A 72,089-nucleotide genomic window follows, 5' to 3' on the forward strand; every position below is an offset into this window, starting at 1 on the left:
GTAGAGTCCTGGGACTCGACTGTATAGTACTATCAATTTCCCACATCTGGTTCCAATAAAGTTAATGCTGAATGTCAGAAAGTGAGTATAGCCCACAGCTGTACTCAGCCACACACAATGTTTGCAAGCCGAGATGGCAATTTTCCCACCACTTTTCTAAATACTCCAGAACATTTCTCAAGCTAATGCATCTAGTTGATGTAACTCGTCCCTATAATTTGACCCTAAAACCAAGGTTCATTCTTTCCTCCTTAAGGGCAATAACCTAAATTAGAAATGTGTAGGAAGGAACTGCAATGCTGGTTCAAACCAAAGATAGACACAAACAGCTGGAATAACTCAGTGGGACAGGCAGCATCTCTGGAAAGAAGGAATGGGTGACGATTCAGGTCCAGCTTTTTGTGTCTACTTAAATTAGAAAGCCATGTTGCTGCAATGATACAAAGCTTAGGATCACAGCTGATCTCTATACCGAAGAACATTCTTAACTTGGAAACCAAATGCAATATAGAAGAGACTCATGTCTCTTTGGTACCCCGCAGCTCCGCCCTTATTCCCCCTCCCCCTAGTCGCAACAGAGAGTCCCCCTCGTCCTTACCTTTCACCCCATCAGCTGTCGCATACAACACATAAGCCTCCGATATTTTCACAACCTCCAACGGGATTCCCACCACTAGCCACATTTTCCCATCTCCACCTCTTTCTGCCTTCCGCAGAGGCCATTCCCTCCGCAACTCCCAGGTTAACTCATCTCTTCCCACACAAACCACCCCCTCCCCAGGTACCTTCCCCTGCAACCGCAGAACATTCAACACCTGTCCCTATACCTCCTCCCTCGACTCTGTCCAGGGACCCCAACAGTCCTTTCAGGTTAGGCAGAGGTTCATTTGCACCTCCTTCAACCTCATCTACTGTGTCCGTTGTTCAAGATGTGGACTCTTATACATCGGCGAGACCAAATGCAGATTGGGCGATCGTTCCACGGAATACCTTCGCTCAGCCCACCTGAACCAACCTGATCTCCCGGTTGCTGGATACTTTAATTCTCTTTCCCATTCCTACACAGACCTTTCTACCCTAGGTCTCCGTTGTCAGAGTGAGGCTAAAAGCAAATTGGAGGAACAGCATCTCATATTTCACTTGGGCAGCTTACAGCCCAGTGGTATGAATATTGATTTTGCTCACTTCAGGTAGCCCCGGCATTCCCTCTCTCTCTATCCCTCCCCCACCCAAGTCGCACCAGCTTCTCGTTTTCACCCCACAAACAGCTAACGATGGCCTGTTTCCTTTATCATCGTTACTTTTTTGCATATCTTTCATTCATTGTTCTTTATCTCTCGACATCACCATCTATATCTCTCGTTTCCCTTATCCTTAACCAGTCTGAAGAAGGGTCTCGACCCGAAATGTCACTCATTCCTTCTCACCAGAGATGCTGCCTGTCCTGCTGAGTTACTCCAGCTTTTTGTGTCTATCTTCGCAATATAGCTTGACTCAGTTGGTTCCTGGTTTGAGATGTGATCCTTTAAATGCTCATTCGAGCTTAGAGGAGTGAGCGGTGATTTCATTGAGGCATACAAGATTCTGAGAGGGGTTTTGGGCCGAGACCTTTCTTCAGACTAGTTAGGGGAAAGGGAAATAAGAGATGTAGACGGTGATGTAGAGAGATGTAGAACAAATTAATTAATGATATTCAAAAAAGTAGCGATGATAAAGGAAACAGGCCATTGTTAGCTGTTTGCTCGGAGAGAACGGGAACCTGGTGCAACTTGGGTGGCGGAGGGATGGAGAGAGATGGAGTGCAAGGTTGCTTGAAGTTAGAGAAATCAATAGTCATACCATGGGTTGTAAATAGATACAAAATGCTGGCGTAACTCTGCGGTCTCGACCCAAAATGTCACCCATTCCTTCTCTCCAGATATGCTGCCTGCCCCGCTGCGTTACTCCAGCATTGTGTCTATCTTTGGTTTAAACCAGCAACTGCAGTCCCTTCCTACACATAACAAAGGCTAGGTTAGATTACTGAATACAGATTATATAAACAGTTTTATAAACATGCTTAAAGTTATCAGGGAAACGGTGTACACCTTTCACAAGCTCGGAAAACTCAAGAGACTGCAGATGCTAGAATCTTGAGCAAAAAACATAGTGCTGGAAGAAATCATCAGGTCAGGCAGCAGCTGTGGAGGGAAATGCACAGGTAACGTTTCAGGTCAGGTACCTTCTTCAGACAAATGGAGTAGGAGCGAGGGAAATTTCAGGAGTACTCAAAGCACTTTACAGCCAAGTAAACACTTGAAGTGAAATCACCATTGGTGTATCAAAAATACAGCAAACAATTTCCATCCATCTGCTTCACTAATAACTCTCCTAGAAAATCTGCCCTCCTCGGATCAAACAATGTGGTGACTTCCTACCTGCCCACACCTATATAACAAAAAACAACAATCTCTACCATGAATATAATGAGTGATCTAACCTTCGTAGCCCTATTAGAGAATGCCTACTGGCGATAGACAATACACTACCTACTGGTTGAAGACTTTTCTTCTCATCTCTAATCTGACAAAGGTATTGATATTGGTTTATTATTATCATGTGTACCAAGATACAGAGAAAAACATTGTTTTGCATACTATCCAGGCAAATCATACCATACATACAAGGGCAGCACAGTGGCACAGCGGTAGAGTTGCTGCCTTACAGCGCCATTGAACCCAGAGCCCTGGGTGCTGTCTGTACGGAGTTTGTACGTTCTCCCTGTGACCACGTGGGTTTTCTCTAAGACCTTCGTTTTCCTGTAACACTCCAAAGATGTACAGGTTTGTAGTGTAATTGGCTTGGTGTAAGTATAAATTGTCAGGATAGTGTTAATGTGCAGGGTGATTGCTGGTTGGCACGGACTTGGTGGGCAGAAGGGCCTGTTTCCACGCTGTATCTCTAAACTAAACTAAAGTAAAACTAAACATGAATATATCGGGGAGATGAAAAGGGAAAATAAACAGAGTGCAGAATATAACGTGACAGCTCCAGAGAAAGTGCAGATAAAAAAAGGCAAGATGACAATGATTGGGAGATCGGGAATTCATCCCAAGCATATGAGAGGTTCCTTCATAAGTTAGATAAGAACAGGGTAAAAGCTGTACTCGACTCTGGTGCAACGTGTATTTTAGCCTTTTGTATCTTCTGCCCGATGGAAGAGGAGAGAATGACCGGGGTACGAGTGGACCTTAATTATGTTGGATGCTCTCCTGAGGAGCATGAAGTACAAATGGAGTCAAGGGGGGGGAGGCTGCTTTGTATGATGGACTGGGCTCCAGTTTATTTGAATTTTCTAACCCATCGCTGTCCTGAATATCTGATCTCATTTTTGAGAGAGTGGGCCCCTGGTTCTGGAGATTTAACCAAAGGACATGTTAACTCTGCACCAATTAAAACATTCTACTAACATTACTTTTCATTCTTCTCCACTCTGGAAGGTGCAGGCCCAGATTACTTAACTACTCCACAGTTTAAAATGATATGCCAGAATCAATCAGGTGAATCCCTACCTGTGGAACATATATCTGTGATTGAGGGAATATCTCCGTGTTACACACAGTCATAAAGTCATACAACAAGGAAACAGCTGCTTTGGTCCACTTGCCCATGCCGACCAAGAAACTTATCCACACTAGTCCCATCTGCCGGCATTTGGCCCAGATCCTTCAAAATCCTTCCTATCCATGTACTTATCAAGATGTCTTTCAAATGTTGGTATGGTACATATCTCAACTATCTCCTCTGGCAGCTTGATCCATATCCCCACCACTCTCTGTGTTACACCTCAGTTTTTAAAATTAAATCTGTCCTTGATTTCCCTACTCTGGGTAAAAGGCCCTGTTCCTCTACCTTATTGTTCCATAAGTAGGGACAGCTGACCTGTACACAGTATTCCAAATGCAGTTTCTATGTAATTAGAACAAGATATCTCACTATTACACTCTAATCCTCTCACAATAAATGCTAACCTATCACTTACCTTCCTAATTTCTTACTGTACCTCAGAGCTTATGATACTTGATCCTTCTGAACACTAATACCATTTAAAATAGAACTGATTTTCTATATTTTTTTCTATTAAAAAGTGGATGAATTCACTCTTTCTTTACATTGCATTTCATAATTCCAAATGCCCTTATGACACAGAGGAGGAAATTTTAACCCATTGAATGTATGCCAAGTTACAGGGCAATCCCATTCACAATAACCTTTCCATATTTCCATCAACTTGCCACCGATTCTATCACTCACCTACATGCCAGAGGCATTTTAGTGACCAGTCAACCTTTCAATCCACACGAACTTTGGAACGTGGGAATGAACCAGAGTACCTATGGTTAAACCATGCCACAGAAGGCAGTTGAGGCCAATTCACTGGATGAATTTAAAAGACAGTTACATAGAGCTCTAAGGGCTAGCAGAATCAAGGGCTATAGGGAGAAAGCAGGCATGGGTTACTGATTGTGGATGATCAGCCATGATCACAATGAATGGCGGTGCTGGCTCGAAATGGCCTCCTCCTGCACCTATTTTCTAGGTAACCCACTATCACAGGAAGAACGAGCAAACTCCACAAAGCCAGCACTGGAAGACAGGACTGAACGTGGATCTCTGGACCTCTGAGGCTGTGCCAATGTGTGGCCACATCTTCACTCACTCACATGACGCTGAATCTCCTGAAACCCCTCTGCATTCTCTTCACAGCCCACACTGCCATCTAGCTTTGCATCTTGGTATTATTAATGATGTTCAAATCATCATAAGCAGATACAGAAAAAAAAATAGAATACACTTCCGAATTAATTACACAATGCTATTCTTGGTTATGAAGAATTTGCCACGTCTCCCACTTTAATTCAAGGATCTATTTTCCTCAGGTTTGTTGCCTTTCAAAACATTATAGTACGGGACATCTCTGGTTTATGAACATCCGACTTATGTGCACCCTCATACACAATCGAGCACCCACAATATTACATTCCAGTCTATGTCTGTATATATTTTCATTTCATGAGGGGCAGAACTAGGTTTGTCTCTGTCACCTTAAGTAATTATTCTTTCATATCAGTCTTGTGAACTTTTGGTGCCATTATTACAATACTGTGGAGGTACAATTGCTATATCAAGTTATTTTGTAACCTGCAGATAAAATCAACTTATGAATGTTTGTACAAATGTAATCTGTTCGTTACCTGGAGACAGCTTGTACTTCAACTGAACTACAGTATTGCTGCCATCTAATGCGGGAACGTGCATTTCTGAAACATTCTTTTCTGTTTCTTATTGGGAAATGGAACACAATTTTTTATACTCAATTTTCAGTTTGTACTCGACACTTTAAAAAAATCTAATGAATAAAATAAATGCATTGACACAAGAGCTTAACTTGTGTCCATGTGTGGTAATGTTACATCTTGCACACAAACTATAGAAAGGTAAATGAGTTAGACCAATTGTTCTATTTCCAAATGAATCTCATCCCACAAGCACATACCAGTTTACAGTTTAGTTTATTCTCACATGCCTCACATGAGGTATAGTGAAAAGTTTTTGTTGCGTGCTACCCACTCAGCAGAAAGATAATACAGGATTACATTTGAGCCGTTTACAGTGCATAGATACATGATAAGGGAATTGTTTTTAGTGCAAGGTAAAGCCAGCAAAGTTCGATCAAGGATAGTTCGAGGGTCACCAATGAGGTGGATAGTTGTTCAGCACTGCTCTCTGGTTGTGGTAGGTTGATTCAATTGCCTGATAACAGCTGGGAAGAAACTGTCCCCTAATCTGGAGGTGTGCTTTTTCACACATCATAAGAAAACAAGATTAGTCCTGGCCCCTCAAACCTGCCCCACCATTCAATATGTTCAAGGATGATCTTTAAATATCTCCAATGGTTTTACTTCTACAAGCTCAGGGATAGATAATTCCAGATGCGCCTCAGCTTTAAATGACTGCCCACCTATCTCAATGTTTGAGAATCTGTTACAGTAGAAACATCTCAACATCTACCCCGTCATGTCCTCTTATGCTCTTACATGGTTCAAAAATACTATCCCTCATTTTACTGAAATCCAAGCAATACAGATCCAATCTCTTTAGCTTCTCCTGATAAGGCAACCCTGTCATCTAGCCTAATGAATCACTTTTAGACTACCTCTAGTGTTAGTATATCCTTTCTTAAACAAAGGAAGTAAAATAAGATTATACCTTACATCATATCATTTCATTGATATTTCATTCCACTCTTTGTTTCCTCTTGATATCTAACTTCTTCTTAAATACATTTATGTTATTCATCTTAACCACATCACCTTATAGATCACCTTGGTCGGCAGAGACGCAGGTTCGATCCAGACAATGGGTGCTGTCCGTATGGAGTTTGTAGGTTCATTGGCTTGGTATGAATGTCAATTGGTCTGTGTGGCGGGCCGAAGGGCCTGTTTCCATGCTGTATCTCTAAACTAAACTAAAAGGGTTAAATTATGCGTTTTAATAACACTATTCCTTGAATTAGCTGCGGAGAACAAAAGTGAGAAATATCAGCACATTTAATCGAAGCATATGAGTGCAACAGATAAGATGGCAAAGAGTTCTGCTATATCTGTTGTACTCACACACTGGGGTGTGCTGTCACCAAGGGTAATGTTAATGGCAGACACTCTCCTCAGTTACTTGTCTAGCATTATTTATGATCAGTTATGCCAACACTGCAGATCTAATCTAATTCTTTCCTCATGGGATGGTTCAGATCCATCTTCCATTGTTTATCATGGATATAATCCAGTGTTGTAGCATCACCAGTTAGGCAACTCATTTTAGGCATACTTTTACCCACATGCTCTTCTACATTCTAAGGTTGAGTCTTGGCTTAATGGTAATGATAGGTCAGAATGCCCAAAGGTCGACTGCCAAAACAGCTTCTGTATGGAGAACTGTGTCAGGGCAAGCGCTCAGTAGGAGGACAGAAGAAACGGTTTAAGGACTGCCTCAAAGTGTCCCTCAAAGACTTGGACATCAACCTCAGCACTTGGGAGTCTCTTGCTCTGGACCGTCCAACCTGGCGTAGCAAGCTCACCACAGGAGCCCGTGCAGCAGAGAACAGACGCACTGCAGAGGCCCAGAGGAAACGCACCGCGCGCAAGGCCCAGGCTACCTCCACTTCCACTGCAGCACCCATCCACTTGTGTCCTACGTGTGGGCATGCCTTCTGGGCCCGGATTGGCCTCACCAGTCACTTCCGGACCCACAGTCACCAATCCTCCAACTGAAAGTGAAGTCATGGTCATCTTCGAACCCGAAGGACGAACAACAATGATAGGGCAAAGGGTATTACAGACCATGAGGACATAAATTATGGAGGACAACAATTATGTTGTTACCCATAATCTGCATCTTGACAGTGCACACCACCAGACCTAGGAACAGCTTCTTCCCCTCTGCTATCAGGCTTCTGAATGGTCATTCCATAATCTGGGTTTCTACCTTATTAATCTCTACCCCATTGTGGACATTGGACTTTGTCTTTGGAACCAATATTCTGCACTCCGTATCTTTCACTTTGCTTTATCTATCGTACTTGTGTTTGACTTGATTGTACTTATACATAGTATTGTGTGCATGCAAAACAAAGCTTTTCACAGCACCTCAGGACACGTGCCAATAAAAGACCGAAACCTAACTCATGAAAGTCATGTTTTGAGCTGCTACATGTGTTCCAAATATGTCCCATTTAGCATGATGATATTTCTGCACCGAGGTGGTAGAAAGTTCAAAACATTTCAAATTCAATTAATATATTCACAGAAGAAAGGGTTTGGAGATGAGATTCATAATTGTAAATCTATTTAATGCCAATTCATATTTAACGACCCACTCTACCATTCTTCCTTTCTCAGGGTTTTTAATTGAATTGCTCTAAATGTAGGCCTTCTGAGATGGTTCTGAAGTTTAGTAGCTAGATTGGTGTTTCTAATCATTGATGAAACGAAGCATAGAGTAGATGATTGTTTTGTGGAGAATGCTCTGCTCTGTCCACAACGGCCATCAAGGGCTTCCATTTGCATAACATTTTAACTCTCCTTCCCACACCCACGCAAACTAATCCATTCCTAAGTCTTCTCCATTGCCACAGAGAAGCCAAGCACAAATTGAAAGAATATCTCATATTCCATTTGAGAGTCTTACAAATAGCATTAATATCTCAGATAACACACCCTTGCTGTTCTCGTCCCACACATACCCATCTACCTATTTTTTTCCCTCCCTTTGTTCACTTTTCCCTCACCCTACCCCCACACCTTGTTCATTCTGTCCATTATCCCCTTCCCATCTGATTCCACACATCATTTACCAACCTCTATCGCAGTCCTCCATTGTACTACTGAACACTGGTAAATTTTCCTCTTCCCTTTCAGATATTTTTCCCTGATGATACTGCTAGATCTGTTGAGTTCTTCCAACATTCTGTTTTTTGTACCAGGTTCCAGCATCTGTCTCTCTTTTGCCTTGGTATTTCTATACTCAGTAGTGACAGCATATGGGGGATCAGGGAACTACCAAATCCCATTGCTTCAGCAGTATCAAATTCTCGCCCATCTTCATTTTCATATTAGGCAAGTACTTTCAGGTTTCCAGTTCTGAGAATTCAAATAAACTTTGTAGAAGAAGATACACTGAGCCAAAAAATATAACACAATTTCTATAACTGAAAGAGTTTACTCTAAGTGGCATTGCATTTGGAATCAAGAGGAAATTATTGAGTAAATGATGCCAACTATCCAAATATTACTGAATCTACAAATTCACATTCAGAATAAAGGCAACCTAAGAAAAAACATAAAATTCCTCACAATCCAATGTTTTTCCAAAAATCTGTGCAATCACATACCAATGTTTAATAACCTCACAAAAATAGACACAACATATGCAGATTCATTCATATTGATAAAAGTTATTTGACAAATTATCTATATACTAAAACTCGTTTGTTTGTTTGTTCCTGAACTACAGCCAAAATGGTACACGATAGCGCGACAATTTTGGCCCACCTTACTCACCGTCGTCCCTTTGGCACTACTGGAAGAAGTTTCATTGAAATCGGTGTTATATTTTTTAAGTTATTCACATTTTCAAGTTTAAATCTATCTCCTAGGGATGGAGGGGGGAGGGAGGGAGGGGGTGGAGGGCGGGGGGGGGGAGAGAGGGGGAGGAGGGAGGATAAGGGGGGTTGAGGGGGATGGAGTGCGGGGGAGGGGAAGGGGAGGGGAGAAAGAGGGAGGGGGAGGGGAAGGAGGAGGGAGGGGGAGGGAGGGAGGGAAGGTGGGGGAGAGGGGAGGGGGAGGAGAGGGTGCTGCACCAATGCAGGAGAGGTTTGGGCCCAACGGGTCCACTTGGTCTAGTTTCCTCTAAAATTAAACTTTTTGCTACAACATATTATTACATCAAACTCTGCAGAACAAAGAAAACCCAACAGGATTATGTTGTTAAGAATACAACACTGTCTCCTCCCATATTACCTCACCTCACCCCTTTAACATATCCTACTACTCATTTCTCACACATATTCTGTAATGCATTTACACTAACCAACTAAAATGTTCCATGCAAAATCCACAACCTCACCAGTCTATAGACTTTAGAGATGCAGAGCGGAAACAGACCTTACGGCCCACCGAGTCAACGCCGACCAGCGATCAACATGTACACGAGCACTATCCTACACACTAGGGACAATTTACTATTGTACCAAAGCCAATTAATCTACAAATCTGTACATCTTTGGAGTGTGGGAGGAAACCGGAGCACCCAGAGAAAACACACACTGTCACAGGAAGACCATACAGACAGCATCCGTAGTCAGGATCGAACCCAGGTCTCTGGTGCTGTAAGGCTGCAACTGTACCGCTGCGCCACTGAGCCAGTAGTCCCCATTCACAGTCCACGTGGAAAAAAATCTTCTGTTTCTTTCTGTGCTCAGTGGATTTATAGATCTAAAACTTACAGAATGTATCAAGACTCAATAAATACATAAACATTTCATGCCTCTGAATTTGCCATTTTATTGTCACAGTTGTGGAAACAACAAAGTTTGTTTATTCAGAGTAGTCTTGATTCGTTACTGCATTAGATGATGGACAATGTCAGGGAGGTATCATGTCCGGCAACATGATGAACATTTTCAGTTAACAAATTGTGACAAGTGTCCCAATATCAGACCATGATTTCTCAGAATTCTTGCTTTCTTATTTAAATGATGGTACCATTCTAGTGACATTCCTGGTGGTCTATTTTCATACGCTCGGTGCGAGGTAGTTCTTTTGGGCAATCTATAATTGACAAGAATCATAAACTCAATAGAAAGCAATGACAAAATTTATTTGGCTAAGGTATTTCTTTCCTTTTCCAACTTCCTGCTTTTGTGGTTGGATCGGTGTAGATACCAAAATATTAAAAAATTGACATTCAGTTTCCAACTCTAATCAACTTTAAGTCCATTTATCTATATTTCTTAAAGCTTAAAACTGCAGATATTGGAAATCTAAAATAAAAGGGAAATACAGGGCACTTAGGATTTGTGGAGGGAAGAAAAGGATTTTATATTGCAGAGAGAAAAGAGTGCAATGAATTGGAGAAATAGCAAACTTCTGCAGGTTTGACGAATTATCATCGACTTAAATGTTGGCTCTGCTTCTATCCAGATGCTCCCTAACCTGCTGGGTATTTTCTGTTTTAATAACCCATTTCTCAATGTCTCGCAATGACCTGTCTTTTCCAATGTTGGTGTTTTAAATCAACTGAACCTCGGCAGCCTTTTGCTTCCCGCATGAAACCCATATGGGAAGATGAACTTTCTAACACCAGCCTGCTTTTGATTTTGCTCTGCCCCATTGTTCTGGACTTCACTCTGCAGGAACTGAGTTTTCCTCCATCTACATCAGCGAGTCTTTCTCCATCGTAAATAATCTTCGGTTGATTTTCCATAGGCACTGGAATGCAAGTCGAAACAATGCTAAAGTCTGAATAATACACAGTGCATTCAGAAAGTATTCAGACCCCTTCACGTTTTCCACATTTTGCTACATTACAGCCTTATTTTAAAATGGATTAAATTATTTTTTTTATCATCAGTCTACACACAATACCCCATAATTTAAAAAAAAGCAAAAACAGATGTTTAGAAATTGGTGCAAAGTAATTAAAAAGAAATGACTGAAATATCACATTTACATAAGTATTTAGACCCTTTACTCAGCACCTTTGGCAGCGATTACAGCCCCAAGTATTACGCTACAAGCTTGGCACACCTGTATTTGGGTCATTTCTCCCATTCTTCTCTGCAGATCCTCTCAATCTCAGTCAGGTTGGATGGGGAGCGTCGATGCACAGCTATTTTCAGGTCCCTCCAGAGATGTTCGATCGGGTTCAAGTCCGGGCTCTGGCTGGACCACTCAAGAACATTCACAGACTTCTCACGAAGCCACTCCTGCGTTGCCTTGGCTGTGTGCTTAGTGTTGTTGTCCTGTTGGAAGGTGAACCTCCGCCCCAGTCTGAAGTCCAGAACGCTCTGGAGCAGGTTTTCTTCAAGGATCTCTCTGCACTTTGCTCCATTCATATTTCTGTCGATCATGACTAGTCTTCCAGTTCCTGCCGCTGAAAGACATCCCCACAGCATGATGCTGCCACCACCATGCTTCACCGTAGGTATGGTATTGGCCAGATGATGAGTGGTGCCGCTTTTTTGCAAACTCCAAGCGGGCTGTCATGTGCCCTTTACTGAGGAGTGCTTCCGTCTGGCCACTCTACCATAAAGACCTGATTGGTGGAGTGCTGCAGATATAGTTGTCTTTCTGGAAGGTTCTCCCATCTTCACAGAAGAACTCTGGAGCTCTGTCAGAGTGACCATCGGGTTCTTGGTCACCTCCCTGACCAAGGCCCTTCTCCCCTGATTGCTCAGTTTGGCCGGGCAGCCAGCTCTATGAAGAGTCCTGGTGGTTCCAAAGTTCTTCCATTTAAGAATGACGGAGGCCGCTGTGCTCTTCGGGACCTGCAATGCTGCAGAAATTGTGTTATACCCTTCCCCAGATCTGTGTCTTGACACAATCCTATCTCAGAGGTCCACGGACAATTCCTTCGTCTTCTTGGCTTGGTTTTTGCTCTGACATGCACTGTCAACTGTGGGACCTTATAATGACTGGTGTGTGCATTTCCAAATCATGTACAATCAATTTAATTTACCACTGGTGGACTCCAATCAAGTTGTAGAAACATCTCAAGGATAATCAATGGAAACAGGATGAACATAAGCTCAATTTTGAGTGTCATAGCAAAGGGTCTGAATACTTATGTAAATGTGATATTTCAGTTATTTCTTTTTAATTACTTTGCACCTGTTTTCACTTTTTTATTATGGGGTATTGTGTGTAGATTGACGACAAAAAAATGAATTTAATCTATTTTAAAATAAGGCTGTAACGTAGCAAAATGTGGAAAAGTGAAGGGGTCTGAATACTTTCCGAATGCACTGTAACTTGTCTCAAATAATTTATGTAGATCAGGATATGAGTGAAGTTCACTGTATTCACCTCGAGATTATTTTAGCTTGCCTGAATTGCCAAGACCAGAAATGAATGGAATTTGCCTAATGCAGTGTAAGCAATACAGCACGGTAGCATAACTTCTATCACTTTGTGTTCTAACTCCTTAAACTTAAAAAATAAACGAAGTTTTTAATACTACATGTATAAAAGGGGATACCCCATACTTCTACACAAGGAACTCCACGTACATTTTTCTATGAGCTATTTGCTACTTTAACCTTTAGAAAATGTCGAGTCAGATTTTTTGCGAGCTTAATTCCGAAGAGAAATATTTTAATTATGTTAGAAAATTACATGATTGACTCATGAATGGATGCACAGGTTTGTGGGGTGGGTAAGGGTTTATTTGCACAAACTACGTTTGTACAAGGTTCTCCTCCACAGTAGAAAGGGACACTCTTCCCCTGAAGCAAGGGGAATGGTTAAAAATTGAACATTCTAGGTGCTCATCTATTATCAAAGATCAGTTGAATCAGTGGAACAAGTAGAGTCCTGAGAAGAGCTGTATTCTACTTGCCCTTGTGGCTTGAATAAATTGTTGGCATCCAAAAATGAAGAATACCAATATTGCCAATATATACGCTAGATATGCTATAAGCAGGAAGATACAACGGGGCTCCAGATTCAAAATCCTTTATGTCGTTATCTTAAATACTGCAAACATCTAATTTAAAATGTACAAATCAAAGCCCAACCTAAATTAGATATTTTATATACCTATTCCTGGTGTGCAGCAAGGAGATTCTGCTTCTTCTATCTTTTTATTAAATCTTATACCGAAACAACCACCAATTTTCTTTAACATCCAATTATACATTAACCTTTCTCTTGACATTTTCCTGACCTAGATTTGAAATCTTTGACGTGTAATGCTTCTGGCTTTTGGCTGGGAGCTCTGGATCTTTCTGAAGTTTCTGAAGATAGAGTTGAGTAGCATGTTGTTGCTTCTGACCCGACACAGGACTGTGAACTCCTGGTAGACTCTGAGTTGCTTGAACCGTCATACGACCCAGATTGACTCTAGAAGGAAAGGAATTCCTGAACAAAGAGAAGATATGGCAATGATCCCCCAGAACAAGGGGTTTACATTAGTTTGGTTCTTCACACTGACGCGTGTGAAAGCACATTAAAATTAAGAAAATTTACATTTTAAGATAGTACTGTATTGTATATTGATCCCGAGTTACAGCACACAAAATAATTTACCTTTGTTTTACACATCCTAGGTGCGTTGCTTCGTGAATTACCATTCTTGAAATGGTCAGCAAAAGTCTACACAGAAAACAGATAATTGGAACAGCATTAGAAAGAAACCTCAGTGCTAATTATCACAAGGGTGATTTTTGGCATTTCGTTTTTAAAATTATTCATTCATTAGAATGTGGAATTTGCTATCAAGGTCGGTATTTATTATCCATTTCTAATTGCCCTTGAGAAGTTGGAGATGAGTTACCTTTCTTCAACTGCTGCAGTCTTTCTGACAAAGGTATGCACACAATGCTATTTTGTTTAGTTTGCTATTTAGTTTAGTTTAGTTTACTGACTCCCACAGCTATCTAGATTACACTTCTTTGCGCCCTGCTTCCTGTAAAGACTCAATCCCCTACTCCCAATTCCTCCGTCGACATCGCATCTGTGCCCAGGATGAGGTGTTCCATACCAGGGCATCAGAGATGTCCTCATTCTTTAGGAAACGGGGCTCACCTCTTCCATTATAGATGAGGCTCTCACTAGGGTTTCCTCGATATCCTGCAGCTCCGCTCTTGCTCCCCCCTCCCCCCCATGTGTAACAAGGACAGAATCCCTCTTGTCCTCACCTTCCATCCCATCAGCCATCGCATACAACAAATTATCCTCCAACATTTCCGTTACCTCCAACGGGATCCCACCACTGGCCCTATCTTCCCATCTCCACTGCTTTCTGCTTTCCGCTGAGACCATTCCCTCCGTAACTCCCTGGTCCACTCGTCCCTTCCTACCCAAACCACCCCATCCCCAGGCACTTTCCCCTGCAACCACAGGAGATGCAACACCTGTCCCTTTACCTCACCCCTGCGACTCCATCCAGGGACCCAAACAGTCTTTCCAGGTGAGGCAGAGGTTCACCTGCATCTCCTACAACCTCTTCTATTGTATCCTTTGTTCCAGGTTTTAACTTCTTTACATTGGTGAGACCAAGCGCAGGCTCGCCGATCATTTCGCTGAACACCTCCGCTCAGTCCGTCTTAACCAACCTGATCTCCCGCTTGCTCAGCACATCCATTCCCCCTCCTATTCCCAATCTGACCTTTCTGTCCTGGGCCTCCTCCATTGTCAGAGTGAGGTCCAGCGCAAATTGGAGGAACAGCACTTCATATTTCACTTGGGTAGATTACATCCCAGCAGTATGAACATTTACTTCTCTAACTTCAAATAGCCCTTGCTTTCCCTCTCTATACCCTCCCCCTTCCCAGTTCTCCCACCAGTCTTACTGTCTCTGACTACATTCTATCTTTGTCCCGCCCACTCCACTGACATCAGTCTGAAGAAGGGTCTCGACCTGAAACGTCACCCATTCCTTCGCTCCAGAGATGCTGCCTGTCCCGCTGAGCTACTCCAGCGTTTTGTCTACCTTTGTTTTGTTTAGAGATACGGTGCGGAAATGGACCCTTCATCCCACCAAGTCCATGCCAACCAATGAACACCCATTCACACTAGTACTAGTTTATCCCACTTTCATATCCTACACACTGGAGACAATTTAGAGGCCAATTAACCTACAAATCTGTACGTCTTTGGAATGTGGGGGAAAACTGGAGTACCCCGAGAAAACTCACGCGGTCACAAACTCTGTACAGGCAGCACGCATAGTCAGGATTGAGCTCGGGTCTCTGGCACTTTAAAGGCAACAACTCTACTGTTGGACCACTATAGTGACCTGATGGCTCAGGAGTTGCAGGATTTAGAACCAGTAAAAATGAAGTACTACAATACATGTAAACTGCCCTTGGCCTTTCAGGTGGGAAAGACCACAGAGATGCTGTAGAATTTATTTTTTAATGAATGCTTATTTATTTTTGCTATCCACTTTGCTGCTGTAACCCTGCAAATTTCCTGTTGTGGGATGAATAAAGGATTATTATATTATTACTATTATTATTATTATTAATGGTTTATGTAATTAAGTGCAGTACATTTTGTAGAAGGTACACAGTGCACCCCATATATGCAAGCGATTAAGGGATTTAATGTTTAGGATTAATGCTTTGTCATGAATGCTGTTGAATTTCGTGAGAATTATTGGAGCTGCACTCATCTGTCTGGTCCAAGTATCTGATGAGGTCTGGAGTAGAGTGGTCTAATAAAAACAAAACTGGGCATCAGTGAGCAGATTATTGATGACCAAGTGCTGCCGGTTAGCACTGTCAATAGCACTTTTGTTGATGATTGACAGTAGACTGATGGGGTGGTAATTAGCTGGATTGGATATGTCCTGTTTCTTTTGTGATGTACCAAGGCAATTTTCCACATTGTTGCATAGGAGCCTATGTTGTAAATGTACAGGAACATCTTGGTTAGAGATTCTGATACCAGACAGTTTTATATGACATATAGTAAACCCTCTTTATAATGGACCATGGAGGGGGGGCTTGTAGCAAGGATTTGCAGTTGCTGGTTTACACCGAAGAGACACAAAATGCTGGAGTAACTCAGTGGGTCAGGCAGCATCTCTGGAGAAAAGGACCAGGTGATGTTTCTGGTCAAGACCCTTCTTTATACTGGGAATTAGGGGAGAAGGAAACTAGAGGTTTGAAAATGTACAGAACAAGTCAGAGCCGACACCGATGACCGAGGATCCCACAATTGTCCATTGTTGGCTGTGGAGGAAATGATAAAGAAGATATACCAATAATGAAGCTAGTAGGATGACTAGGGTGGGGGAGGGATGGAGAGAGAGGGAATGCAAGAGTTACTTGAAATTCGAGAAATCAATGTTCATTCTGCTGAGTTGTAATGGAACGGTGTCCATTATTGCCGATTGTCCGCTATAACCCCGAGTAAAGTATTATCAATGTTTAAGTAGTAAAAACAAACTATTGCAGTTGTTGGTTTATAGGACAAAAGTGCTGCAATGACTTAGCAGGTCAGGCAACACCTCTGGAGAACATGGATAGGTGAAAATTCGGGTTCGGACCCTTCTTCTGCCTCTTTGTCCGGAACTGGGCCTGGTATCCAGGTGGGTTGACGGCCCTGGCTTGTTGGTAGCTGGGGGAGGGGCGAGGATTGCCAGTCATTGGTCACGGCCTGCTAGCGACCGGAATGCAGGTAAGGGTTGGTGGTGGCGACGGCAGCAGCAGCCAGAATGGTAACAGCGGCAGTGGCGGCTGCGGTGACAAAGGCAAAAGTTTAATTTTGTCTAGCTGAACTTTTAACTTAGAATTTTGTGTTAGTGCCTACTGGTGGTTGTTACTCAATGTATCTCTTTTAACCAATCTGAACTTGGTTTGGTAATAGGAAATAAGAGTGAACAATTATATTCCTCACTCGGACCATTGCTTTCCTTGTAATAAACTTACGTAATGGGGCATTATTTCAACATTTACGATGGTGATAAATGTAGATGGATAGTGATAAACAAGTTGGTAGAATGGGTAAAAAGTCGCCAAATTAAAGTTAGTAGAGAAATACGAGGCCATAACATTTATAAAAGGCCGCCAACCCACCTGGATACCAGGCCCAGTTCCAGACAAAGAGTCAAAAGAAGGGTCCCCTTTATAAATGTTATGGCTCAGCGGTAGAGTTGCTGCCTTGCAGTGCTGGCGACCCGGGTTTGATCCCGACTACGGGTGCTGTCTGTAGGGAGTTTGTACGTTCTGCCCGTTACTGCGTGTGTTTTCTCCGAGATATCATCATCATATCATCATCATATATATACAGCCGGAAACAGGCCTTTTCGGCTCTCCAAGTCCGTGCCGCCCAGTGATCCCCGTACATTAACACTATCCTACACCCACTAGGGACAATTTTTACATTTAACCAATCAATTAACCTACATACCTGTACGTCTTTGGAGATCTTCGGTTTCCTCCCACACTCCAAAGACGTACAGGTATGTACGTAATTTGGCTTGGTATAAGTGTACCCTTGTGTGTGTAGGATAGTGTTAATGTGCAGGGATCGCTGGTCAGCGCGGACTCGGTGGGCCGAAGGGCCTGTTTCTGCGCTGTATCTCTAAACTAAAAACTAAATTTAGTAAGACCAATGATGATTAGCAATATAAAGGAAACAATTCAGAAGGGAGTTAAGAACAGAGAGATTTGCATAGACATGTACATAAATCTGAGGGCAGGACAGTGGTTGGTGTTTATAAAGAAAAGCATTCAGTATAAAAGTAAGGAATTTACATTGAACATCCCAATGACCACAATGAACATAGTACATTCAATTCTGGTTACTTTCTCGAAAGCCCAAAAGAAACTGTCCAAATGATTCAGTGATGATGAGGGACTTCAGATATATGGATAGATTAGAGAACATTTGATTGCTTTCCTTAAGGCAGAGATATGATTTCAAAAAGTGTCAAAAATAACGTTTCTAGACAAACTTAATAAAGTAAAAAACCGATTTGAATCAATAAAAGATTGAGAATTGGAGGATACATATTTAATTTAATTAACAAAAGAACCAATGTTAAAAGAGGAATACATTCAGGGGGTCAATATGATCGAGAAATCACTGCCTGAAAGAATCGTGGAGGCAGACTCTATCTCAATGAGGTTTGGATAGCTACTTGCAGGAATAAATGCAAGACTATGGAAAACAAGCTAGGGTTTGGGATTGACAGAGTAGCTCAAAAGGCTGAATAGTCTCCTTCTGTGCTGTAACAAATCCATGATTTAGTTATATTTTTATGAGATATCAGTGACTGTTACTTGAATAGGATCATTGACCTGTGACACTATCTACAGGATCACTGACCTGCGACACTATCTCCAGGATCACTGACACCATCTACTACCTACAAATAGTGCAACATTTTGACTGACATACCAATTCTTCACTTTCAGATTTTTAAAAATGCATATTCTAATTCTTATGTGCTGTGAAGATATTTGGGTTGATATTATCTGGATAAATAACCTATATTAACAATCATGAACTGTGATGAACTTACTTCACAGCTCATTTATCTATGTATAGTTAAAAACATATCAAATTTGGCATTATCAATCCCTATTGGTATATTAACATGGATGCAATTGTTACTGTTAATAGTTCCATGTTTGTCTTGTATCTAATATACTAAAGTTTAGGTGAAAAACTGTCCTTACATTTCCTTCTAGAAATTCCCCTTTTGCAATCTTCTTGTCAAGAACCCGTTGTCTCCTTAAAGACTCCATGTGGAATGCTGCCATTTTCATTCAATGGGTCAAATAGATCTGAGCAGAGATGAGCTGTAACTTTAACTGCACATTTATTAGTTAACTACCAGTTAGCTACTAAATGAATTGTAATCCGAGCTCTGTTACTCTTGCTTATTTTCAGATTTATGTTGTCTCACGGCAACTCATCAGTTTAAACAGTTCTCCAATGTTTATTTGATTGTTTGGCAGAAAAAGGATTATGGTTGCCAAATGCTTGCAACGCACATAGAAAATACAGTACCAAATCAAGCCATTCAGACCATTATGTACATGCTACTTCTTTGAATTAGTAATACGCACTTTAATTTAACAATGAAGCTTTACATTTATATTACCTTCAAAAATTGCGCATGGAACAGAAAACAAAGAAAACAAAAGAATTGCAAATGTTGCAAATCTGAAATTAAAACAGAAAATGCTAGAAATACTCAGCAGGTCAAGCCATATCTGTGACAGAAACAGCTATGCTTCAAGTTGAAGACCCTTTGTCAGAATATGGTTGCAATTGCCTATCATCCCTCCCTAATCTAGCTCTACTTATCATTTTCCAGCCTCTGTCTTTATCTTCACTCTCCCTCCACAAGGTTCCATCTGCATACTTTCCTCCCTTATCTAGTTCCACTTATCACCTTCCAGCCTCTGTCTCTATCTACCTCCTCCCACTCCCGGCTCCAACTGCTCAACATCTTCCATCTCATCTATTTCTAACTTTCACCTACCAGTCCCTAATCTCCCCTCTCGATTCTCTGTCCTGATGCAAGGTCCTAATCCCGAAATCTTGACCATTTATTTTCTTCCACTGGTGCTGCTTAACACATTAAGTTCATCCAGCAGTTTGGTTTTTTTTGTACTGAAAGAAGAATCTGCATTCAACAGAACAAGAACCAGGAGACCCTAGAATTAAGGTAATGGTCAGAACCATGAAAAATGTGAGAAGGAAAATGTTCTTTTACGCAGCAGTGTTTAGGGTCTGGAATACAAATGTTAAGGGTAGTAAGGGAGACTTTTTCAACAGCAATCTTCAAGATTAGAATCTGAAAGGAATCTATAAAATAAGATGGGGCAAGAAGTGCGGCACGGTGGCGCAGCGGTAGAGTTGCTGCCTTACAGCGAATGCAGCGCCGGAGACTCAGGTTCGATCCTGACTATGGGCGCCGTCTGTACGGAGTTTGTACGTTCTCCCCGTGACCTGCGTGGGTTTTCTCTGAGATCTTCGGTTTCCTCCCACACTCCAAAGACGTACAGGTATGTAGGTTAATTGACTGGGTAAATGTAAAAATTGTCCCCAGTGTGTGTAGGATAGTGTTAGTGTGCAGGGATTGCTGGGCGGCGTGGACTCGGTGGGCCGAAGGGCCTGTTTCCGCGCTGTATCTCTAAAAAAAAGAAGAAAAAAAGAAGCTGGATTACACTTTCTGCAGCGGTACAGACTTGACAGATGAATGTTCTCCTTCCATACTGTGACTGTTCTGTGATTCTATGAATCTAATCTTTGATCAGTATGCAAATTTATAGTCAGAATTTTTTTTATTATGACATTAACTGCACTTCAAATGTATCATTAATTGTAAATACTTTGGGATCTGAATGGGTCTGGAGTGAGGGATCTTTAAGAAAGACCGTCAAAGATTATCACAGAGGGGAAGGGGGTGGTCTAGTTGATTGATATGCATGTTATGCAATATAATGAAAATCTTCCAAAAGAAAGTTTAAGACACTTGGAAACAGAATGAAGAATGACAATCTTCACATCACTCTCCTCATCATGAATTGGAATAGGTAATATTAGGTAACTGAGAATATGATTTTTTTAAGAGTGATGTCAGAAAGAAGGTTTGGATGACAATAGCAACATTTGTCAGGAAACTGGGGATTTTTTTTGCAGTCGGGTTACATCTGAACAAGTATAAAGCCAACCTACTAGAGAAATTGCTGCACAAGAAAGTGCAAAGTCATTTAAACTCAGATGGAAAGGAAATGGGAAATGAGACCAATCAGAACAAATCAATCAGAGAAGGCAGCAATGAATGAAGTTAATTTGTTAATAATGTGACTTTAGTACAATGGATTGCACTTTGAAGAAATATGAAGTAGAGGAATAAAATCAACTGATGAATTACAAGACTAAGATAGGCACACAAGCTATTTCTTTGGACAAAACAAAACAATTAAAAAGATGCAGCATTGAGTTGATCAAATAAAGATGAAAACGCAAGTATTAAAATCCTCATTCTGAAAAATAAATCACAGGAATTAGAAACAATTGTTTCACAGGAAGGTTAAGATTTCCTTCCTTGAAGGGAAACCTGCAGACATGTATTTTTTAGGAGGGGTGAAGTACAAATAATGAAGCTGAGAAAGCTTGCTGTGGGATGGGCTGCATTAACATGATGTTCAAACACTGAGCCTGCTTATTAATCACACCCTAAAATATGAATCCTTTTGCAGCCTGTTCCAGCCTGACCAAGCCACTTTCTTTTCATCTTAATTCTAAGCGGTATCCTCTCTTTCCATCCACATCCTGTTAACCATTTATCACTTCACAAGAACGTAAAGACCCTGCATATTTCTTCTCCGCTAGGACAACCATGGATTCACTATTTCATCTTCAAGAGGCTCAAATATTCCCAATTGATCATCACCCTCCTTCACCCATCTGAAAATCGGATGTTGCAGATCTCCTTTCATTTTTAAGAGATTTAAATAGACCCATTTACCATCTGCCTCCTCCACCCATCTGAAGATCTGATGTTGAAGATCGCTTAAGGTATTCACTACCTCCAAATGAAAGGTTCCAGACACCCATGTAAATCTTAGATATGACTTGTCTAAATGCGACCAATCTTAGCCACTTTTCTGCACCATCTCGTTTTTTGGCGAGTTGGATATTGACCAATATCTATCTAAGATCACCAACAACCAAAGCTACTTTGAACATAATACTTGGTAAAATTCAATTCCATTCTCTCAGTTTCTCAGTATTCATTGCATCTCTTTGATGATGCTATCACCCAAATCAGTGTTTCAGATTTGTTTTCATTTTCCTTTGGGGTCCTGAATTCTGCTTGTCCATTCACACATGTCAGGTCTCTCCCCCATAATTTGATACTCTTCTTGTCCTCAGCTACTAATCCATCAACCTCAGAATTCAATGGATTACCTTCTGGCATTTCTGTCACTTCCAGAATGAAAACAGGATTAAAAAATCTTCCCATCCCCTCCTCTTGTAACACTCCGGAGAGATTATTTTCTTTGGAATATTTTGTCTATTCTTCAAGCAGCCTCAACAAGCACTTCCCTTCTCTCTGCACCTAGAAGACCAGAGGACACAGGTGAAAAATCAGGCCATTCGACCCATTGAGTCTGCTCCATCATTGCTGATCTATTTTTCCCTCTCAACTCTATTCTCCTACCTTCTCACAATAACCTTTGACGCCCCACCTAATCAAGAACCTAACAATCTCCGCTTCATAATACAGGTGAAAGAGATTAGGGTCGAGCCCTTTTAAATCCTCTCTTGCAAGAACTTAAAAATGCTTTCCCTATTCAGGATGTTTTTATTTCCTTTCCATTTGCTTTATTATATTTTATTCACTGCTCATAATATGGCATCCCGTTGCCAAGATCAATTGCAGATTAGCTGATTGCTTTGCCAAGTACTTCTGAGCAATCTTCAGGCTGCTTTACATTTCATTTTCAAGCTCTCTGTCCTTGGAAATTCCAATTAGCTGAAAGGAAGTTTGGGAAACCGCACTTTGCCTTTCCTTTGGGCATCTTCTGATTACACAGATCGTCCAAGTAATGTTGTGTAGGAAGGCAACTTCAGTCTGAAGAAGGGTCTCGACCTGAAACGTCACCCATTCCTTCTCTCCCGAGATACCGCCTGACCCGCTGAGTTACTCCAGCATTTTGTGTCTTCGTCCAAGTAATGTTGGTAACTCCGTGTGAACCTAACAGTATCTCTGTTACAATCAGTGAAATCATGGGAAGCCGTGTGAACATACATAAATCTCAAACTTCCCGAGAGGAGCAAGTGTGGAAATCCCAGACTTCCTGAGAAGTACTTGCTGGGAATTTCCTGACCAGTCTCATGTTAGATACCTAAAAAAATACAGTGGTTAGATTTGGCACAGGTTCATCAACTCCATTCATTTCAATAGTGGGAAACAGCTGATAACTCATTACATGTAACTCATTGTAACCTAATTAAGGGCAAGTAAAAAAGAACAAAAATTACCCGTCACCAAATGGCAACATCATGTGAATGAATTATTGGGAAAAAAACAATTCATAACAGGAGCTGAACTCATGATCTTCAGTCTTATACCAATAAATATAATTATATATAATAATAACAAATAGTATTATATATTATTATATCTTAGTTGTTAAAAAATAAATCATGACCCAAGATTTACTGAGCAACTAAATACCATAGTCCTCCTGAGTAGAGAATGTAGAGGTTTTTTTTTTTTTAGCGATTCAGCATGGAAACAAGCCTTTCGGCCTACCAAGTCCATGCCATCCAACGATCAACCGTACTTCTTGGCATCCCTGTTCCTAACGGCTGATTTAAGACACCACAGCAAGAGGAATCATCAACTCCCGATCCAACCAGTAAAGTTTATGTTGTTGTATTTATGCTGTTTCATTGAGATCTTTATCTTGTTTCATTGAGATCTCCTCTCCTGAGCTCTGGAGATTAGTATCCTAGCCTGCTTATCCTGTTCTCACCCAACAAACCCGACGTCCCAGAAATTAATTTATTAAGCTATTGCTGCATTCGCTCCATTAAAATAATACTTTCTTTGCTTGAGAAACTAACAATATTTGAGGTGCAGACTTACTAAGGCCTTATATAATTGGAGCAAGGCATCTCCACACTTGCACTCAAATCTTCTTGCAATAAAGGCCGATGTTTGTCCTAACATGAACATCTTTCAGTCTCTCATCATTTAAAAAAATTCAAACCTTCTACTTTTCCCACCAAAATGACCTGACAATCTTCCATATCATATCATATCATATATATACAGCCGGAAACAGGCCTTTTCGGCCCACCAAGTCCGTGCCGCCCAGCGATCCCTGCACATTAACACTATCCTACACCCACTAGGGACAATTTTTACATTTACCCAGCCAATTAACCTACATACCTGTACGTCTTTGGAGTGTGGGAGGAAACCGAAGATCTCGGAGAAAACCCACGCAGGTCACGGGGAGAACGTACAAACTCCTTACAGTGCAACACCCGTAGTCAGGATCGAACCTGAGTCTCCGGCGCTGCATTCGCTGTAAAGCAGCAACTCTACCGCTGCGCTACCGTGCCGCCCTATTACATCCATATTACATCCCAGCTGGCATGTGCTTATCCATTCATCTAGCTGTTCTATAATCTACCGATACTTCCCCTCATCCACAGTGCCACCTTGCTTTGTATCATCTGAAAACTTCGATATATTATAAAAGAACACAAAATGCTGGAGTAACTCTGTGGTCAGGCAGTATCTCTGAAGAACATGAATAGGTGACATTCTGGGTTGGGATTCTTCTTTTCTTCTTCAGACTGATTGTGGGGGTGGGGGGGGGGGAGGAAGGCAGGAGAGAGGAGAGGCAAGACAAAGCGTGGCAGGTAATAGGTAGGAACAGGCAACGGGTTTTTTTTGATGCAGATGATTGGAGCAAAGGCCAGAGATAACAGGAGAACATATGAGGCAAACTGATTGAAGAGTTACAAATTGTGAAGCCAGAATGAGGAATGAAGTGGGGATGGGGGAGGGGAGATTATAGGTAGGAGTCCAGATTGGGTACAGGGGAGATGGAAGAGAAAGGGGGGATGTGGGGGAGACACTTGGTCCCCTCATCTAAGTCACTGACATACTGTCGATTGTAATAGCTTTTGTAACAGATTGTTCAGATTTCCAGCATCTGCAGTTTAAAAAAATAGTTTTTTTATCATATCCTCTAATTTTGTATAACAATCTCTTATGTGACACTTTATTGAAGGCCCTCTGAAAGACCAGGTATACCATTATCAATTGATTTTCCCATCCATTCTGCTAGCGATGTTATTCCACTTTCTCATCCACTGCCAATACTTTATTTTTATTTTTAAAAGAGGCAAATTAACCTACAAACTGCACACTGTACATCTTTGGGATGTGGGAGGAAACTGGAACACCCAGCAGATCCCCACACACAGGGAGAATGTGCAAACTCCACAAAGGCAGCGTCTCTGGTGCAGTGAGGCAGCAGCTCCACCAATGTGACACGTAAGGAAATTTGTTCAGGAACGTGATGTATTTTTGGAAGTGATCAACTGCTTGGGTAAAAAAAAGAAAAGCACCATAAGCCACTGAGGGCGAGCAATGTAAAAGAGACAGAAATTCCATTGGAGAAGCAGAGCCTCTTCAAAGAGAGTGCTCCTAAAAGACAAATGGGAGCCAATTAAACCATAATTGCCAGATGCTAGAAATCTAGAATGAAGTGATGAAAATACTAAGCGGGTTGCACAGGATCTGTGGAGAAGAAACCATTTCAAATCAAGGATCTTTCTTCGGTAAAATGGAATATCTACATTAATTAGTGTATAGATCCTAAAAAAAGGTACCTTCAGAATAGACCTTTGTGCCTTCAGGTAGAAACAGCTATCACTTTCACCCAGACCCAGCAAGAGTTGCTGAACATTGAGGGGATGTTTAAAATAATTTAGCAGTGACGTTAAGCAACCATTTATGACATAACTAATCCCCCTCCCACTGATCACCTTGAGGTGAGTAAAACAAAACATGGGAAATCTTCTATCTTCTCCAGAAGGGGGGGGGGGGGGGGGGTTCACAGCAGCCTCGTTTGTAGTTTATTGTTGTCATAAGTTGAAGAAGTTTTAAAGAGTCACATTTAATCATACTATGACTTTGTAATTGACATGTACACAATCCTAATTTGGGGAGCGCACAACCCGCCCTTCGCCGGCCTCGCCCAACGCCCGCCCCCCCACGGGGTCTCCCGCCTCGCCGGCAGCTCCTGGAGTCTCGCCGGCCAACCTAACCTGCTGGCCCGCAGAGCCCGCCCCCTCCCCCTATTGGTTTACCTTTGCGAGACCTCGGGTGGCCGCAGCCACCGATTGACCGCCGCCGCTGTCAATCAGCCGGCCTGGAGCCATCAGGTTAGCTTGTTAACCGCCGGCGCTGTGAATCGCACGGCCTTTCGCCATCAAGTCGGCGTTCACCCTGCCGGCTCTCGTCTTTGCGGCGCGGGGGAGGGAGGGGGGTCTCTTTTTTTTTGGGTTGAAAATACATATTTTGATCCGTGAAATAAAACTTCCCCATTCCCCCCCCACCGACAGGGTGACGCAGCCCTCAGTGCTCGCTGGAGCCATCGCAGCAGCCAGACCCCTCTGCCGGATTCCCGCGGTGAGTGAGAGCTGGAGACGCCGGGGGAGTGAGGGGAAGGCCGGGCGTGGGCTGCAGGAAAGGCCGGGGATCCGAGTGGGCGGCTAGGCCCTCGCCCAAGGCCGGGTACGGGCTGCCATTTTAACCACAGGCCGGCCCCTCCGACTTGCATTCGCCGCGGCTCCCCGGCTCAGGGACGGCTTTTTCGCGGCATCCCGCCTCCGGTCGGTTTCTCTCTTTCTCTCCCATGTCGTGTCTGCGAACCCGGGCCGTCTGGATGGGTGGGTAGAGGGCCGGTTGTTCAGGCCTTTTGTTCCTGTCGGGGCATCGGGTTGGAACCGCTTGAGGAGAGGGTGGGAAGTTGAAAGAGAGAGGAGGGTCACCCCGGGTCGGTCTTCATCACTCCCTCCCTCCCTCCACACTCCCCGTCTCCGTGGAGATGGGGTTATGCCGGGCCCGGCGCCGGATCGATGTGAACCGGCGAAATCCCGCGTTCTCCTCCCACCTCTTCGGGTCTCCATGTTTTGCGGCCTTGCTGCCACTCCACGTGTTCGCCTCGGCCGCGGTTACTGCCTTTCGCCCTCCCAACTGATCCCCCGGCTGGGATCCACAGTCCCCCCTGTTCCTTATGTGGCAGGGCGGTTGGAGAAGCGGGGGAGAGGCCAGGCGCCACACTTAAGCCTGTCCCCACCCCAACCCCCTTTCTGTGAATTGATTCCAGGCCAATGGTAAACATTTCAGCTCTTTTAGAGAAGGTACTTTTGGATTTGGACGTGTCTTTTAAAACGTAATTGGGAATGGATCCAGCACATTGCATCAGTTAAATTAGCAAGGGAGAACAATGCCTGGCTCTCTGTATCGTTTTACAATTAAGTACGAAATCGAAAGCCCTATTGTTTGACGTGCCATCTTTGATAAGGTGGTCAAACAGTCATTTCAATCTTCTCTTTCTTCCACCTCGTTGTAAATGAATTATTGGGTTGAAATGTTTTGGTTTTTGCACTTCAGTGTGACACGGTAAACAAAAAAAAAATTGAAATAGACTTTCGCAGTCTGCACTGTTTGCCGAGTTGCCCAGAATGAAATGAGAAACTCGAAAGACCTGTCCCAATCTGTCATGGTCATTTGGCGAGTGGGGAAACAAAAGGGAACCAGCATGCAATAGAACTGTTGGATTTGGCCAGTGAGCTTTAGATCTAACCATGTTACTGCACAATTCCCACTACTGAAAGACAACAGAAAAAGCACAACAGTTTTTTGATATCTGGTTGAGTCGGTTTAATTGCTTCCATTTCACTTGTTTTTAAGTGATGGGTCTCAAAGGATGTTGTTTGTATGTGATATGGGCAGCTTATTTTTTAAAAGTATAAAGCATTAATAGAATAAATAGTGCAAAACATTTTACTGGGCTATTCTAGTACAACATGTTTAAACAAATAGAATAACTTTACGAGAATGTCAGTGAAAACTGAAAGGTAACTTTAAAAGAACTAATTTTAAGTATCATGAAAAACATTGAGATAATTATATCACAAACAAAACAGGAATGGAAAAATAAAAGCACTCTGGTTACCTTATTGGCATTTCCTTTCCCAAAACTTGGAAAATTATGTGGGCATACAACTGAAAAAAGGCCCCCACCGAACACATTGTGTCCATTCCCTCCCCAGATGCTATGTGACCCACTCAGTACTCTGTGTTTTGCTCAAAATTATGTGGGCTGCAGCCCTGTCTTACAGTGTTTGTCATACTCAACACTGCATTAATCACTACAATAATTTGGGACAAGTTTGGCTGCGGTAGATGGAACATTTCACCAATAAAGTTGGTCATATTAGAATACAGTATGGGCGTATTATGAGATTGTGATACCAAAGGTAACTTTGGGAATTTGTAATATTATCAAGCTTATTGTTTTTAACTTCAACTTGCTTAAAAATTGATACAGTGTTGGTAACTGCTGCATGTATGTACCGAACACAACTGATTTTACAGATCTGAATTTAAAAACAGTTGGGCAGATACATGTTTAACAATGACATGACCAAGAAATCTAAGCAAAAGTGCTGGAGTAACTCAGTGGTACAGGTGGCATCTGTGAGGGACATGGATAGGCAAGATTTTGCATTGAGACTCTTCAGACTAAAAATTTAACATTGTTTATATAGAAATTGCAGCACAGAAACAACAGTTTGGGCCACTGATTCAAGCAGTGTTTATGCTTGGGCTTCCATGGACCCTTTTTGTGACCATACAAGGAGACATCCATTCTAATATTTGCCTATCAAGCCTTCCTGCTAGGACACCTGTGTTAATTGTGTCAACTATTTGGTGTGATGCTCTCTGGATAACAAAGTTACTTCAGAATTCCCAGTTGGATTTATTTGTTATTTGACTGTATTTTTGGTTTGGATTCACGGGCAAATGCTAACTAAATGAAGCAGTAATGGGTACTACATGAGTCAAGAAAGTGTGTTTAACTGGTAGACACAAAATGCTGGAGTAACTCAGTGGGTCAGGCAACATCTCTGGAGAGAGGGAATAGGTGACATTTCGGGTTGAGACCCTTCTTCAGCCTGAGAGTCGGGAGAGGGAGACTAGAGATATGGAAGGATGCAGTCTTGCAAGACTGATACATGTACCGGGGACTGGAACAACAAAATTCTTTCTTGCTGCAGCTTTACAGTCCTGTGGGTGAAATTATCTTTTGTATGCATTTCTCAATGGGTTTTGCTATAATTTTAAATGAAAATCTTGTTTTTCCTGACATGATAAAATATGGAATTGGGTACAGAGCTCCAATTGACATCTCAGATGTTCCTTCACTGTTGAATCAATCTTTTTTATTGCTTCATTCTTGGGTAAATATCACTCTAAGTTTCAAGTTATTGGTCAACATAGGTCAGTACTGAGGATAGACACAAAATGCTGGAGTAACTTCGAGACAGGCAACATTTCTGGAGAGAAGGAATGGGTGATGTTTTGGGTCGAGATCCTTCTTCTGACTTCCTAAACATTGGCTAGTATTTGGCTTGAGATTTCCCTATCTTATCGACGCAGGAGCTTTAATGCTCTCCCATCAGTGCACATGAACAAGTTGGAAGAAGTCAGCACGTAATGGTCGCCAGCAAATTGTTGATATTTTTTTTAATGTGAAATGAGAGATGTTTGAGCTGGAACATTTGGTGTGTCGGGCAGCACCAGTTTGGAATTTGCACACTTGCTCATGCATCTTTTTTGGAACTATGTTTTACATTTCCAATTTATTGGTGAAGTATGCTTTTGTCTCCAACCTCCAAGTTTGGTTGGGCACATTGGTATTTATAATATATATATTTTTCTTATTTATTTTCTGGATTGCAGAAACTTTCAGTTGACCAAAGAGATGGTGATGGAGAAGCCAAGTCCCCTGCTTGTCGGGCGGGAATTTGTGAGACAGTATTACACACTGCTGAACCAAGCCCCTGACTATTTACATAGGTAAACTGGATTTCTTTGATTCAAGCATGTGTTTTTAATGTGACTCAATTGAGTGTCTTTTCAACTGAATTAAATGATGACAGAACTTTGACTAGGTCTAAAAGAAACGCTTCTTTAATCTGTTCTTGCAAGACTAGAAGTTGCTGGTTATTTCTTGACGCACCAGCATATATCAGTTAGCTGGTTGATGGCTAATATTTAAACCATTGTTATGTTTATGTTTACCATGGCAACTGTATTCTGAAACTTAGACATGAACTGCAATATCTTTTTAGTGTCTGAACCTTTAGTTAATACTGACTTTGCTCTTCATTGGCCATTCTATTTTACTAATTGCTTGAGTTTTTGGTACAATAAATTAAAAGATTTTATGGTAATAATTACGGGTTTAAATTGCGAGTTTATAAAGTTAAACATTTCAAAGGCCTGGAATGTATTACAATGTTTGTTAATACATATTGTTTGCCATTATGAATTGTATAATGTACCTTTTTACAAGAACCAGCGAAATGTTATGGAGTTTAACATACTCCATGTTAAACCATTGCAGTATCTGTTCCACTGCAGAAAAGTGAATCGAAATTATGTCTCTTGAGCCAGGAGTTCTTTCTTTGAAGTGTTTTCATGTTATTAATGCCGTTGCATGGAATATCCTTTCATATTTGTTGTAAAACACAAGACAAAATGTTAATTTAACAACAATACATGTGCTAAGAATTGTCCATTTCTCATTATTGAGCTATATATTAAATACTTTGATCATTGCCAAACATTCAACTGTTCACAATAGCATGTATTTTCCCTTTTACCTACATTGGTGGCATATACTACTTAAAAATGTTTTGTGTTGTAGGTTTTATGGAAAGAATTCTTCATATGTTCACGGTGGTTTGACTTCAAATGGTGATCCAGCAGATGCGGTGTATGGACAAGCGGTAATTAATCCTGGCTAGTGAATGTACAAATGTATAAAATTGCAAACAGAAGCATCTGTTTATTCCAAGCATATGTGAGATTTGCAGCTGTTCGCTGTAGTTCTGGATTAAAACCAGAATGCTTTCAGCATTGGTTGAAATTCAGAGGGCGACTGCAATTTAAGCTCTGGCACATGAAATAAGACTCTTGTTATTGTGACACGCAGGACTCAATGCTATAAAAACCCTTAGCAGATTGCAATCTCCCTACCCTATCACTAGGTGACTTAATGACAATAGTTAAGACTTTAATATTCTGTTAACTAATAATCCAACTGCTAACATGAGCTAGTTTGAATTTTCTTGATCTTGCTATTAATCTTCCTTTAATTAACAACTTGTGTCTAACTATTCCTGTAATATAAATGCTACTAGAGGTTTAACAGTTCTGTTTTCTTCCAAGACATTGGGTTAGATTACGGAATGACTAAGCCTACTCATCTAGCTTCTTGAAAGAGACTGCTAAAGCCACAAAGGGATTCTAATTATTTTTCATTAGTCTTGCATTTAAATGTAGATGAAACTCGTATCATTTAAGTATATCCATAGCAACAGAGTTGGTATCACCTAGACTAAGACAAATGTTTAGTGACTATACCTTATAAGTTGCATACTGACAGAAAGTATGTGCATGAGTCAAGCTGTGGGGACAAAATTGGATATTTTATGTTTTCCTCCATTGGAAAAATAACTTTTTGGTACTCACTATTTCTGTTGCATGGTTCCTGGTGCACTCGCCAGAAAGATGCTACTGCATCCTTCTATACCTTTTAGGAAAAAGTGCAGTTAAAAGTCTTGTACACTAATGCTGTAGATCTCTTTTATTCCAAACAATTGAATATTCTGCCACACAGGAGTGTTTTATCAGACTGGTTTGTCTATTGATTCAGTGCTGAAGTACATTCACTGGATGGCTTCCTTCCTGAATTGTGCTTCCCTCATTACCATGTTGGCATTCATCCATTTCTCCCCTCCTCCTCTTATCTCCTCCTCTCCTGGCTGGAGCACGAGCAGAGTTCTACCCCAGCTTTGATAATCAACTAATCTTTCTTTAATTTCTGCCACACAATCTCGTGATGAGACACATTCCAGTCCACTCCTTTTTCAGCATTTCGAAGAGATTTCTCTCTGTGACTTACTGGTCTGTTCTGTTCCCACCGGATACTACTTCCCCAATGGCACCTTTACAGGCAACTATGGGAGAAATAACATTTATCCTTTCACCTCTTGCCTTCCCTTCACCTAGGAACTCGAGTAGTCTGTCCTGATGAAGCAGCAATTTGTTTGCATTAAGAATGGTAGAAATTTTACACTTCAGGGTCTTGTTATTTGATAATTTAAGCTTGTTTATTTGTTTATTGTAGGAAATCCACAAGAAAGTTATGGCTCTTCAGTTCCGAGATTGCCACACAAAAATCAAACATGTGGATGCTCATGCTACACTAAATGATGGGGTAGTAGTGCAGGTTATGGGTGAGCTGTCAAACAACAGACAGCCCATGAGGTGCTTCATGCAGACTTTTGTCCTAGCACCTGAGGTAAGCAAAAGTATTGTGTAATATTCTCGTACATTTTCATTGGTTTCTTGCGGTTTATGAGACTTCTGATGATGAAAGGGGCAATATGAATTAAATAAGTCTTGTATGAATTAGTTTGCTTTGTTTTCGTGTTAGTTTTAAAAAAAAATATCTAGCATAGCTTGTAATAAAAGCGAAATTATGCCAATAAACGAACAAGACGTTACCCAGCTCCAACAGTTCCCTTTTAGAATTGTTACCGATAAATTCAGATATCTCGGAGTTTACGTTACCAGGAAATATTCCCTCCTGTTTAAAACAAATTTCCCTCCATTAATTATAAAACTTCATACTTGTATTCAATTTTGGAAAACACTGCCTATTTCCCTCCTTAGCAGATTGAATGCCTTAAAGATGATTTTTCTCCTGCAGCTTTTATATTTATTTCAGACAATACCGTTATATCTTCCCAAATCTTTCTTTTAAAAAATGATTCCATTGTTACTAACTTTATATGGGACTACAAAAGTCACCAAATACATAAACGGCACTTGTGCAAATCCAAAGAGAATGGGGGACTGCTTTACCCAATTTTCTTTCTTACTACTGGGCAACGAATATTAAAACCATAATCTTCTGGTTGGACTATTCATACCAACAGGCCAATTGGCTAAAAATGGAAAGAGAAGATTGTTTGCCTTGTTCCATAGGCTCGATTGTCCTGTCTCCAATAACCCTGAATGAGTCAATGTACGATTATAACCTTACAATTCATGGTACTATTCGTATCTGGAAACAGTTAAAGTTCAGTCTTAAATTGAGAGACATGTCTCTCCTCCTTCCTAATGTAAATAACCCCTCTTTTAAACCCTGTACTTTAGACGGTGTCTTCACCCAATGGAAGAACAAAGGAATTAATACTGTGGGAGACCTATACTGGAAGGGGACTTTTTCCTCCTTCCAAGAGTTGCGGGTGAAATACGATTTGAATACGAATAATTTTTTCAGATATCTTCAGGTTAGGGACTATGTGAAAACATACATGCAAGACTGCAACACTGCAAGTCCAGATAAACTTGACGAATGTTTGAATAGACATACAGATACAGAGAAGTTGATATCCTACATTTACAATGTTCTTCAAAACATCAACACCCCATCATCTGAGGTTTACAGGCGTGCATAGGAAGATGAGATAGGTCAACAAATTTCCAATGATACATGGGACGAAAGCTTACAACATTTTCATACTTGTTCCTTAAATGCCAGACATTGCCTGATACAGTGTTGTACAGCTTATACTATTCAAAAACCAAACTGAACAAAGTTTTCCCCAGTGCTTCTCTTTGCGATAAGTGTCAATTCCAAGAAGCCACTTTAATCCATAGTTTCGTACTATGTACAGAAATAGAACGTTTTTGGACGGAAATATTCAAAGTTTTCTCCAATATACTGAAAATCCCATTAGAGCCAGACTTAAAACTGATAATACTGGGAATATCAGAAGCATGTAGTACATTGACTGTTTTTCAGCGATGCTTTGTCGGCTATGGACTAATATTAGCAAAAGAAACTCGTACTTAAATTCTGGAAAAGTGTTTAAGTTCCTCCAGTGAAGATGTGGATTACAGAAATGACGGACACATTACATTTAGAGAGAATTAGGTTTATCTCGAATGACAAATTGAAGCAATGTTTTAAAATATGGCCACCTTTTATTGATTTTCTCGAACAATGCAATACTGGAACACAATTCAAAATCACTCGTGGGGCTGGGTGAGTGGGCACATGGGTGGGTTGTCGGGTATATCTCCTCTTTTTTCTTTTTTATTTCTCTTTTCCTTTTTTTCTCTTTTTAATTAAATGCCCTTTTTGAAAAGTGTTAAAATTGAAGCTGTTCATAATGCTACAAAATTGTCACGTTTTTTTTACACAAATGCTTCGAATAAAACATAAATAATAATAAATAAGTCTTGTATGAATTAGATTGCTTTGTTTTCGTGTTAGGTTTTTATTTTTATATCTATGTACGTATAATATTTTAAATAACTAAAACACATTGGGAGTTAAAGATGATGAACTTGGAGAATATCATTGTATGACAGTCACATTAGATTTTTTTTTAATCTGGCGGGCTGATTATTTTCCTGCAGCGGCATGTTCTAAACTGTTTGGTAGCATGTGATTCATTTAAAATATTTGTAACTTGTTTTCAGTTGCTGGACTACTGAAAGTGTACCTCGCAGTACAATGTGTTAGAAGCTTATGAGTCCACTATGGACTTCTCTTAAAAAGTAGATTGAGGTTTGTAGTAATGGTTTGCAAGTGAAAAATTGTCACTTGGATGGAGTAATAGCAATTTTTGAAACATGGCGTCTCAAACTTTAAAATTACATAGGGAAATTATCTGCGTTAATCTGATTCTTTTGCCTTTCGAGAATTGTTTGCGTCTAGTGAGATGTAAACTGTCCAGCAAAGCCCACGGTCTAACACTTCAGATTCTGATCACCCGTGCATATATACCAGGGTGCAATGAAATTCCTGACTCGCATGAAGCTCACAGAAAACATTATATTTATACACACACACACACACACTACAATGATGACCTCACAAAGATGAGAATTTTTATTTACTGTTCCCCTCTTTGTCTTGACAGGGTTCAGTTGCAAACAAATTTTATGTTCACAATGATATTTTCCGCTATCAAGATGAAGTCTTTGGGGATTCGGATACTGAGCCTCCTGAGGGTGAGCAAACATATGTGATAATAGTTTCTCTGGTCAGCGGTGACCAAATCCAGTCACACTTTCCTTCACCAAGTAAATTAAGTTTTGACTTCGCTGCACTCTCACATTTAATTTGTAGTTTGATGGTCTACTGAAATTCAGTTAAATATCTACATTTACCTATGTTTTTTACTGTATTTACTGGAGTTATGTCCAGTTAAAAATTGAGATCCTAAGGTCGGAAAGCTTTGTGTTGCGTTGTCTACGGTTCGTTTTTAAAAAGCCGGGTTTTGATTTTAAAATATATATTTTGGAAGATTTTAACTAGTTGGAAGATTGGCGGTTTTCCTTACACTTCCTATGAAGTTTATCATTTGCATCCTCTCGTCTGGATCAGTTTGTTTAATGCTCTGATGGGGGGGTCTGCAAACCTGTCCGCACTGATCCTAGTGATCAAGTTTTATATTTGGGGTTTTTTGTTCTTTCTAATTTCGAGCTTTTCTGTGATCACCTCCATCTCCCTTTAACTGTTTAATCCTCTTGATTTCCACTCCCTTAGCATTCAACAAATGTCTCGCCTTTCTGCGATGTGACTTATTAAAGATTTAATATTCAAGATTGTCTGGCCTAGCTTTTTGTCCAAAAGTAGACCTTGCTGCTATCAAAACTGATAAATATTTCTAATATTCAGAAATTTAAAGGGTTTAAATAGATTTAAGTGATTTGCATTGTTTCATGTCAAAATTAAATTTGTTGAAAAAGTAGTGAAACCCTGATAATCCACTGTTCATTTTGTTTGGATATCCCACTGCCTTGCATGTAAATCAAAAGATTTTTCCCGCTAAACGCACCAGGGTCCTGTCTGTCATGCTGCCTTTAAATTCACTGGGACCTTTGGAAAAATTATTATACTGTGTAAAAGCTTAAAGTGAATTTAAAGTATCTTGGTGATATTAATAAGGATAAGATCCAAACGTTTAGAAAGTCTACCAATCTTGCATTACTAAAGTCCTAAGGGCATCGGATTCTGTTTTACTGTAAATAAGTTACTGCAAATAACTTCAATATAAAGAAATAAAAATATAAAGATAAATTGAACTTGGCCGGTTTTAATGAAGATCACCAAACCATTGAAAAGACTGGCTAGCCTAAACCTCAAGAATCAAATACAAGGTGCATCTGTGCCTTCAAATCTGTATGACGACGAAAGAGTTGTACGATGTGAAATTGCCCAATGCCGAATCCAATGGAGAGTTTCGATATGTCATCATCTGATCTCCAGCAAGTGTCTGACTAGAGCTTTGCAGTCCACATTAAAAAAAAATAAGAGTAGGCCATCCAGTCCTTCAAGTCTAGTTCACCATTCAATATGATGACTAAAACTCCCTCTCAAGACCAGATTTCTGTGCTCTTCCCATACATTTGTGTTTGGAAGTTTGTCTGTCGATCTCCTCAAATTTATTCAGCATCTTGGCCTTCACAACTCTGTTGTAGGAAATTCTACATGTGCACCATCCCCTGACTGTGGAAAGTTTTCCTCCTCAGCCCCAGATGTCTTCCTCCATGTCCAGAGACTGACTGGCCCTTCACCCTAACATGTCCAGGCCCTGTCAGAATGTTGTATTTGTTTTATGATATTTCCTCATTATGTTACATTTTAATGAATACAATAGTCAAATCTATTTTTGTTTATTAATATTTACTTGAATGATATGAGCTTCACAGACAGGCAATATTTGTTGCCCTTGAGGGTTTTGGGCTGCTGCTTGTTCTTGAAGTGGGGGTGTACCCATGATGCTCTGAGGGAGGGAGTTCCAGGATTTTGACTCGGTGACTGAATGAACAGTGATATATTTCCAAGTCAATATTTACAAGGTGTGTGGCTTGGAGGGTAACGTTCTGCTGGTGGTGTACCTATGCTTTTGCTGCCATTGTCTTTCTAGTTGGTAGAGATTATGGGTTAGGAAGGTCCTGTCTAGGTAGTCTTGATGAGTTGCTGCAGTGCATCCTGCAGGTACACAAACTGTTTCTACTGTCTGTCGATGGTGGAGTTATATGGGATGCCATGTTCTGTATGGTGTCGAGCTTCTTGAGTGTTATACTTGCATTCATCCAACAAATTCCATTGCAGTCTTAACTTGAGTTTTGTAAATGGTGCATATGCTAGAGGGAGGCCTAACTGAACATTGTGCAATCCCTACTTCTAACCTTGCAATTAAAGGAAGGTGATTGATGAAACAATTGGTATAGCGGCTAACTTCTCGTCTATCAATTAGCTTCCAAGCTGCCACTTGCATAGATCAGGTGAAACGATCTATGCAAGTGACTCGAGCAAATAACAATAACCAGATCTTCTCGACGTTTGAGTTAGTTAGACGTTTTTTATTTGAAGTCGCAATAAACATATTGGCATATCTCTTGTCATCAACTGGTTATTGATTTGATAGGTAAAGTTCCATATCTTAACACAGTCTATGCGATCGATACGAACTGCCAGATTTATCTTCGGCGAAAATCTGTATTAATCTTCTTATCAATAAGATCTACAACCGATTACATCTTGGCTAATGAATCTTTTGGCGGAACCATTGGCTGAACATCTGCCAGCGCCTTCTCAGCTCACACTCCCCACACGTACCAACTCCCCAACCTTTAGCTCTGCCCAGCCCATACGAAAGCAACTACAGCAGGATACAAGGTAATATAATAATATGCAAAAATAACTAATAAATGCAAAAATGGCTCCTACACACTGGCCCCTAATTGTTATGTGTATAGCGCAACAATTACTAATATTTGAAAAGGGGAGGAGCCAAAGAAAAAACTCCATACATAATCAAAAGGCATGCACTATATATTGGAATCTAATCTATCACAATATTATTCAATCAACAAAATCATCAGTCCATGTTAAGTCAAGTATCAGCTTCCAGTAGCAGACATATCTTGGTTATCGGTCTTTCCAAGATATTGTTCTTAGTCTGCAGCCAAACGGTGCGCACGTGCCCACGTGTGTCCGGTATGGTCTCCAATATTTTGCCGATCAGCCAGGACTTTCAGTCTCCTCCTTTTCCAGCTTAAGAAGTTAGTCCTCCGGCTTGGTCTGCTGGATTTTCCTTTGTACTAACATATCTCCATTGCGATACGTCAATAACATCCCTCACGTCTGAAAGCATTTGTTTTCGTTGTTGATGTATTTAAGCACTGTTGTGCTATCGGTCCAGAAAACGGATTTGTCCAGCTGGAGCTGTAATTCTTTTTGCAGCATTACATTAACTTTAACAGCTAAGATGGCAGCAGTAAGCTCCATTCTAGGAATCGTCACCTGTTTTAATGGTGCCACTCTGGCCTTACCCATTACAAATGCAACATGCACCTTCTTACTGTGATTTTCCAGTCTCAGATATGAAAGTGCCATAACCACTTTCACTTGCGTCTGAGAAGTGGTGCAGCTGTACATTTCTGATTTTACCAAAGTTGGTAGGCTTCATGCACCGGTCCACCTCAAACTCCGCAATCTTGTCAAGATCTGTCAGCCATCCTGTCCACTTCTGATGGAAAGTTTGGGGTATATCGTCATCCCAACCAAGCGAATCCTTGCAGAGTTCCTGCATAATCAACTTAGCAGGTAGAGTAAATGGTGCTAGAAATCCTAAAGGATCGTAAACTGAGCCAACTACTGACAGGATGCCACATCTATTACATGGTCGTTCCTGTACAGCAATTTTGAACTTGAACCCATCGGTTTCCACGCACCAGCACAATGCTAGTGCTCTCTCCATCGGCAGATTGTCCTGATCCAAGTCCAACTCCTCGATCTCTTTAGCTCTACTTGCTTGAGGAATGGATGCTAGTACAGCACGGCTATTACTGATCCACTTCGATAGGGTAAATCCTCCCATTTGGCAGATGTCAGTCAGGTCTTTTACCATCCGGACTGCTAGTTCCGAAGGCATGGACTTCAAACAGTCATCCACATAGAAGTTGCTCTTCACTGTGTCTACCACCTCTTCCGAAAAGTGTGTTCCTTTGTCCTCAGCAGTCTTTCTCAATGCAAGGTTTGCACAACTTGGTGACGACATGGCTCCGAAAAGAAATAACAGAGGGGAGCAGCGAGAGATTACCAGGGGGGGTAGGATGGAGTCAAGGTAGGTGGAAATAAGTTTGGTGGGACATGAACAGGCAGAAACAATGGGTCTGCCGGGACAGTTCCCCCGGCTCCGAAAAGATATACCTTCATCCGATATTCCACAAGATCTTGCTGCAATAGTTATTGTCTTAACTATGGTTTCAATACTACACTATATATGGAAGATTTGACTTGTATGAAATATATGAACATCCTAAATTTGAACTAAATGCAGAGAAAGTTGCAAGCACTTGACATGTGTGTCAGTATCTATGGATAAATAAATTATTAATATTCCATATTGTTGTCTTTTATCAGGATTTCAGTTTGGTATAAGTGTCATTTTCTCAGATATGCAGAGATGGTTTTCTTGTCCTGGGGGGAGTTTCCTCTCCTCACAAGAAGCTATAGAAGCCGACAGATGCAATTCTAACTTTCTAAACACATTTGGACAGAGGTATGGATAGGAAGGATTTAGAGCGAAATGGGCCAAATGTAGGCAAATGGGCTGCCCAAGAATGACTTTAGACACGAGGAGCCGCAGATGTTGGAATCTTGCATAGAACACAGTGCTGGAGTAACTCAGCGGGCTAGGCAGCATCTCTGGAGGAGATGGATAGGCAATGTTTCAGGTGAAGATCCTTCAGAAGAAGGCTGTCTGACCCGCTAAGTTAATCCAGACGTTTATGTAGAATGCAAATTGGTTATCATGGACAAAGTGAACCAATGGATCTCCTTCTGTGCTTTTAACTATATGACTATCCGGAACCAAACAGAATAGTGATTTGATATATGTAAAATTTCAATCTGGCCACTAATTGTATGTTCCAATTGATTTTGAATTAAATTTCCTTGAAGTGCAAAAAACTATTTGAGGACTAATCGCAAGATAAATGTGGAATTGATGTTTCCCTTGCCTAATGGGGTCACCGGCTCAAGTGGTTAGGTATTCGGGACAGCATTGAGATGTAATTTCTGGACCAAAAACATTAGGTGAATTGTTATTGTACCTGCCTCATTCTGTATCATCCAGATTATCTTTACATATACCCACCAGCCTCCATGTGGAAAAAGTTGCCCTTCTGGTTCCTTCCTCTCTCATCTTAAACATATGCTCTCTAGTTCTTGATTTCCCTTATCTTCTGAAAAAGACACGGTTCGTTCCCCTTATTTATTTCACTCATTACTCAAAGGAGTAAGGTCCAAGCTTGTAAAACCTCTCCTTTAGCTCTCAACATCTTCGAAAGTCTGCACTTTTTCACTGAAGATCCTTCCCTGGTTTGACTTCCCAAGATGCAGCAGCTCGCACTTTTCTGAATTAAATTCCAAATGCAATTCCTGAGAAACCTACTGACTCCCACAGCTATCTTGACTACACTTCTTCCCACCCTGTTTCCTGTGAAGACTATCCCCTACTCCCAATTCCTCTGCGTACGCCGCATCTGCGCCCAGGATGAGGTGTTCCATACCAGGGCATCGGAGATGTCCTCATTCTTTAGGATATGGGGGTTCCCTTCTTCCATTATAGATGAGGCTCTCACTAGGGTCTCCTTAATATCCCGCAGCTCCGCTCTTGCTCCCCTCCCTCCATTCGTAACAAGGATAGAGTCCCCCTTGACCTCACCTTCCACCCATCAGCCGTCGCATACAACATATAATCCTCCAACATTTTCGCCACCTCCAACGGGATCCCTCTACTGGCCACATCTTCCCATCTCCACCCCTTTCTGCTTTCCGCAGAGACTGTTTCCTCCAAAACTCCCCGGTCAACTCGCCTGTCCCACCCAAACCATCCCCTCCCCGGGTACCTTCCTCTGCAACCGCAGGAGATACAACACCTGTCCTTTTTGCTCCCCCCTCGACTCCATCCAAGGACCCAAACAGTCTTTCCAGGTAAGGCAGAGGTTCACCTGCACCTCCTCCAACCTCATCTACTGTATCCGCTGTTCCAGGAATCAACCTCTCTACATCGGCGAGACCAAGTGCAGGCTCGGCGATTGTTTCGCTGAGCACCTCCGCTCAGTCCGTCTTAACCTACCTGATCTCCCAGTGGCTCAGCACTTCAACTCCCCCTCCCATTCCCAATATGACCTTTCCGTCCTGGGCCTCCTCCATTGTCAGAGTGAGGCCCAGCGCAAATTGGAGGAACAGCACCTCATATTTTGCTTGGTTAGTTTACACCCCAGCAGTATTAATATTGACTTCTCTAACTTCAGATAGTCCCTACTTTCCCCCTCTATCCCCTCATCTTTCCCAGTTCTCCCACTAGACTTCCTGTCTCTGACTACATTCTATCTTTGTCCCACCACCTCTGACATCAGTCTGAAGAGGGGTCTCGACCCGAAACGTCACCCATTCCTTCTCTCCCAAGGTGCTGCCTGACCTGCTGAGTTACTCCAGCATTTTGTGTCTACCTTCCAAATGCAATTTTTCAGCTCACCTATCCAGCTGATGAAGATCCTGCTATAATTTTTGATAACCATATTCACTAACCATAATACTGCCTATTTTGGTTTCCTTACTAACTTGGGTTGTATATTCTCATCCAAATTGTTGCTATAGATGACAAACAGTAATGGGTCCAACATCGATCCCTGAGGGACATTATTGGTCCCAGGCCTCCAGTCTAAAAAACAATAATCCATCATTGTCCTCTGTTTGCTACCAATAAGCCAATTCAGGCTGTGGGGGTCCTGCAATTTCTTCTCTTAATACCGGACCTAGGAGATTTATTCATACATTTTAGGACAGCACCTCCTCCAATATAATAGGGATAGTCCTCGAGACCATGCCATTAACCTTCCCAAGTTCCGGAGTCTTCATATCTTTCTCTGCAGAAAAACCAAGGAGAAATTGATGTGAAATGCTACTTATCTATGTTTTCCAAAGGTGTTGCGTGACCCCCTGTGTTACTCCAATGCTTTTTTTTTCGAATGGCCCTATGCACTCTATCCCTTTTCTCTTCATATATTTTAAATCACTTTTGGATTCTCCTGAATCTTGATCTACCAGAGCTATCTCATGTCCTCTTTTTGCCCTTCTAATTTCTTCCTTCAGTTTGCTCCTCAATCCCCTTTAATCCTTCGGGGATACCATTCGATCGCATCTGCCCATACCTGACCCATGTCTCCTTTTTTCTGGCCAGAGCCTCAATTTCTCTCATTCAGGCATGTGAATTTTCCACGTTTCCGCAGATTTCTGCATTTTTTTTAATCCACTTTCTGCGCTTTTTGCATGATTTCCGTGTTTTTCACTTTGCCAAAATCGCATTTACCAACAGAGAAATCGGATCGAGAAAAAAAAACGTGAAAAAAACCAAAGTACAGCAGCGTTTCACAACAGGGTTCTCCGGAACACTAGGGTTTCGCGAGGGGTTCCGTGAGAAATAGCCGTTAATCATTGAAATCCGGACAAAATACCGATAGCCCACTTGAAATCCCCCTGCCCTCGAAGTCTCCCGAAAATGTTGCACCTAGGCTGGGCAAGGCAGCCAATCTCGACCTCATCGGGACTTCCACGGCCGATCAGTGGGTTGAATTTGCAACCTGCGGCCAGGACTCTGGAACTCCAGCCCAGCTGGAGCCAGCAAATCTATCCCCTTGGCTGGCTGGAGCCAAGAATGCCAGAAAATCAGTGGTGGAACTGTAATGAGTAAATATTAAATTTAAGTGCAAGATTATATAACTAAATTAATTTAAATAATAAAAATGTTATTAATATACAGTGACATATTCACATTATTTTATAATAATGTTTTTACTTTGAAATGCACTAAAAGAGGCTTGAAACTGGTAATTTTGCTTGAAAATTTCCCATTTTTTTCCCCCCTCCTGCTGTACTCGCGCAAACACGCGGCTCTTTTCCTCTTTTTTAAAATCTGAATCACATGCCTGCTCATCATCCAGGAGTCCTAATTCCCTCTCACAGATACATGCCCTCCACTCTTGCTGTCGCACTTTTAAAAGCCTCCCACTTTCTGGGCTTTTCTATCCCTGCATAGAGTGACATTTAAGAAGTTTTTGGATAGACTCATGGATATGCAAGAAATAATGGGATATGGATCACCTGCAGGCAGAAATTATTTTAACAGCATCATGTTCGGTGCAGACATTGTGTGCCAAAGGCCTTGTTCTTATGCTGTACTGTCCTATGTTGTATAACTATTTTGAAGCTAATAGAATGGTGGTCACTTGTCCCAAAGTGCTTACCCATTGATACTGCAATCACTTGTCTTGCCCGCTTTCCTAAGAGTTGGTCAAGCTTTGCCCCCTCCTTCCCATAGCTGAGGAAACTATCTTGAATAAATGACAAATTCCACTCCATCTTAGCCCTTGGCACTATGGCCACCGCAGTCTATATTGGGAAAGTTAAAATCCATAAGACATGGGCATGATTAGGACTCTGCCTATCGAATCTGCTTCACCATTCGCTCCTGCTTTTCTCCCCCCCCCTCCCCCAACACCATTCTCCTGCCTTCTCCCTGTAACCTTTGATATCCTTATTAACCAAGAGCCAATCAACCGCTGCTTTAGAAATACCTAATGACTTGGCCTCCACTGTTGGTGGCAATGAACGGCCTTAGTAGTCTTGTAGCAGTCTGCAGTCTCCCAGCATATCTATTCTTCTAATTCTTGTTTACTATTTGGGTGTCTTTAGTGCAATCTTAACCAGGTGACCACCCACTTTTTATTTCTCAGCTCCACCTGTATACCTTCACTGGACAATCCTATAATGCCATCTGGAACTGCTGCCTTGATGTTCAGTAAATCAACTTACCCCATACCTCTTTCTCAACTGTGGCACCTGCACCCTGAAACATTAAGCTGCTGGTCCTGTCCCTCCCTTAACCAGGTTTCTGTAATGGATATAGCATGCCAGTTGCATGATCACGCCTTCAGTCCTTCCACTTTACCTGTTGGGCCTCTTGCATTGATATAATACAATTTAATCCAACTATTTTTCTTCGCTCCCAGCCATTCCCAATCCTGTCGACTGAAGTAGCTATCGTTGATTTCTATATCAACGTCTGTTTCCCACCTACCTCACTATTGCATTGGATCACATCCCTCCATCAATCTAGTTTAAACCCCCCCCAGTGGCATTTGCAAACCTTTCCGTCAGGATATTGGGGCCCCTCCAGTTCAGTCACGAACCGCCCCTCGTGTGACAGAAGAGATCCCCCCCGTCCAAAAATCTGAATGCCCGTCCCTTGTGTGAACTCCTCAGCCACTCATATGTCCTCTCTTCCCATCTCTACGCTCATTTGCACATGGCATTAAGAGTAATCTGGAGATCACTACCTTCGGCCCTGCTTTTTAACCTTTTGCCCGTCTAGTTTCACTCCGTAGAACCTTATCACTTTTCCTCTACTTTGTCTTTGGTGCCAAAATGCATAACAACCACTGGCTGCTCACCCTTCCTCTTGAGTTTTTTCTTATGTGATGTTGTACATGTTCTTTTCATACAAAAACTTAATTGGTTCTTAAACTTTTACAGATTGTCATACATTTCCTGGGATATGCAGTAGTTTGATACTTCACAGTAATAGGATTCAACTTTACTGAAAGTGACCATCATAGTGCTTTTCCGAGTAACTTTTGGCTTAAGTTCTAAAACAGCTGCTCTGATCATGATGTGAAATTGGCTTCACATTGTAATCATGAGTTTGGGTTTTATTCAGATCTGTTAAGTTTCTCAGTAAAGTAATTTTGCCACCAAAGTTGGTGTTTTCATTTCAGCCCCAGTTCAGTGTTTGATGAAAGTGGCCTGCTTAATTTTAGAAAGCCACTTGGTGGAAGCTTTCGTTTCTACTGTGGAATAGAGTTCAGTGTGAAATCTAATTTACTTGCATGAATTTGTGTCTGTGCCCTCCCTCTCAACCAACATTCAGTAAGAGAATTTATAGACTGTTCTCGACTTCTCACATTTTTGATAAAGATTTGCCCAAAATGTGTAAATATTTTTAATGTAATTGAATTCATTCTCCACTAAAGAATCGAGGAGTCTTGAGGGAATTGTGAATGTTTTTCACAGCAAGGGAGGTTTGAAGAGTTCAGTGAATTGTCAAGAATAGATGGTGGGTTTGATGCCTAGTAATTTAGTAATGATATTGTGAATGTGATTGTTATGAGAAGATGCCTGGTAAATACGGTGTACCCAGAGGAAATTCTACTCCCCAGCCACAGATGTCTCTTGATACTCAGTTGAACATTGGAAACTACATTTAGGTCCCACCCTAGGCCTGAACTGCTACCTCCAGTTTAGTGATGAAGAACCGTTCAGAACTGAAGCGGACTTTGCTTCAATTATTTATTTTTATACTTGTCAATAGGATAGTTGCTACAAGAAGGAATAGTGATTATATTGAATAGTTGCTTTTACAAACTTAATTGTTTCTTGAACTTTTACAGATTGTTGTACATTTCCTCAAATATGTAGTATGATATTTTACAATAATAAGATTAATCTTCCATAATCATAGCGCATTTCTAAATTTCTTTTGGCTTAAGTTCTAAAAATTCTCTGACCATGATGTGAAATTGGCTTCACATTTTAATCATCGGTCTTGGTTTTGTTTGGATTTATTAAAAAGTTTCTCATTAAAGTAATTTTTACCCCCCAAGTTAGTATTTTAATTGTGGCTCCAGTTCAATTGTTTGAACAGGTGGTTTGGTGTATATTGATAGTCACTCTTGGGAAACAGCCCACTGCATGCACAAGAGCTCCCTGTGAACTGAAAATAAAATCATGGTGAAAATGTTCCAAAGATCAATGGTCCATGCATTGCCATATTCCATGTGTAAATAAGATGCGTTTTTCATTAGATTTAAACATTGTTATTTTGGCATCACCTTGGTTTTTAATTCGGATTAAAGTTCTGATATTTAATTGAATCAAATAACTAGTTTAGGATGAAGTCCAAGCTGGACATTGCATAAACAGAATTGAATACACGGTTGTTTGGAGCACATGTTTTGGGGGCTTTGTACAATGCTACTAGATGTTGCTGACTGGTTTGTTTATTGCAGAGTCTGAGGAAGAAGTGGAGGAACCGGAAGAACAGCAGCCATCACCAGAAGCTGTTCAAGATGATAGTGGAGTTTACTATGACCCAGCTGTGAGGTAAAGGAATATCCAGTCCTCTTGTTTTGAAGGGGGAAAAAAAGAAATGCTGGAGGAACTCATCAGGCCAGGCAGGGTCTGTGAAGAGAAATGGACAGATGACGAATTGGATTTGCACCCTTTTTCAGACTGAATTCCTTCAGCACACTTTTGCTCAAGATTCCAACGTCTTGTAGTCTCTTGTGTCTCCGCTTTGCTTTTCTATGTTTCCTTTCAAGTTCTGGCTCTGCCTGTTTGGGATTCTCATTCTTCCATGGTCACTTCCTTCCCCATCACAAAATTCTCTTGTGCAGCTGGGACTACCTTGCTCACAGAATAAATCACAGAACAGATTTAGAAATGTTTTTTGTTTTCTCTTGTACAGACCTCTCAACCCTTCCGGAGGGAGTGGCGGTCAGGGGGGTGGAGGAAGGGAGGGGGAGAGTGGGGGTGGGAGAAGGGTGGGGGGGGGGGAATAGGGGTGGGGAGAGAAGTAGTGGGGGGGGGAGTAGGTTTGGGTGGGACATGGACCGTTGTGATTTGCTGTTGAAGACCTCTGGAGCAAGTATGGCTTCAATTAAATTAGGTATGTGCAGTTTTTAAAATGAAACTCTTTCTTTATAACAGCCATACATTTTATGACCATTGTTCTTTTATTCAATACCAAGAGAATTGGGATGTGTAAGGAAAAAGAAAAATAGAAAAAACAAAACAAAACAATTTTTTCTTTGTGTTGTAAAGAGTATTTCTGTTCAATAACCTTTCTATAATAGTAGAATATACTCATAATATGCCTGACATTGTACATGTAGTCCAAAAACTACAGACTGTTGGAAATAATAGTCGTTTTTCACACGTGAATGTAGCGCAACGCTCACATGCATTTGGCGTGCATATTTTGTTTTTGCTGAAAAGTTACATTACACGCCATATTATGAATTTTGATGTAAAATTCTGAATTTTGGGCATCAAAATTTTGAATTTGTAAAATCAAATGTTGGGAGGTCTGCTTATAATTGAAATTCATAAGTTTAATTATTTAGTTTGTTGTTACATGTACCAAGGTAGTGAAAAACCTTTTTGATGTGAACTATCCAGTCAGCGGAAATACTATTGGCATACATGATCTTCTCTTGGACATTAATGTTCTGTTAATTTATGGCAGTTAATTGCATTTCTCTATTTCCATTTTGCCAAAAGAATTGAAAGATGTAGAACATTTTGGTAGTATAGTAGGAGAATTATGCCACTTTGCTTTATTTACTCGTTATAGTCTTGCTGTTGGTCGTCGCACCTAGAATACTGTGCACTAATTCTGTGTAACTGTCTCTAACTTTATCACTGATGTTGTGATTAGAAAACATGCAAACAAAGCTTTTCACTGTATGTCGTACATGCGATAATAAACAAACTCCAGTATTGGTCCCCTTACCTAAACAAGGACATGGTAGCATAAGAAGCAATCTAGAGAAAACTGACCAGGATAATTCTGGAATTAACGCAATGTCCTGTTAGAGATTGGACCATTTGGCTCTATATTGGCCCCTTGTCTAAGGTTATAATAGGATATATATCTACTCTGGAAGCGGGCAAAGGAATGGCAGATGGAATTCAACTTGGACAAGTGTGAAGTATTGCATTTTGGGAAATTAAACCAGAGCACACAGTGAATGCAAGAGCCTTGGATACACTTTGGGGTACAAATGTATAGTTCCCTGAAATGCAAACGTGCAGCAAGTAGATAGGATGGCAAGGAAAACGTAAGGCATGTTTGCCTTCATTGGTCAGGGCATTGACTGAGTAGAGATGTCATGTTAGAGTTGTACAAAAAGTTGGAATGCACCTTTCTGGTTGTCTCGCTATCGGAAGAATGTGATTAAGCTAGAAAGATTCACAAGATGTTGCCCGGACTGGATGTCTTGAGTTATAATGAGGCTGTTGTGCAGTTAATTAATTTTAATAGTATCCAGATAAACTGTGTGTTGACTCCTTGTGTTATCCAATTACAGTAATGGTTTAGAGGAGGCCTTGGAAGAACATATTGTTGCATCAGAAACAGAACCGGAGCCAACTGTGGAGGAAGTAAAACCAGAGCCTATTTTGGAGGAGGAAGTTAGTGAGGAGCCTGTGGTAAAATCTCCATCCCCTCCACCTGCTGACCCGGCACCTGTTGTAACAGAAGATTCCAGGGTAGGAGCATTTTACTTGCTATGGAATGTCTGTATCCAGTTGTATTATCCACTGATTTACTTGTTTTCATTCTATCTTAAATTTTATGTTTTGGAGAATAAATTGTAAAGTAGTCGTTTGGTTTGGTTAAAATTTGGTGCCAATTGATCAGAAAGAGTTACTATATCTTTTTTAACTCTGATCTGATCTTGAATGATTTCTCATTGAATCGTAATTATTTCCACTTTACAGACTTTTTCCTGGGCTTCAGTGACAAGTAAAAATCTGCCCCCTAGTGGCATTGTTCCCACTACTGGAATTCCACCTCATGTTGTTAAAGCTCCTACACTGCAGGTAATAATTGTTAAATGCTGAATAAAGTTAAAATGTAAAGGAAATATGCACTTGTTATTGAATAGTAGCTTGCTTATTCCACTTGCAGTTCAATGTGAATTGTCTGTTCAGTTCTGACTTGAATTGATGTTCACTGTGTAATTGCACTGGGGCTTTCTGGTAAATGAACAAGAATTTTGTTGCATGTTTCCACTCGACTTAATTAGTTATGTAGCCTGACTGTATCTACTGTGGCTCAAATACTTGAGTAATGGAGAGTCCAACCTAGTCGCTGCATGACTTTGAAGGAGGTCGAGTCTTGAGGTCTCATAACATTTATATCCTTAAAATCTTCCCTGAATTGTTTGCTTTGGAAAATTGTTTAAATTTGGCTCTCAAATACAAAAACGGAATATTGCAGATTCTAGAAGTCTGAATTGCACAGAACTGCTGTAAATATTCACTGGTTTAGGCAGCATCTGCGGAGAATTAGTGTTTTGGGTCGGTTCACATAATCATAATCATACTTTATTAGCCAAGTATGTTTTGCAACATACGAGGAATTTGATTTGCCATACAGTCATACCAATGAAAAACAACAGAACACACAAAATTAATTTTAACATAAACATCCACCACAGTGACTCCTCCACATTCCTCACTGTGATGGAAGGTGAAAAAAAAGTTCCCTTTGTTCTCCCGTGGTCGTGGGCCTCAATAGCCTTCTGTTGACGGGACAATTATGGCTCCCGTGGCCGGCGGTTGGCCCCTCCACTTTGGGGCGATCAAGCTCCAGCATAGGGGGATCTCAGCTCCCCGCGCCGGGCGGTCAGAGCCCGGGTCAGGGCTAGTCGAGCCTCTTGTGACTTTGGAGCTTCCCGACATCAGTCTCTACCAGAGACGGCGAGCTCCTTGATGTTGAAATCTGCAGGCCATAGTTTGAGCGTCGATCCGAGGCAAGGGATCGCAGGCGCCGATGGTACGTCTACGAGCCTGCGGTGAGGCTCAAAGTCAGTCTCGAGCAAGGCCTCCAACTCCATGATGTTAGGCCGCAGAGCGACCGGAGATACGATCCGGGAAAAAATCGCATCTCTGGCAAGATAAAAGATTGAGAAAAAAGTTTCCCCCGACCCCCCCACCCCCACGTAAAACAAACCAGAGAACATTAACACATACTTTTTAAAACACACTAAAAATAACAAAAAAGATGAAAAGAGAGACAGACCTTTTACACGGCTGCCATCGCTGACGGCGCCACCCGGCTGATTCTGTGAAAAATAGTATTTGTCTATCTATATATTACTAAATATCTCATCTTGTATATATAAATGTATGTCCCTGAAATACAGCCAAATCAGTACACGATAGTGCAACAATTTTAGGGGCATCTTACCATTCGCCTGCGGTGTGCAGTATCAAATTGTTGGCTGTATTTCGGACACATACCCCATGAAATAAGCATCGCCATTTTGATCTCATACTTCCGTGTTCAATGTTGTTGTTAAACGTGTGCTTCGTTGAACGATGACTCCTGAGGTAAATGCTCAAATTTTCTCCAAGTTAAAGTTTGACCACTCAATAATATTAAAATTATGTGTCCTTTTTTTAATCAACTGCTGTCACAACGGGAACCTCATGGTTCGTTCAAATTGCTGTGAATCGTGTACCGTTTTGGCTGCTTTCTGCCCAACCAATTGTTCAAGTGCTTTTGATTGCAACGTGCACCTTAATTTGGTTCAACAAAGAAACTGACAAGTTACTAAAGAACCTTTAGGAACAACGGGAACCAACGGGTCCACAGGTCGTCTAGTTCTATAATAAATAAATAAATAGTCTTGTATCTTTGGAGTAAATTACATTGTGGCAGAATAGCCCTTGTGTATTGTGGTTTTGAGACTTTTTTAAACTACAAGAAGAACAGCTGGTTAATTATTTATTTATTTACAGCCCCGGCCAGAGACGAAACCAGAAATCCAGATTCCACCCCCTAGGCCTCGTGATCAAAGGATTAGGGAACGGCAAGGTATGCCACCACGAGGCCCCAGGCCAGGTAAAGTTCTGTTATATGTGATGTTTGGGTTGGTAATACCTCAGGGTTCCTGATAGATTGCTCCACCAAGTCCTCACCAATCTATCTATGAGACTTGTCTATTTAAAATACTTAAGCAAGTGCAAGAACTGTATCTTTGTGGAGGTGTTTTCATAGTAACAATATGCTTTATTTCATGTGGCATTATCTCTGCTACGCTTGGTAGATGAGAACGTGTCCAGAACTGACAACTGAGCTGAGCCATGCAATGGGCCATCAATTTAATTATCAGCTGATTTGCATAAACGCTGAGGTTTAGCTTGGGATATTTTGTGTTGTTTCCAAAATGGAAGACAAGTATAGCTCATTAAGTTTGTAGATGGTGCAGATTATTATCAAGAATGGCAGCAGGATCTTGGATCAGCTGGGTGAATAGGCCGAGGAATGGCAAATTGAGTTAAATTCAGATAAGAGTGAGCTGTTACATTTATGGAATGTAAACCAGGGAAGTGTCTGGCCCTGGAGAGTGTTGTAAAGCAGTTCAATTCCCTGAAATTCAGTCTGAATCACTTCCCCTGGCATTTTTTGTTGTTGCCGGTAGATAGGTTGGTGAAAAGGCTTTTGACACGCTGGCCTTCATCAATAAGGGAATTGAGAATAGAAGTGAAAATGTTATGATTACAGTTGGTAGGCCACATTTGGAGTATTTTGTGCAGTTTGTGGTCATAGGAAAGATGCCATAAAGCTGGAAAAGGAGTGCAGAGGTGTACAAGGATTTTGCCATTGCCTGAGCTATAGGGAAAAGTTGGGCAGGCCAGGACTTTATCTTTGGGGTGCATAAGACTGATCTTATAAAGGTGACATGATCTTACAAAGGTTCCCCTAAGTTATCCCAATCTAGGGGAATCAAGAGCTAGAGGTCATAGATTAAAGGTGAGAGGAAAAATATTTAATAGGGATCTGAAGGGCAACTTTCTCCACACAGGGTGGTGGGTATATGGAACGAACTGGTGAGTCACATACTTTAACAACATTGAAAAGTTATTTGGACAGGTACATGCATTGAAACGATTTAGAGGAATATGAACCAGGTGTGAGCAAATGCAACTGGCTTGGCTGTGGCTTCTTGGTCAGCATGGACGAGTTGTGACAAAGGGCCAGTTTGTGTGCTGTATGACACCAGGTCTAATTATTCAAGTATTGTATTCAGTATTTTGTAGAGGGTCCAGAACTATCCTTGTTTGCATGTACCTTTACTGCTTTAGCAGGTCCTGTAAGGGGGTTTTCTTATTTCAGGTCGCAGTGAAAATGAGACGGGTGATATAGAAACACGGCGCACAATCCGATACCCAGACAGCCATCAGCTATTTGTTGGGAACCTACCCCATGATATTGATGAGACGGAGCTAAAAGAATTTTTCACAGGTTTGTGGAAGTTTGAGTTATAATTAATTATAGTGTGCTATGAAATGGATTTATTTAAAATGTCCTTATTGGGTTGGTCATTTTCTTGTCGTCTGTAGCTTAACATTCTATACAGAAAATAAAGGTGGCTTGCAGTCTTCAATGGCAGCTTTTATTGTATTTGTTCAAACTTCTTACTCCCTTAAAGGCACGGACTGATGCTAGAGCATATCTGAGGTGCACTGAAAATTTCCCAAGTCTTGCACTGAGTGATTTTTGTACCACTGATGCCAATTCCATCTCCCTTCCCTGGATGTGTTAAATTTCTCTTGTTTACATTCTCCCTTGGCATACAAAACCTGCCCCCTCCATATTATCCATCATCATCACTATGGTTTTGGATTTTCTATTGCAGTTATTGATTAGTTTAATATTTTATCCATGTGATCTAGTGTCATGCTTACATAGATTTAATAGAATGCTTTGTTTCCTAAGACAGTTGAGAAGAATTCCACATCAATGCTTTAGAATGACGAATGTCTATAATTGCAAACATGAGCATAAGAAAGCAGGAGTAGGCCATTTGAACCCTTTTGCTTGTTCTACCATTCGGTGAGATTTTGGCTGACCTATGATTTAATGCTGTGTTAATAAATTTATCAATCTCATTGGAGAATATATGATGGCTGAGTATTCGTAGTCTTTTGGGTAAAAAGTCACCTCCATATCTACCTACCATCTGAGGGGTCAATATGGTGAATATTTGTTGCATTCCCTCTCTCAACAGTAGTCTTCGGAACTGTACACGGTATTCTAGATAATGGCAACTTCAGACACTGCACAGTGATGGTACTTGCATTAAATTGGGTTTGTTTATAAATTGGGCCCACTTTACTTGAAACTAAACTTATTGAATGCTGTTGCCTTGCATCTGAAATATTTGCCCATCCTGTTAAACTGCATACTGTAACAATAGCATGTCCCATCTGGAATGCACAGAGCAGCAAAAATAGACTTATTTAAAGGTGTAGGTTGTGTTGTTAAGATTGTGAAAGTTGCCCACGGAGAACCAGATATGTACGGTTTGGTGTTGACTGTTAATCCATTCCAGCGAGTACAGAGAATTAATTACCTGAATCGAATCGTGCCTTTGGAACTTGTGACATGCATAATAAAATCAAAACTATATAGCATGTAACAATCTGTCAATCTATTTCCTTGCAGGTTATGGCAATGTGGTGGAACTCCGCATTAACACTAAGAGCAGTGGTGGAAAGTTGCCCAACTTTGGTTTTGTTGTATTTGATGATCCTGAGCCTGTTCAGAAGATCCTGAGCAGCAAGGTAATGTATAGTAATAACACCCTTCCGGCATTCCAAGAACTTGTTTTGCGTCACTGTTACTTTTGAGTGTTAATTTTGTTTCTTTCTTTAAATCCCATGTATCTTCAAAATAAAGCTACGGTTTTATCATTGGCTATAAAATAGGGAATTATGGGAGACCTAATCCATTTGTGCATAATTTCACAATTTGATACTATAGAATGCAGATAAAATTAAAAAAAATACAGCTAATAGTGCTTCGTAACTTTAATTTTTTTTAAAGTGCAGAGCCAGGCTGAAACCCAAATGTTACACTCCTTTGCAATATGGGTTGGTGTTGAGTATTTCATACTTGTTCCAAAATTTGTGGGTAAATTTTTGCTCATCAAAATGGCCTAATGGTATGTGGCATTAGTTGCACGAATTAAACAAAGCATTTTTACAATTGGCTGCTTTTCATTCCTCCTTTGCAGCCCATTAAATTCAGAGGGGAGCTGAGACTAAATGTGGAGGAGAAGAAAACACGACCTATTCGTGAGGGTGAACGTAGAGGTGACGATCGACGGGAAAATAGACCGAGAGGACCCGGTGGACCCCGTGGTGGACTTGGTGGTGGAATGATGCGGGATCGTGAGGGCCGGGGTGGCCTAAGCAGAGGAGGTCTAACGCAGAAACCAGGACCAGGAGCTGGAAGAGGAGGTGGACAAGGAGAGTCCCGTTTCTCTGGCCCACGTCACTGAGAGTACCTTCACTGGCTATTGGTGTGAGCTGATGGTACTAATGTTCTCTCTCATGCTCTTGTGATTCAGCTTTGTTTTTGGAATGTGATTTCGACCTGTACAGATTTATTTTTTTCAGTACAGAAAATGGCCTTTTTTTTTTTTGTTCTCGACATGTGTAGTAGTCATCGTCCCACAAAACATCCAATCTGAATTTTTTATTTGTTTTTAAAAAGGATTTTAAAATCAGAATCTCCTGCTTGAAGACCGATTCTGACTGCAGTGGATTGGGGTGACTAACAACTATGAACTGGATTTTAGTACCTGCTGCCTACCAGCTGCTCCGGGAACGTGTTGGCCCTTAATGACTGAAATTTGGTGCAGAATTTTTAAATTGGAAACCCGGTTGCATTTTTTTTCTAAACAGACATCCATCTTCAGAAAAAAAACTGTTATGTAGCACTCAACAATTTTTAAAACATTATCTACTTGGCACAGTTTTCTATTCGTTTGTGGAGGATATGGTGCATTTGGACCGGAACCAATGTGATTACTAGATGGTTGGTAATAAGCTACAATGCTGTAAAGTGGAGAAAGTTGCCAGTTCCTGTTCAGCACTACTGTGCTATTAAGATCAGACGTGGACTAATACAATAGATGTGAGTCATCAACATTTTTCTTTACAATCTTTTAGTTTTCATCATTGGAGGATCTCTTTCACAGTGGGACTTTTAAAACATTTAAAACTCTGACATACTTGACATCAAGACACGTTTCCTCTGGAATTGTGAATTTTTTTTAAAACTGTAAATTGCAGAAAAACTTTTCTGGTTTAGTTTGTATTGTAAAGCGTATGGTTGTGCCTTCTATTTATCTCTCATTCCAATCTTGGCAAAGTTGTACAAATAAATGTAGATTGCTTTATTCAATATGTATGGCTTTGTGGTGTTTGTTCAGAGAAGGTGCCTTTTTTAAATGGGCATTTAATTGGCTGACTGAGTAAAACATGTAATAGAATATTAGAAATTGGCTATTCTAGGTCATTTACCACACGATGTAGACCCAGGTTTCTATTGAAACTTACCCCTGAAAGAGGTAAAACAATGGTTCACTACATTCCAGTTTTAGGCAGCTACAGCTTATGATCATGGAGCCCCGGTCATAAATAGTATTTTGTTCTTGGCTGCACCCTTTGTCCTTTGATTGCCATCAACAGTTGACAATTGATCAGTAATAGGGAAACTAGTAGTAGTTGATCTTGCATTCTTTAGTAGAAACGTGCTCTATAGAGGAAGAATCGCTATTCTTTCAGATTTGGTTCAACATTCACTCAGTTTATTTAAAAATTATTTTAGACATTGAGCTGCAATTTTATTTGCTATTAGAATGTATTTTAAAAAAATATGTTAATTGAGTGCATTTGTTTTACACAGCAGTTTGTAATTTGTTAGGCAAGAATTAATCCGTGCTTGCTTTGAACTTGTTAGACCGAGTTGGTTTTTATGTACTATGGTGAAATCATGGATGTTGGTGATTTTATTTTCTTGTATTTTTCTTGTTTCCCAATTGACAGTAAAGTAGGACAAAAGTTAACATAAAGTAAATATCAGCTTTACCTTATAACTTTGCGTTGCAAGAAATGTTCTGGAAATGCATTTTAAACTGACAGTAATTGCAAATTTGATATTCAATTTAGATACAGTTACTGTTAATAATCTGAAAGGGGAGGAAGAGGGAAATGCTTTTGAATGCAAAATTAATGGCTTTTGTTAAACTGATTAACTTGGATATGTGTAGTTAAACTGAATAACTTGATTTGGTGAGGGAAATGCCCAAGTATCTGACAAATGATTAAATAATTTTAATGCGGAATAGCAATACAGTATGTCAAAACATCTTTCAAAGAGTGAACATGGGCAATGCATGTCAGGTGGCACATGTAAAGTTATAGGATTCCACGTTGATGGGCTAAAATATGAACTTTAGTTACACAAAATATTGATTTGGAATACTGAAGGCTTATTGAATCTCTTTGCTATTATTGGATGATACTTGAGCACAAAGCGCAAAAATGATTACATGGAGCTTTTTGCCTAGTAAATGGAGAATTAAACTATCAAGGCTGTGTCAGCGGAAGAAAAAAAACAGATCAAAAGGCTGTGACAAATTTTATACATTTTCAAATTCCAAAAGTAGCCTTTGTTAGCATAATAGCCCCTTTCCCTTGCTGCTGACTTTTTATGGATTGTGTATTTGGGATATGATTTCAGAGTTGCAGGTTTATTTCCTTAGTAGCTGTCATTGACATGCATCTGTCTACACCAGAGTTGGCAAATATCACTAGAAATCACAGCTGGGAGTTGTTGTTTCTGTTTGGCATGTTTTCCATTACCTCACTTTTTTAAATGGATATCATCAGTAAATTTTTGTTTGTTGTAATTTAGATTGTATATACACAACTTCAGAAGAATGAGGTAATCTCATTGAGTACACTTGATTCCAAGATTGATGTCAAAGATATTGCCAGAATATTTACTCTCTTTGGGAAGTTTATAAACAGGGGTCAGAAAAAGGAAGTCCAGAAAAAGGTGGTAATCTTCCTTGTATGTTTACGTACTTGGCTAATAAATTAATTACAATATAATAAGAGATCAGTAATGGTAGTATATAAAATTTAGAGACACCTAGATGGGGTAGACAGTAGAACCCTCTACTACGATGAAAATATCGAAGACTAGAGGGCAGAATTTTAAGGTAAGGGGACAAAATTGAAAGGAGCTGTGCGGGGCACTTTTCCCCCCATAATATGTACCTGCAATGCACTGCCTGGGGAGGGGGTTGCCGAGGCATATCCAAAAATGGTATTTCAGGCTTTTGGACAGGTAGATGGATCAGGTGGGCAGAGGAGATTCGTTTTACTTGGTACCATATTTGGCGCGGACATTGTGGGCCAAAGAGCCCGTTCCTGTGCTGTTCCCTTCTAATTTAAGATTTTCTTACTGTGCATATGTACTCTCAAAAAATATTTAAGACTGAGATAGGTCTTTGGACTAAAGACAATTGTGGAGATTGGACATGGAGGTGAGGCCAAACATCAGAAAAGCTACTGGTTTTTTTTGAATGTCAGCAGGTTCAATGAAACATTATGGCTCAATCCTCCTGGTTTGATGTTACTACAAACCCATTTGGATGCCTTCCATTGCTTTCAGCTCATTGACTAATCCAGTCAATAATGAATGCTATTTCAAGCCATTAAGGGGAGCTAATTGGGTAGATAAAAACTACTTTCAAATTAGGAGCATAAACTTGTAATAAATAATGAATCCAGGTCTTTCAGAAGGCAGAGAAGGTTCCAGATTAGTTTCAGGGAGATGGCCACACCAAGGACCACCATAGGAAGCAGACAGCAGGAGTGTTCACAGGCTACCTCACTACTAGACAGATATATCATTTTGTCTACCGTTGAATGGTATGGCCTTGGGAAACAATAGCAGAAAACCAGAACTGTGGCAGTACATCTGGCTCTGACCAGCAGAGTAAGATTAAATTCAGACTAACAATAGTGAGAGGGATCTCTGTATAGTCTTGGATACATGCAGGAAACATAGAAACATAGAAAATAGGTGCAGGAGTAGGCCATTCGGCCCTTCGAGCCTGCACCGCCATTCAATATGATCATGGCTGATCATCCAGCTCAATAACCTGTACCTTCTCTCCATACCCCCTGATCCCTTTAGCCATAAGGGCCACATCTAACACCCTCTTAAATATAGCCAATGAACTGGCCTCTACTACCTTCTGTGGCAGAGAATTCCACAGACTCACCACTGTGTGAAGAAATGTTTTCTCATCTCGGTCCTAAAAGACTTCCCCCTTATCCTTAAGCTGTGACCCCTGGTTCTGGACTTCCCCAACATCGGGAACAATCTTCCCGCATCTAGCCTCTCCAACCCCTTAAGAATTTTATATGTTTCAATAAGATCCCCCCTCAGTCTTCTAAATTCCAGCGAGTATAAGCCTAGTCTATCCAGTCTTTCTTCATATGAAAGTCCTGCCATCCCAGGGATCAATCTGGTGAACCTTCTCTGTACTCCCTCTAAGGCTAGAATGTCTTTCCTCAGATTAGAAGACCAAAACTGTACACAATACTCCAGGTGCGGTCTCACCAAGGCCCTGTACAACTGCAGCAGAACCACCCTGCTCCTATACTCAAATCCTCTTGCTATGAATGCTAACATACCATTCGCTTTCTTCACTGCCTGCTGCACCTGCACGCTTGCTTTCAATGACTGGTGCACCATGACACCCAGGTCACGTTGCATCTCCCCTTTTCCTAATTGGCCACCATTCAGGTAATACTCTGCTTTCCTGTTCTTGCCGCCAAAGTGGATAACCTCACATTTATCCACATTATATTGCATCTGCTATGCATTGGCCCACTCTCCTAATCTATCCAAGTCACTCTGCAGCCTCCTAGCATCCTCCTCGCAGCTAACACTGCCACCCAATTTCGTGTCATCCGCAAACTTAGAGATGTTGCATTCAATTCCCTCGTCCAAATCATTAATATATATTGCAAATAACTGGGGTCCCAGCACTTAGCCTTGCGGTACCCCACTAGTCACTGCCTGCCATTCCGAAAAGGACCCGTTTATTCCTACTCTGTAGCTGCAAGCGAGTGCTATTTGGGAGGGTTTCAACGGGCAAAGGGTTGGGAACAAAAGTAGCAGGTCAGCAAGGGAGGAATTGATGAAACGGTAGAGCTTATGACAAGCAAGAGCAAGAAAAAGCGAAGCAAAAACAAGGAGGAACAGACTAATGAAGATAGTGAGACTGATGGGTTGAAATGTGTTTATTTCAATACATTTCAATTTTGTGGGTAAAGCAGGTGAATTTAGAGCTTGGATCAGTGCTTGGGTCTTTGATGTTCTGGCCATTACAGAAACGGTTGTGAGGAACGGGACTGGCAGTTCAACATTCCAGGCTATCAATGTTTCTGACATGATATCGAGGTAGGTAAAAGAGAAATGAACTGGTGTTTCGGTGGGAGTGCATTTAGGCGTACAGTCATCACATCTCCAATTTTTAACGGTAGTTATGAGTAAGGATAAGTCTGGACCTTTGGGAAAGTTGGAGGGCAAAGTACAGCATGGTTAGGCAGGAGCTAGAGAGTAAATTAGGAGCAGCTACTACTGGGTAAGTCCATATTTAACATGGAAGTTGTTTATAGACCCGCTGGTCGGAATTCAAGCCAGCATGTTTCAGTAAGGAGGAGAGAAATGTATGGCAAGGTAAGGGAACCTTGGATGACGAGAGGTTCTAAATTTGGTCCCAAAAAAAGGAGCATCGGTAAGGTTTAGGCAGACTGAGGCTTTGAGGAATATAAAGAAAGCAGGAAAGAACTCAAGCAGGGAAATAGAAGAGCCAAAAGGGGGCATAAATGTCATTGGCAAGTCAGAATAAGGAGAATCGTATTGTATGTTATAGACATTGAAAACGAAAGGATAACTAGGGCGAGAGTGGAATACGCATGGATAAAGGTCTGTAAATGTGATTTAAGTTCATATGACTCAAAGTTCATGTGAGGGTTTCTTTGGAGTCTGGAGACCGAGGAATATAAAATGGATTTCTGCTTGGAACAAATATGGGTATTTTGGAAATTTGCAAAAAAAAGTTTTCATCAATCAGTATGTATGATTATGTAAAGTCCTCTGAGTAATTAGTGGCAATGTTGAGGTAATTTTGAAGTATGGTTGTGGGAAAGTTAAAACTTGCTGTACAAAAACCACCTTGCATAATCAGCACTGAAGTGGCCACTACAGGCCAAGGAAGGATAAATGATTAATGGGAGAATTTCTGCGACACATGGTGGAATTATAAAGCCATTTTGTTTAAAATAGTCTTTCTGATTTCTTCCAATTTGTTTTTTTCCCATTCCACCAACTGCAAAATCTAAGAAACCTAACTGCTTACAAATGTTCCTTCTGGCTGTCCTTGATGTACTCCAATGCAATGTGCTCCCGCACCTGTTCAGTGTATAAATACTGCTGGTTAAATGCTGGCACTGCAAAATTATAATTAAAACCAGCCATTGTTGGGATTTCTGCCAGGTATGTGGAGTACCAGTTCAGGGAAGTATGATCGCTGTACTGATTTGTGTATGTACGACATATTTAAGGCTCTGAAATAGAAGATCCTTTGTTAGACCGTGAGAGCAAGGCAAATGGAGCTATTTTTAATCCTTTAATGAAGGGAGCACGATTAAAATGGTAAATTAATCTAATCTGGAAGATAAAATCAAGGCAGTGGTATTATCTAGAAAACTAGGAAAGTTTTCAATTTCCTAGAATAATAATCTGCATCTAATCAAAACCATAATTTAAGATGGGAGGAAGACACAGAAGACTGGGTTGCGGTGGGAGGGTGTTATTCTAGCTGGAGACCTATAACCAGTGGGGTTCCACAGAGTTTTCTGCTGGGACCTCTTGTTTGTAATTGTATATAAACGACTTGGATATAAATGTAGATGTGTTGGTTAGTAAGTTTACAAATTACGCCAGCGATGGAGTTGCAGATAGTGCGCAGGCTGTTAAGGTATACTGCAGGATGTTCAATGCCCTCCATAATGTTTGGGACAAAGACCCGTTATTTATTTATTTGCCTCTGTACTCCACAATTTGAGATTTGTAATAGAAAAAAGTCACATGTGGTTAAAGTGCACATTGTCAGATTTTAACAAAGGCCATTTTTATACGTTTTGGTTTCACCATGTAGAAATTACAGCAGTGTTTACACATTGTCCCCCCATTTCAGGACACCATAATGTTTGGGACACAGGAATGTCATGTAAATGAAAGTAGTCATGTTTAGTATGTTGTTGCATACCTTTTGCATGCAATGACTGCTTGAAGTCTGCAATTCATGGACATCACCAGTTGCTGGGTGTCTTCTCTGTTGATGCTCTGCCAGGCCTGATTGCAGCCATCTTTAGCTTATGCTTGTTTTGGGGGCTTGTTCCCTTCCGTTTTCTCTTCATGTAAAAGGCATGCTCAACTGGGTTCAGATCGGGTGATTGACTTGGCCACTCAAGAATTGACCATTTTGTGGCTTTGAAAAACTCCTTTGTTGCTTTCACAGTATGTTTGGAATCATTGTATAATGAACCATAGGCCGATGAGTTTTGATACATTTGAACTTGAGCAGATAGGATGTGTCTATACACTTCAGAATTCATTATGCTACTGCCATAAGCATTTGATTCATCAATGAAGATAAGTGAGTCAGTATCTTCAGCAGCCATACATGCCCAGGCCATAACACCCCCACCACTGTGTTTCACAGATGAGGTGGTATGCTTTGGATCTTGGGCAGTTCCTTCTCCCCTCCATACTTTGCTCCATAGAAGGAACTGCTCTTCTCTCCTCCATACTTTGCTCTTGGCATCATTCTGATATAAGTTAATCTTCGTCTCATCTGTCCACAAGACCTTTTTCCAGAACTGTGGTTGCTCTTTTAAGTACTACTTGGCAAACTGTAACCTGGTCATTTTATTTTTGCGGCTAACCAATGGTTTGCATCTTGCAGTGTAGCTGCCGTATTTCTGTTCATGAAGTCTTTTGCGGACAGGGTCATTGACAAATCCACACCTGACTCCTGAAGAGTGTTTCTGATCTGTCGGACAGGTGTTTGGGGATTTTTCTTTATTATAGAGAGAATTCTTCTGTCATCAGCTGTGGAAGTCTTCCTTGGCCTGCCAGTCCCTTTGCGATTAGTAAGCTCACCAGTGCTCTTACTTCTAAATGATGTTCCAAACAGTTGATTTTGGTAAGCCTAAGGTTTGGCTGATGTCTCTGTTTTATTGTTTCCCGGTCTCATAATGGCTTCTTTGACTTTCATTGGCACAACTTTGGAAACCTTTGTTGCTGTTTATCAACATGAGGACCAAAGGTGAATGGAAAGACTGGATGCTGAGAACTCTCTTATACCTGCATTAAGGAGGCATTTAAACACCCCTGAGCAATTACAAACACCTGTGAAGCCGTGTGTCCCAAACATTATGGTACCCTGAAGTGGGGGGACTATGCATAAACACTGCCGTAATTTCTACATGGTGAACCCAAAATTTACAAAAATACCCTTTAATAAAATCTGACAATGTGCACTTTAACCACATGTGATTTTTTTTCTATTACAAATCTCAAATTGTGGAGTACAGGGACAAATAAATAAATAAATGATGGATCTTTGTCCCGAACATTATGGAGGACACTGTAGATTAACTACAGAAATGACAAATGGGGTTCAATCTGAGCAAGTATGAGGCGTGGCACTTTGGGAGGTTGCATTTAAGGGGCAAGTGTAGAGTTAATAGCAAGACTCCACAGCATTGAGGTCCAGAGGGATCTTGGATCCAACTTCATTGCTCCTTGAAAGTGCCATAGAAGTATAAAGAGTGGTAAAGAATGCATATGGTATCTTTGGGGCATTGAGTATGTATGTCAGGAAGTTGTGTTGCAGCATTACAGAACTTTGGGTGGGCTGCATTTGGAGTATTGTGTGCCATTCTGGTTCCCTTACTACAGGCAGGATGTGGAATTTTTGGCAAGGATACAGAAAAGACACACTCTACACCAGGCAGCTTTCTAGTATTAGCTATAAGTAAAGGTTGGACAAGCTTGGATTGTTTTCTCTGGACCATTGGTAGCTGAGCGGTGACCTGACAGAAGTATATAAAATTATGAGAGGTATAGATAGGGTGGACACATGGACCTTTTTGTCAGGATGGAAGGCATAGCTTAAAAGTTGAGAGGGGTAAAGTTTTAAAAAGGGTGTTTGGGCAATTTTCTTTTAGCATTGTAGATGCTTGCAATGTGCTGCTAGGGTGGTAGTGTAGGCAGATTCATTAGTGGCATCTAAGAATCTTTTAAATAGGCACGATATGCAGGGAATGGAGGGATATGGATCACATGGAGGCTGAGGAGATTAGTTTATCTTGGCGTAATGTTCACCAGAGGCATTGTGGGTGGAAGGTTGCTGTGCTGTTCAATGGAAAGCAAGAATGCAGTGCACAAACAGTTGATGGGGTGCACGCTGATGGAGATATTCTCCTTCCCCACCTACTGAACTTTTAACCATTGGAGAGTGCTGAGATAAGCCTGTGATCAGAATACACACTTTGCTTTCTCCTGGGAAACATTCTAATAGCTCTTCACCAGAACCTCTTCTCCAATACAAAATGGGCAGGCTGAAAAAGATGGTGACCCACTGAGGAAAGTGGTAATTGTATGATTCCGAGGAAAAATTCCAAATAAAACCATTGAATTGCCAATGTGGTACAATTTCCTCTGCTGTGCATTGTTACTGAAAATAAATTGACCACATCCAGGCCTTGAAAGAATGCAAGGAGTCTAATGGGTGCCCACTTAATACTAATGGATGGTTAGTTTTTCTTGCAATTAATAGATAGCCTTCTGTGCTATGTATCTTGAATTAATTTATTATTGTCAACTATACTGAGATACAGTGAAAAACTTTCAGGCCAATCATACCATACATGAGAACCTCTAAAAGACAACAAAAAAAACCTGCAGAAAATAGTTTTATAGGTGTAGAATGTACAGCTAAAAACGTGCAAGGACTGATGAGAGTTTGGGAATGAATTCCTGTTCAAGTATCTGATAAATGGGGGAAGAGCCGTTCTTAAAACTGGTGGTATGTACCTTTAATTTTTTGCGTAGAGATGCAGCGCGGAAACAGGCCCTTGGGCCCACTGAGTCCGCGCCGACCAGTGGTCCCCACATATTAACATTATCCTACACACACTAGGGATAATCTTTACATTTACCAAGCCAAGTTACCGACATACCTGTTCATCTTTGGAATGTGGGTCACGGAGAGAATGTACAAACTCCGTACAGGCAGCACCTGTAGTCAGGAATGAACCTGGGTCTGCGGTGCTGCAAGCGCTGGAAGGCAGCAACTCTACTGCATGCATGTTCATACCAACGGAGGAGGAGAGAATAATTGGGGTGGTAGTGGTTCTTGATTAAGTTGGCTTCTTTCTCAAGACAGCATGATGTGTAGAGTGGGTGGGGGCTGGTTTGGATGATGAACTGGGCTGGGTTCATGACTGCATTTTATTCCATTCTTGGGCAGGGCAGTTGCCACACCAAGCTGTGAGGGGCGGGTGTGCTTTGTTGGCTGTAGCAACAATGTGGTTGGACCAGAACAAATTGTTGGTGATATTTGTACTGAGGAGCCTGAAGCTCTTGATAATCCCCACTTCAGCACCTCTGATGCAGACTGGGGTATGCACTTCACCCTGCTTCCTAAATTCAATGACCAGATCATTTGTTTTGCTGACATTGAGATAGTTGACTTGACACCATGCTTACCACCAGGGGGCTGCCTTGCCTCCATTCTGTCGTTTTCAAACTGTTTTTGTTGTTTTTGGTAAGTTTTAAAAGTTTGTGTAAATGTTCTCTGGTTTGTTTTATGTGGGAGGGGGAAACTTTTTTTCAATCTCTTACCTTGCCGGAGATATGATTGCGTTCCGGATCGTATCTCTGGTCGCTCTGCGGCCTAACATTGTGAAGCTGGAGGCCTTGCCTGGGACTGAGTTTGCGCCCCCGCGGGGCAGTGGACTTGCAATCTGAGCGTGCGAATCCTTGCCTGGGATCGACGCTCCAACGCGGCCTGCAGACGTAAACATCAAGGAGCTCGCAGTCTCGGGTTGAGACCGGTCGGGAGCTCCAAAAGATGCACGAGGTTGGACAAGCCCTGACCTGGGGTAGATCGCCGGCGCAGGGGAGCTGAGACCCCCCACCCCCGATGCAGGAGCTTGATCGCCCCGACGAGGAAGGCCCGCCGCCGGCTACAGGAGTCAAGATCATCCTGTCAATGGAAGGTTAGAGTCCCCCGACCTCTGGAGGGCAAAGAAGGGTGAGATTGAACTTTTTTTCGCCTTCCATCACAGTGAGGAATGCGGAGGAGTCACTGTGGTGGATGTTCATGTTAAAATGTATTTTGTGTGTCCTGTTGCTTTTTATTGTTATGATGACCATGGCAAATGAAATTCCTCATATGTTGCAAAACATACTTGGCTAATAAAGTATTATTGTGATTGTGAAGAGCTCTAGTTCCTTCCTGGACTCCTTCTCGTCTTTGTTTGAGATCCGGTCCATTCTGGTGGTGTTATCTGCAAACTTGTAAGTATAGTTGGAGCAGAATTTGGCAGCACTGTCATGAATGAAGATGGGAGTGTCTCAGGGGCTGAGAGTGCATCCTTGTGGAACATTTGTGTGCTCCAGAGAATTATCGTGGAGGATGTTTTGTCACCTATCCTCGCTGATTTTGGTCTGTGGATCAGGATGCGGTGAAATCCAAATTTCCTGGGACTGCCAGTTACCGTGCTGCAACCCTCGTCTTGTCAAAGAGATGAACCTTTCATCACTTAGCCAATTTTTATTTATAAACTCATGCCAGGCATCTCAAATTACATGAGGTGGAATAGATGCATTTCCCTGAAACATTTCTCTTATTACCACCAATATCTATATACTAAAACACTCGTTTGTTATCTTGTTTGTGACTGAACTTCAGCCAAAACGGTACACTTTTAGCGTTACAATTTTAGGCCCACCTGACTCACCATTGTCACTTTAGTGATAATGCAAGTAGTTTTATTGAAATTGGTGTTATATTTTGAAAGTTATTCACATTTTAAAGTTTAAATCTATGTCCTGAGGAGGGAGGGGGGTTGAAGGGGAGGGGGGGAGGGTGCTGAACCAATGCAGGAAAGGTATGGGCCCAACGGGTTCACTTGGTCTAGTATTCAACTAAATCCCGTGCCTAGTCCATCAGGACAGAACCACTGGTGGTGGTTCAGTCACCTTGCAGTAGCTCACTCTGGACCAGGGGCCTCCAAACGTTTCAGCATGAGGGCCACATTATATATTTGATACACTTTTGCGGGCCGCAGGAAAAAATAAAGAAGTGTGAGTTTTATAAATTTAATGAACTCAAAGTTTAGACTAGGTTACGTTAGATTAGGTTAGGAAAGGTTAAACTAGGTTAGGTTAGATTAGGTTAGTTTACATTAGGTTTATATGGGAACAAATAAATAATATTCAATTTTTTAAATGAGCTTGAAATATATATATATCGTAGGTATACAATTATTTATAAAGCAGAAAAAAATCCAGTGACCACCACTGTGGGAGAGAGAGAGGGGGGTAGAGGGGAGGGGGAGAGTCTGGATAGAGGGAGCAGTGGGAGTGTGGGGAGGGGGAGGGTGCCACTTGTAGGGGCTGCTCCCTCTCTCTCCCACTCTCCCAGAGCCAGCGAGATCTGCGCCGCTCCTCCACTCTCTTCCCCGGCCCCCTGTCCCTCTAACGCAGCGAAATAAGAACAAACACAAGTGTAGTTGTTGTTCAGAAGCCCCGCATCCCCGGGGTGAGCGGCAGCGGCGAGGAGGGAAGTTTCACTTGTGTTTGTTCGTATTTCGCTGCGTTAGAGGGAGACGGGGCCGGGGAAGAGAGTGGAGGAACGGCGCAGATCTCGCTGGCTCTGGGAGAGGGGGGTTGCAGCACCCGCAAGTGGCGGCGCTCCTTCACTGGACCCTCTTGACACCCTCCCCCCCCCCCCCGCGCTCCTGGTCTCCCACGCTGCTCCCTCTACCCCGACTCTCCCCCCATGGTGAGCGTCGGCGGTGGTAGAGAGGAGGGAAGTTTGCTTGAGTTTGTTATCTCGCCTTGTCCCGGCTCTGGGTCAGTGGCGATCCGCTCTCCGGTGAACCTTCGCCGGCAGCTTCTGCCTCCAGTCCCTGCTGCCAAAGAGCTTGCTGCGGGCCGGATGTGGCCCGTGGCCCATAGTTTGGAGATCCCCGCTCTAGACCAAAGATAATTGAGCAGAGCAAGATAGGCCACTCGACCCTAAAAACCGTAGTATGTCATGGTGCCAATTTAGTAGGCAGAAACTTTCAGAAACATTTTAAAAGAAAAATAACAAAAATCTGTGAATTGATAGATGAGATATATTCTGCATTTTAATGGTATCATCACACATACCGTTCCCCCAAAACACTGATTACATTGCGAGAGGCATAACGAGCGGCGGGTTTTGCTTACTAAAATGGCGGACGTTCCGCTCCATTGCGTACTACACTTCAGTATAGGCGATTTCAACAGAGTGGTCCATTTTGCTCCTCTAGTATCTTTGCTCTAGACTGGTCCTCCAATTTAAGGGATTGGGGGCCACTGAGAGGAATGTAGAGAGTGTTGGTGGCCTGATAAACTAAATCTTTGCTGCCACCTTCTGTTCTTTTTAGCACTGCAGAAAATAGCCTGGAATTTAAGCCAGATTCCACATGCAAGTAATCCTGATTCTTATAAATCATATAGGTCATCCGCAACCTTCCTGTTTATAGATGTACCAGAAACCTGGGATTGAATTACAACGCTAACTTACTGCCATACAACTGGTTTGTCATTTGACACTGAACCGCATAATACAAAATATAAAAGCAATAAAGCTTAATGTTGATAAATGAAAATGACTCGCAAATAAGATTTACACGTTTAAAATGAAAGCATTAGCTTTGGAGCAATACATAACATCTGACCAAAGATGGAGAGAGTACAGAATTGTAAGTGAGTTCCAGCTTGCTGTTATCCAACACAAATAATGCATTAGCTACAAGATCACAAATAACTCATTCTACATAAAGAAACATACTAAGTAACATAATTAATAATCACCGGAATATATCACCCTTTAATGTGCAGAATATTAGATCCCACAAGAGAGAAGAGCATGTATAGTTTTGTGTATGTGTATATTTGTATTTGAGTCTGATGTATGTGCGTACGTGTGTATGCCTGGGTCATACCCAACCACATGCATGGTGGCATTTGCAGTATCTTCACAGACCAGTGGTATTGCTCATGGGTGGTCTTGGATCTACAGAAGAGTTTGTCAAAATATTTTAAAGGGGGAGGCAATATCCCTGTGAGAGGCTCATGCCACTTGCATCTTGCTCAGCGATGGTTTGTCTGCAGATCCCAAGGAATAAAAAACATTGGAGCATACATACACAGTAAGGTCTGTCAAGGCTCTCGGGAACAGTAGTAGAGCCTTTTCCATATTTGATGTGGATAATGGCTGATTTACTTACCTTTGACTGGTATCATTTCACCTGATATTTTCTTTGATATTTTTCATCATCCAATGAAAACAGTTGAATTCAGTCTTGAAATTTGGAAATGACACGGTATTAACAGTCTTCCAGAAGAGAGTTCAAAGTTTTCATTGACATTTGTGTGACAACAATCTTCCATTTTTTCATTCCACAGTAACTCATCTCTAATTTTAAATTTGAATGGATTTTTTATGTGTTTGAGTGGTAGAATCATAGTTTCAGACGAGGAATCATTTGGCCCATCGCATCCAAGCTGGTTAATTGAGAGCAATCCACTTGGTCCCATTTTTTTTCTCTCCATGGCCTTTCAAATTATTTTCCCTCAAGCATGCTTCCAATTCCTGATTAATTCGGTTTCCATCAGCATTCCAGTGGGATCCAATCATGACAATTCCTGCACAGAAGTTTTATGCAAGTCAACCCCAAACCATCCATTAATTGGACCGTGTTCTATCTGTGGATCTCACAATCCCAACATCTACAAACACTGACTCCCACAGCTATCTGGACTACACTTCTTCCCACCCTGTCTCCTGGAAAAAATCTATCCCCTACTCCCAATTCCTCCGTCTATGCCGCATCTGTGCCCAGGATGAGGGATTTCACACTAGGGCATCAGAGACGTCCTCATTCTTTAGGAAACGGGGCTTCCCCTCTTCCACTATAGATGAGGCTCTCACTAGGGCCTCCTCTATATCCCGAAGCTCCGCTCTTGCTCCCCCTCCCCCCATTCGTAACAAGGACAGAGTCCCCCTTGTCCTCGCCTTCCACCCCAACAGCCAACGTATCCAACAAATTATCCTCCAACATTTCCGTCACCTCCAACGGGATCCCACTACTGGCCACATCTTCCCATCTCCTCTCCTTTCTGCAGAGACCATTCCCTCCGTTACTCCCTGGTCCACTCATTCCTTCCTACCCAAACCACCCCCTCCCCAAGCACTTTCCACTGCAACCGCATGAGATGCAACGCCTGTCCCTTTACCTCCCCCCTCAACTCCATCCAAGGACCTTGCAGATGAGGCAGAGGTTCACCTGCACCTCCTCCAACCTCATCTATTGTATCCGCTGTTCCAGATGTCAACTTCTCTACATCGGCGTGACCAAATGCAGGCTCGGCGATCGTTTCGCTCAACACCTTCACTCAGTCCGCCTTAACCAACCTGATCTCCCGGTGGCTGAGCACTTCAACTCCCCCTCCCACTCCCAGTCTGACCTTTCTGTCATGGGCCTCCTCCAGTGTCATAGTGAGGCCCACCACAAATTGGAGGAACAGCACCTCATATTTCGCCTGGGCAGCTTACAGCCCAGCAGTATGAACATTGACTTCTCTAACTTTAAATAGTTCCTCTGTCCCTCTCTTCCCCCCTCCCCTTCCCAGTTCTCCCACTGTCTAACTGTCTCCACCTATATCCTTCCCCCCCCCCCCCCCCCCCCGACATCAGTCTGAAGAAGGGTCTCGACCTGAAAAGTCACCATTCCTTCTCTCCAGAGATGCTGCCTGACCTGCTGAGTTACTCCAGCATTTTGTGATACAATCCCAACATGTATGTTTTTTAAATCTTTCCTCTATTTTCTTTACCTCAAGGAGAACAACCAATTCTAACCTTGTGGATGAAATCCCTCATCTCTGAAATCTATTCTAGTTTTTCTCTTTAGGTTAGAGATTAGTTTAGTTTAGAGCAGAGCCCTTCAGTGGAAACAGGCCCTTCAGTCCACTGAGTCCACACCAACCAGCAATCATCAGGGCACTAGTTTGATCCTGTGCATTAGTTCTATTCTACACACTAGGGGCAATTTACAGAGGCCAATTAACTGAAAAACTTGCATGTCCTTGGAGAAAACCCATGGGAGAACACCTATCTCCAAGCTCCATGACAGCAACTGTAGTCAGGCTTGAACCCAGGTCTCTGGCGCTGTTACACAGTGACTCTACTGCTGTGCCACTCTGCTGCCCCTGATGCTGCAATCTCAACCAAAAAACAAACTGCCTCGGACTGCCTGACCCACAGAGTTCCTTAGATATAGCGTGGACAGAGTCCATAGATCACATGGTTACATTAGTTTTGTGTTCTACTTTCTCAACCACTAAGCAATCTAGAGAGGTCAATTGGCCTTCAACCCCCTTACCCCCCCACCCACCCCCGTCTTTGGTATATGAGAGGAAACCAGAGCATCGGGGGAAACCTATGTGGTCATGGGGAAAACATGCAAACTCCACACAGACAGGACCTGAGGTTAGAATTGAGCCTGGGTCCCTGGTACTGTGAAGCACCATCTGACATGGACAACACACATTGCCGCACTGGTGGGTAAGGCAAAGCAGAGCCTTTACCACCTTAGACAGCTGAGGAAATTCAGAATGTCTCTGAGGATCCTTCAATGCTTCTACTCTGCGGCTGTATAGAGCATCCTGTCCGGTAACATCACAGTCTGGTTTGGGAACAGCTCTGCCCAGGACAGGAAGGCCCTGCAGAAAGTAGTGCGAAAGTAGGAACTACACTCGCCCCCCTGCAGGACCTATACATCAGGAGGTGCAGATCAAGAGCAAGCAAGATTATGAGGGACCCCGACCACCCCAGTAACGGACTGTTCCAGATGCTACGGTCAGGCAAACGCCTCCGCTGTCACGCTGTGCAAACGGAGAGGATGAGACAGAGTTTCTTCCCACAGGCCATCAGGACTGTCAACTATTATAACTCCAGGGACTAAATTTTCTTTTCTGTATTAATTTTAATTTATATGCTGTAATTGTAACTTTTTTTGTGCACAATCCGCAGGCATTGCCACTTTCATTTCACTGCACATCGTGTATGTGACAAATAAACTTGACTTGACTTCTACAAGTTGCACCACTGTGCTGGCATTTCTGAATCTTCCCTGAGAGTTTTGCATCCCTGTTATAATGCGATGACCAGATTTCGATGCGGTATTCCAGATGCATGTGATCAGGTAGGTGTCCACAGCACAGATTAATTGAGGATAATTCAGCTGGGATTTAGGGAGGAGATCAGGCTCGCTTAGTTTATCCAGCCTCGTGACTTGTTTAGTAACTGCAACTGTAAGAGGTCCAGCAAAACACTCGGTTGTATTAAGTTGTGACAAAGGAGTACTTTGCAGAAGTGCCTAAATCACACTGATGTGCAGAGTTCGTATGATTTTTGTTATCAGATCATTAATCATTAACTTGCTGGAAATTAAATTACAAATTAACAAAGTTATAGTCGGAGAGCTTTGTTTGTGTATTGATGCTTTTCAATCTTGTAGCAGCTTGATCGATCAAGAAAGCCGCATACTTATGTAGGGGAGAGGCCAAGAACAAAAGGAATACTGTTTTTAACTCGAGTGATTTCATCTTAAAAGGGTTTGATGCTCCAGCCTGAAGCTCTCAGAAATCGGTCTGGATTGGAGTGCCCAGGGTCAGTCACATTCCTTTGCAAAGATAGGAGAGCACGGTGGAATGCAGACAAATTGTAGAAACCTTGGTTCGTGTCTGTTCATGCAGATAGAGAGACAAGAAAGGAAACATCCAAGGACCCGAAGGATGGTGAACTAT

At 41.5% G+C, this 72,089-nt stretch overlaps 2 protein-coding genes across 6 annotated transcripts; one reads left to right on the top strand and one right to left on the bottom strand.

Moving 5' to 3' along the window:
- Positions 1 to 10,151: 10,151 nt before the first annotated feature.
- LOC144600225 (uncharacterized) lies at positions 10,152 to 27,061 on the bottom strand. 2 transcript variants are annotated; one of them, XR_013548102.1, is made up of 4 exons: positions 26,130 to 27,061; positions 13,845 to 13,910; positions 13,483 to 13,676; positions 10,152 to 10,367 (listed from the first exon to the last, which is right to left on the bottom strand). XR_013548102.1 is itself a non-coding variant. In XM_078411762.1 (4 exons), exons 1-4 carry the CDS (start codon positions 26,199 to 26,201, stop codon positions 10,220 to 10,222), a joined length of 462 nt encoding a protein of 153 aa, XP_078267888.1. In that variant the 5' UTR covers positions 26,202 to 27,061; the 3' UTR covers positions 10,152 to 10,219. The 2 variants fall into 2 exon arrangements, 1 of the variants encoding a protein (XP_078267888.1); XM_078411762.1 differs by having other exon boundaries at positions 13,483 to 13,658.
- On the top strand, positions 26,063 to 55,265 carry g3bp1 (GTPase activating protein (SH3 domain) binding protein 1). 4 transcript variants are annotated; one of them, XM_078411759.1, is made up of 13 exons: positions 26,063 to 26,204; positions 26,385 to 26,451; positions 29,794 to 29,910; positions 30,764 to 30,845; positions 32,249 to 32,422; positions 35,061 to 35,151; positions 46,288 to 46,381; positions 48,370 to 48,550; positions 48,782 to 48,883; positions 50,810 to 50,912; positions 52,188 to 52,316; positions 53,520 to 53,638; positions 54,091 to 55,265. In XM_078411759.1, the coding sequence occupies exons 3-13, from the start codon at positions 29,816 to 29,818 to the stop codon at positions 54,355 to 54,357; spliced, it is 1,437 nt and encodes a 478-aa protein (XP_078267885.1). In that variant the 5' UTR covers positions 26,063 to 26,204; positions 26,385 to 26,451; positions 29,794 to 29,815; the 3' UTR covers positions 54,358 to 55,265. The 4 variants fall into 4 exon arrangements, with proteins under 4 accessions (XP_078267885.1, XP_078267886.1, XP_078267887.1 ...); XM_078411760.1 differs by lacking the exon at positions 26,385 to 26,451 and having other exon boundaries at positions 26,071 to 26,204; XM_078411761.1 differs by lacking the exon at positions 26,063 to 26,204 and having other exon boundaries at positions 26,217 to 26,451; positions 50,810 to 50,885.
- Positions 55,266 to 72,089: the final 16,824 nt, after the last annotated feature.

Source organism: Rhinoraja longicauda, chromosome 14 (assembly GCF_053455715.1).
Source record: "Rhinoraja longicauda isolate Sanriku21f chromosome 14, sRhiLon1.1, whole genome shotgun sequence".
NCBI classification, from domain to species: Eukaryota; Metazoa; Chordata; class Chondrichthyes; order Rajiformes; family Arhynchobatidae; genus Rhinoraja; species Rhinoraja longicauda.

Excerpts from the sequence above, each read along its gene's own strand:
- g3bp1 (XM_078411759.1), top strand. The coding sequence starts at position 29,816 with ATGGTGATGGAGAAGCCAAGTCCCCTGCTTGTCGGGCGGGAATTTGTG. Across the intron at positions 29,911-30,763 it reads GCCCCTGACTATTTACATAG|GTTTTATGGAAAGAATTCTT; the intron begins GTAAACTGGATT and ends TTTGTGTTGTAG. Across the intron at positions 30,846-32,248 it reads ATGCGGTGTATGGACAAGCG|GAAATCCACAAGAAAGTTAT; the intron begins GTAATTAATCCT and ends TGTTTATTGTAG.
- LOC144600225 (XM_078411762.1), bottom strand. The coding sequence starts at position 26,201 with ATGGCTCCAGGCCGGCTGATTGACAGCGGCGGCGGTCAATCGGTGGCT. Across the intron at positions 13,911-26,129 it reads CCACCCGAGGTCTCGCAAAG|ACTTTTGCTGACCATTTCAA; the intron begins GTAAACCAATAG and ends TTTTCTGTGTAG. Across the intron at positions 10,368-13,482 it reads GTCAAAGATTTCAAATCTAG|ATTGCCCAAAAGAACTACCT; the intron begins GTCAGGAAAATG and ends TGTCAATTATAG.